Source organism: Meriones unguiculatus, chromosome X (assembly GCF_030254825.1).
Source record: "Meriones unguiculatus strain TT.TT164.6M chromosome X, Bangor_MerUng_6.1, whole genome shotgun sequence".
NCBI classification, from domain to species: Eukaryota; Metazoa; Chordata; class Mammalia; order Rodentia; family Muridae; genus Meriones; species Meriones unguiculatus.
The window spans coordinates 51,512,540-51,584,628 of NC_083369.1; positions in this window are offsets into that span (position 1 = coordinate 51,512,540).

Here is a 72,089-nt window from a genome sequence, read left to right on the forward strand (position 1 = left end):
TTGAAGATTTTCACGTCTCTAACTCAGCTTTAATTTTCAAGAGTAATTTACAGAGTACAGGCAAGTACAGATACTTAATTAAGTGCAGATAGTTAATTTTGTTATTCTGTTACAATGCATTTTTTAAACAATGCAATAAACATCCAGATAAGGAAAAACTCAGAGTAAGGTTTGGAAAGGTCCTGAGTGCAGGTATTTCTGATTGTGTAGAGACCAGCATATTATTTTGTAGGCATATGCATAAATCCTTAATGAGTGATGTCTTGTATATTAAGTGCATAAGTCTAAGCCATTGAAAGTTTTTTTCACCTCAGTGTGTTTCTAAATATTCCAAGTCTCCATGTCTAAAATTGATGAGCAAAGTGATGCTAACGAGGCATATCAAGGTCACTTCTGTGCTCAAAGACTGCTTAAAGAAGAGCTGAGACACTAGCATATAACATGAAAATTTTTCCTGTGCTGCAAATCTGTCTAAACAATTGTCGAGCTATATTTTAGGTAATTGGACTGGAGAATTCGATACTACGATCGAGCAGCTGAGAGTGGCCATTGTCACAGTAAATTCTACCAGAGTGGACGCAGGACTAGCCACAGGATTATCATCATGGATTGCTGCAGCCATGAATCATCTGAAGGAATGGGCGGGCATGGGAGCATTAGCAGGCCTTCTGGTGTTGGTCTCCTTGGTTTGCCTGTGGTATATATGCAAGATTAGAGTCTCACAACAGTGTGATGCAGCCATGATCATTCAGGCCTTTACAGCCATTGAAGCAGGACATTCGCCCCAAGCATGGTTGGATACCATAAAAAGCTAAAATGTTACACTCAGGATGCGAGGCTAAGCACTGCACTCAGGGTCAGCTGCTTTGAACCCAGAGAAGAGCATGTCTGATTGCATGCGGGTTGATACCCCAGGTCCCGCCTCTGAGAAAAAGGTATCAGACGGGTCTGATGCTCTTTGGGTGGATGACACCTAAATGAACATTGGTACAAAGTCCCAATTTATTTCTAATATCAGAGATCAGACCTCTACTCTTGCCTGATGCATCTAAAACAAAAAGGGGGAACTATAGAGAGCTGCGGAATGCTGTACCTTAAAGATGGAGCTGGTTTCTGCCTTCCACCTTCCCGATGGTGAGTGCTCTCTGTCAGGAACAATTCCACATTTGGCTAAGGCTGAGGATCTGGCTTGCTTCCATGTATGTGGACCTATCTGCATTGCCCACGTGGCACGCCTGGGTTGGCTACCCAGAGGCTATGTAAGCTGTGGGCTGGCTTTCCCCAGGGTCAGATGATTGTTCAAGGTTCCTGAATAAACTGCATTGAAAAAAAAAAAAAAGAAGAGCTGAGAGCCACAGAGATTCCCAAACTGTTACTGAGTTAGGGATTGTACCAGTGATTGTACCTTATAGCTCAGCTTCTCAGCATCGGCCCTGGGCTTTATCAGTGTCAGACCAAGACTTTTCATTATGGTGTTCACAGGTTGACAACATGCCTTTCCTTACGTAACCTAAAAGAATGACATATCCTTTCCTTATGTAACCTAAAAGGATGACACATTCTAAGGAGATAGTATACTGGAGTCACTAGCCACATAGCATCCCATGGGTTTAGGCACCATTCTGTAGTAACTCTACCACTTATTTGGACAAACTTCTTATATGATTTGTGTTTTAGTTTCATATTTAAAACAATAATGTCTTAGTTCATCTGTCTTAATACCCTGCGTGGTTCTAAAGTAGTGCTTTGGTCTAAAGTAGTATGAACTCTACTGTGCTATCAAAGCATTAGATTGAAAGGCCATCTTTTTGTTGTCATGCGAATAACTTTTATGAAGATTGCTTTAATATTTTCTCTCATATGAACAAAGGACAGAGCCCCATAATGACATGGTGAGAGTAAGACTCCTAAATGGAATTACGTTCCAACAGCTTAAGTAACACTATAATTATAAAAAAAAGAAAGAAAAAGACTTCAAAGAAGTACCCCCAAAAGTAATGGGCAGGACCTCTTCCTTATACTTTCATTTCATTAAACACAAACAAACTAAAAACAGTGAAATTACCTACACATTATACTGTAGCTCCCCATCCCTTGCTTTCTATTGATGTGATAGATACCATGAACAAAAGCAACTTGCCAGCAAAGAGTTCATTCGGCTTACAAGTCACAGTTGATCATCTGGGGAAACCAAGGCAAGAACTCAAGAAAGGAACATGGAGACTAGAACTGAAGCAAAGGTCATGGAGGAGTTCTGTTTATTGATTTGTTTTCCATGGCTTGCTGAGCTCATTCTACTTTCTTATTGCACACAGAACAACCTACCAGAGATGGCACTATCCCCATTGGGTGTGCCTTTCCCACATCAGCCATAAATCAAGAAAATGCTCTATAGACTTGCTTACTGGGCAATCCTATGGAGGCATTTTCTCAATTGAGGTTCCTCTTTCTTAGATAACTTGATCTTTTGACAAGCTGACAGAAATATTAACTAGGACTTTACCCTACCCACACCCCCAGGATGACATCTAATTGCATTTAGGCTCCATCAAGTGTACTGCTCTTACAAATGTGACTTTATGCTTCTAAAAACATTAATGTATCTCTAGAGGTTCAGTAAGGATGTCTCACAAAATTCAGGCTTGCTGCTTTGGCACAAAGTACACTTTGTCACAAAAAGACTAACACAGATCAGAGAAATGCAAACCACTTTATCATTACACCTTGTTAGTTACTTAGGACCATAGGTAATTTCTTTTAAGGGAGAAAATGTTAGAGCTGCAAGACAGTATTAATTACTTTAACCCACTTCTATTTACAAATGTACAATTCCTGCAGATTGGTCTCAACCCTACTGCTCCTGAATAAGAAAACAACATAATTTTGACTCAGCCACCAAGGTCCTGTCCTTATTACTGCAATGTAGACCTATGACAACACCTTTCTTCATAATAGTCCTTTTCTAGCCATTTTGATATTATATTTAAAACCACATTTTGACTGTTTTTTTTTCGCCTATTACCACAAGGTTCTTTATTAGTTCAAAATTTAGATCGATAATCATATATCAAAATCCAGAAGAACATATAGTTACTGAAGTTATAAATTAGTAATTACATGAAGGTGACCCAAGAACATCATTCCCTAGCCAAAAAGAAAATTGGGTTGAACTCAAATGACTTGCAAAGTTCTGTATGTTAAAGATTCAGCCTCCGTGGTGGTACTATTGGTATGTAGTAGGTAGAAGCTTTACGAAGTAGAGCATAGTAAATCTTGAGATCTTTTAGAACATGCCCTCAGTGCACCCTCAGGGCTTCTCAGCCCCTCTGTTTGCTCTCCATTGCTTCCTAGTGACAGATATTCTTGGTTATCAATTTGACCACAATTGAAAATAACTAAAACCCAAATGTTTGGTCTTTAGTCAGAATTTTTTTCTTAATTAAATAATTTGAAGTGGGCAGACTCATTGACCCATTTCTAACTTGGATCTTTGTAGTAGGAAGATACACCTTTAATCCTTATGTTTTGAGGTGGGAAGATCCACCTTTGATCTCGGCCACACCTTCTGCTGGCAGCCCACATAGACATAGAAGAAAGAAGCTTGCTCTCACTGGCAAGTCCATTCCTTTAAGAGCATTAAAGCCTACTTATTCAGAATTCTAGTGTATACTGAGAACTAGCTGAGATAGCCAGCCTTGTGGACTGAACAACTATTGGATTTGTGGACCTTCTGTTGGTGGACAATCATTGTTAGATTAGATGGAGCACAGCCTGTAAGCCATTCTAATAAATTCCATATATATTCATTTTATAAGTTGTTACTCTAGAGAACCCTGACTAATACACAGGAAGTACTACAATGTTGTACTGTCTTATAACAGGCCTCAAATAATGACACAAACCAGCCATGAATTGGAATATCCAACATCATGAGTTAGAATAAACTTTTCAATTTTATAAATTAATTCTGTTCAACATTTTTTAAAGTTATAGAAATCTGACTAAGATAAAATATAATATAACATAATATAATATAAATAAATAAAATAAATATGACTAAATAAAATATAATATGTTTTATTTACCTATAGACTTTATGTATAAATGTAAAATTGGTAGAATCTAGATTTTATTACGATTGTTGGAAAAAAATTTTCTAAGAAAGTCCTATAAAGAAATGGAAAGCAAGGAAAATGCAACAGCTAAAAGTGGGTGGTGTACTATAATTCCAGAACTTTGCACTCAAGAGGATGAGGATTTTGAGTTTGAGAAGAGCCTATCCTAAGAAACAAGACTCTATCTCCAAAAAAATGCATGAATAAAATAATATATTAAAAAGCATAGGAACAGTTGGGTATGTGGATTTGAAGTTTTCAGCTCTTACAATATGAAGGAGCCTACTGAATCTTAAATAATATAACTTCTAAGTTGTAGGATTTGCAGCAAGTCACTGGTTTCTTGATATTAGTTCCTTTTTATCCTTGGGGCACATTCCAAAGTCCCCATTGGATGCCTAAAATTGAATATTATTGAACCTTATATACTCTATTTTTCCTGTACATATAGAATAGATCACAGACCCTCTAGCTGCCTTTCTGACCATCCCAGAAATCAGGTCATGTTTCCCACCTTCTGAAGCTCATCCTTAGAACAAAGAACTGACCAGCACCTGCTGAGAATAATCAGTCCTCTAGTCTCAGCAGGAGAAGCATGCCCAGGCCTATTCTATTATAACTTTATGGTCCTACCTCCTGCCTGGACTTATGCCCCTTGACAGCTAGGCCAGACTAAATCTCATGCTTTGGAAGTTCCTGCTATCCACTTTAAAAACTGAAGGAATCAGAAAACAAACAACCACCACCACCACCATTCAACACAAAATACCAAAAACTTTTGTTTAAGTGATTTGAAGGTCTTTTGAGATCCACTGTCACAGTATACCTGTCATCTTTCCTAGGGCATTTTTTTTTTCTGGACAGGAAAGATGCCATCCCTCTTCAGGGTCTCATCTCATAACAAAGTTCTTTTGTGTGAGTCCCTTTCCACTGAACTTACTTTTTTTCTTTATAATTTCTAACAATGTCTTTCTATGTTAACATTTAATTTATAAACTAGGCACAATAACAACAATAATCAACCATTACAATGCATTATAACCATTACAATGCATTATAATAAATGTTTTATTGGTGTAATCTGTTTTAATACCTTTTATAGTGATAGAAAAATATAATCTCAGTGTAGCACAAAGAAACACGTAAGTAGAAATAGCGCAACAAGTCAATTCTTTTTGTAGAAAAGGTACACCAGGATCCAGACGAGCCTAGTAAACACACCTGGCCAAGATGGCTTCCGTGGTTTATCTCTGTGTAAGTGATGACTGCATGTCATCTGGTTTGTTAGAGCTTAACATGACAATCTGATATGATTGGTGAATTAGCACATACAGGAGGAGCTTGACAGGTTCAGGAAATATGAGTCTTTACTAGGCTAGTAAACACTCTTTAATAGAATAAAAAAAATTTCTCACAATTCTACTCCACCCTTCTTGTGATGATATGAGATAATAGAATGCACTGAAGTGCAGTGAGATGAATGACACTGGCATTATGGGAGCATCAGGCTCCTATATAATGGTTACTTGAGTACAAGCACTGTTATATTGTGAAATATCTGATAATTGATAAGCAAGATGGTTAAATTACTGTTAGTCAGGCAAAACACAATAGATAATGGGATGAGGCCTACTCTACAGAGATGGCATAAGATTTCCTCATATTCCTTGGAATCCAATGCAGGATAAACTATAAATATGTTTGTAGTTCTAAATTTTTTCAGATCGTAGTGGAATAGAGGGAAATAAAGCTGCAGAAAACAAACTACAGATAAAGAGGTACCACTGTCCCAACTTGTGAGAACTTTTGATTAAATCCCAAGGTCAACATTTTGATTGAGAGATTGTTCTTTATTAATTGATAAATAAAGACTAGGGGTGTTTAAATTTGAGACTTTGTCCTTACTGAAGTTAGCTTGCCAGCTACTGAAGCGTAGAAAGAGCACCAAAAAGCAAAGGAGATCAGTTATTGCCCGGGATAAAAAGATATTTTGGACGGCATTGAAAACAAGCTGAGAAGCTGGATGATGGAAGATTCTTTTTCTTTTTTCCTTCAGATAACAACAGACCACAAAGAAAAAGTTTAACTTTTCTCTTTTTTTATTTTATTATTATTATTTTTTTATCAGTTACATTTTATTAACTCTGTATCCCAGCCGTGTCCCGATCCCTCATTCCCTCCCAGTCCCTCCCTCCCTCCCTGATCTCCACCGTGCCCCTTTCCAAGTCCACTGATAGGGGGGACCTCCTCCCCATTCATCTGATCCTGTTTTATCAGGTATCTTCAGGACTGGCTGCAAAGCCCTCCTCTGTGGCCTAACAGGACTGCTCCTCCCTTCGGGGGTGGGGAGACCAAGGACCTCAACATAAAACCAGATACCCTAAATCAATTGGAAAAAAAAGTGGGGAACAGCCTAGAACTCATTGGCACAGGAGACAACTTCCTGAACAGAACACCAACAGCACAGGCTCTAAGAGCAACAATCAATAAATGGGACCTCATGAAACTGAAAAGTTTCTGTAAAGCAAAGGACACTGTCATCAAAACAAAACGACTGCCTACAGATTGGGAAAGAATCTTCACTAACCCTTTATCTGACAGAGGACTAATATCCAGTATATACAAAGAACTAAAGAAGCTGAAAAGCAGCAAAGTTTAACTTTTCAACAGAAACCAAATATTTAATCAGAGTTGGTGCACTTTGTGCTGGTTAGAGAAGGATGGCAGTCCAAGAAGTATGAAGAGAAACATGGGTTTGTGACAATGTATCCTTTTGGAACTAGTTTTCAAACCAAGCAAGAATGGTGAGGTATGCATATGTGTAGGGTGAGGAGGGTTCTATAAGGAATGATCAGAAAGTTTACTTTCTTTTTCCACTCCTGGAAATGTGTTTAGTTAGGAGCCTGAATTGTTTCTGAGGCTGGAGTGTCACAATGTTGAGTTGTAGCTCTCTATGCCATCAATTGTTTTGTATGATAGTAAGGGGGAAAGCGTTATCAGCAGTAATCCAAATGTCTATTGACTTGCTAACTTACAGTTGTGTGTAAGGATCTCAAATTCACAAACTTAAAATATCCTCCAGTTATTTTTGGAGTCCTCAGACTACTTCACAGGGGTCTACAAACACTTGGAGTAACTACTCCAAGTGTTGCTTGCCATATTCTTTCCTTCATACTCCCATTTCTTTGCACCTGCTATCTTAAAATATACTTGAAGAAGACTGGAGAGCTAGCCCAGGAGTAAGGAACACTGTTCTTCCAGAGGACCCAGCATTGATTCCCAGCACCCACATAGCAGCTAACACGCATCTCTAATCCATTCTAAGGGGATCTGAAACTTTCTTCTGGCTTTCAGGGGTAACAGGCATGCACATGGTACACAATATATATGAAGGCAAAACATCTTTACATACAAAAAATGTTTAAAAAATACATCTGTGAGGGATCCCATTGTTTTTATGGACCATAATGATGATATATATGATTGTTCATGTCCAGAACAATGTATCTGCATGCTATTACTATATTTTGTCTTCACTTTCTTTAAGCTCTTCTTTCTGTAGAAACATCAAACCCAGTCCAAAGAACCCATTATAAAAATATTTATTTTGTCTCATGTTTCTTAAAGCTCCAAAGCATGGTTCCAACATTTTCTTAGTCTCTGTTATCAGAAGGGACTTAAGGTGAAAGGACAAGAGAGTACTTGAGGAAGAACAGCTTGGGAGAACCAAAGAAGCCAAATTTGTTTTATAGCAGTCTACTCTTCTAGTAACTAATCTACTCTTGCAGGAACTACATTAACCCATTCATGGGGATTGAACTTGAATTGCCTACATATCTCTTAATGGTCTTATTACCTCTTGACACTCTTAAATCAAAGTTGAAGCCTTAACATGATTTTTAGTGGAGACAAATCATATTACACCATAGCGTATATGAGTAGATATTTCTTTGAATGCCTGAGTTATTCCCTGTGACCAGACTAGAATGGAAAATTCATAGATCATCCAGTGATGCAGGAAACAGAATCCACATATCTTCCTATATTTTGATGACACAGGTTAACCAGGAAGAAGGTCTATTAGAAACACCAGTGCATTTAACAGTGTTTGATTTTTGCCTAAGTAGCTTATAGGTCTTATCTGACTTTTCTCTGCCTTCTGCTCCAGATGTTAAAATTATTTTTGTTGAGTTGAAAGATATATACAAGATTAACATTAATATTTTCCTAGAGTTGTATGAAAATTTGCAAACTTCTAACATCCTTTGGTTTTTCTAAGTGAGAAAAATAAAGCTCAGATTTGTTTATATCTTTCCATTAATATTAAAATATCCTGTAAAAATTAGATGGAGACTATACTTCAAGTTTGAAATAAACAGTACGCACCCTGTAATATCTGTTGGGGATTTTGATTTTGGGTTTTTAAAGTAAATATGAACCTGCCAAAGGCATTATGACAGGAATTTTGATAAAATAAAAAAGATTGTCTTATTTTCTCTGAATACAATTCTGGTTTGAGAGGTAGGCCTTTGTTGAAGGCCAGAATCAGGAGTAGTTTTAGTGAAGTACTTGTCAACCATATTATCAAAGGATGTGAATGCTTCAATAACTCAAGCAATCTTTACTTTCTAAATCATTTCAAAATTGACTGATATTCTAAATTACATTCAATGTATAGAGGAAAAAATGCAGAGTGTGGTATTTCCTGTCTTGTGTGTAGAAAAAGAAAGAAAATATAAGTCACTTAAAATAAACAAAAGCAGTTCAATAAATATTACATCAACTTTACAACTTACACACACACACACACACACACACACACATGCGCGCAGTGCATAGTACCAAAGCAACTGAGCGGAAAGAATAAGTAAAGCTGTTTGTAGTGCTGCTTAAAGTTTAACTAAAAATTAACAGAGCCAGACCTCAAATGAAATGAGTACAGGCCAAGAATAGCTAGATATGTGGGAGTTGAAGACAACTTTAAAATGCTGAAACCTCCATGAAAGTTCAGGGTAAGAAAATTGAATCCAAAGTATCAACACCCACTTAAAAAAAAAAAAAAAAAAAAAAAAGAAAGATTGATGCCCCAGGTCCCGCCTCTGAGAAAAAGGTACCAGACGGGTCTGATGCTCTTTGGGTGGATGACACCTAAATGAACATCAGCACAAAGTCCCAATTTATTTCTAATATCAGAGATCAGACCTCTACTCTTGCCTGATGCGTCCAAAACAAAAAGGGGGAACTGTAGAGAGCTGCGTAATGCCGTGCCTGAAAGATGGAGCTGGTTTCCACCTTCCACCTTCCCGATGGTCAGTGCTCTCTGTCACAAACAACTCCACATTTGGCTAAGGCTGAGGATCTGGCTTGCTTTCATGTATATGGACCTATCTGCATTGCCCCCGTGGCATGCTGAGGTTGGCTACCCAGAGGCTATTTAAAGTGGGCTGGCTTTACCCAGGGTCAGATGATTGTTCAAGGTTCCTGAATAAACTGCATTGAAAAAAAAGAAAGAAAGAAAGAAAAGAAAGTTGTGGGCAGTAATCTAGAAACACTTGAAAATCAAAGTTTCATTGAAATTGTCTCATGAATGAGAGAGAACCAGGGTTTGAGAAAATGAAGCAAAATAATTTTTTAAAGAAAAAAAATTAATCACATTTTACATCATGACAGAACAGCTTAACTGGGGAAGCTTGTAAGGCAAAGGAATAATGGAGAAATTATTCCTACTGGTTTATTTTTATGATTAATCTTACTATTGGAAAGGATATAAATTTTTTTATTCTTGAGAGTACTGAAGCCAAGGAAGCCTTGATCTTCCTCTAGAGCTAAAAATGACCTTGAAATTGTGATCCTCTTCCTTCCTCCTCCTTAGTGTTGGGATTTCAAGTACATGTCACCAGAGTTTAGGAAATAAATTTCAAAGAGACAAAAAAAAAATGGTAGAAAATGTGAGAGTGTTAAGAGATAGCTTAGCTGGTAAAGCACCTGTTTTGAAGGGACAATCACAAAAACTAGGCCTGGTGGCAAACACCCGCAATCCCAGCAGTCAGGGAGGAAGGGGCAAGTGGATCTCTGTGATTTTGAAGTCAGCCTGGTCTACAAAGAGAGTCCAGGACAGCCAAGGCTACACAGAGACTCTGCCTTGGGGTGCGGGGTCAGGGGAGAAAGAAAGGACAATTACATGAGCTCAAGCCTCATGATCCACAGAAAACCAAACACAGATGATCTCCCACAGAAAGCTTGTGTTTAGTGATACTTGTAATTCCAGTGCTGTAACAGAAAAAGCCAGTCAAAATCTTGCTAGTTGCCCAGCCTAGCCTGATCAGTGAGCCCCAGGCCAGTGAGAAACTCCAAAGTACCCAGTGGACTACTTTGGAGAAAAGACACCCGAAGGTTCCATCTAGACTCCACACAAATGGGCAAACGATACTGTCACATCGCAAAATACCGTGCAAAAATGTTCTGTATAAAACCATATAAGAGGCTCTAGGGAGATGGTGAGAGCAGTGAGAGCTCATAGTGTATTTGCAGAAGACTTGATCTCAGTCCCAGCTTCATCTTCTGGCTTCCTTGGGCACCTGCTCTAAAGTGCATAAACTCACACATACACACATAAACACATAATAGAAAACAAACATATATGACAAGGAAGCTAAGCAAAGGGATGCACACTTACAATGTTGGTACTCTGGAGACTTAGGCAAGAAGATTGTAAGTCAGAGGCTAGCCTAAGCCATATAGTTGTATCATGCCTCAGCAAATCAAATCAAGATAAGAGTACTAATTAATCAAGCAAACTAAAGATGACAGATGGGAAAGAAAATCATTGAATGATAATATATGAATACAAGTTAAAATGCAGTGCTGATAGGAAGATGAAAGGGGAAAATTTAGGTTATTTCAAAGGCATGCAATGGGCACTGGGCTGGATAGGGTTCTGGAGAATGAAGCACAATTTGAATTAATTGAGCCTGGAAGCAGTATTCCAACACTAGATCATTTTACACTTTACATCCCTTCAATGAGGTAGTGGTGAAGTGATCTGCCTAAGGTCATACTGGTAATAACTGGCATGGCTAGGACTTAGTCCAGAACTGACTGGAAAGCCTGCTTTCTTTTCAGATATGTCTAGACAGTACACAATAACTCCTAATGCATTCAGTGCACTGGAGTCATCGAAAGGTTTTCATTTATCAGCTCCACCATCCCAGCATCATTCAGGATAAGGGGAATTTTAAGAGTGCTTCACGTCTATACAGAAAACATTGAGAAGTAGTTAACAAATGTCTATTTTCATAGAAGAAATGTCTAGTGAAGGGCACAGCGAGGACAATGAGGCCCATCTCTGTATCCACAACAATTTAAAAGATGGAATGTCTTTTTTTTTTAAAAGGAAAAGGATTTTCAACAACAACAAAAAATGTCACAAAAGAACAATCTATTTGAATGGGGGTGATGGTGGTTCATGCCACAATCTCAGCCCTCGGGGAGGCAGAGGCAGGCAGATCTCTATGAGTTCAAGGCCAGCCTGGTCTACAAAGCAAGTCCAGCACAGCCAAGGCTACACAGAGAAACCCTGTCTCCAAAAACAAATAAATCTATCCATAGCTTCTTAAATTGTGGGTTTAGCCCGTATGGAGTAGCAAAAGTGAGTGTAGAAGTGACAGAGATTTGTTAACTGTGAAAGTTTTCTGAATGTAGGAAAACCAAAAAATAATTTAAAAAACAAAACAAAATAAAGTGTAATGAACTCATGCCTGGGGATATAGTTCAGTTAAGAGAGCTATGGCCTAACATGCATGGAGCCCTGGCTTCTACTTCTATCCCCAGCATAACATCAACCATAAACTAGGCTTGCTGGCACACACATGTAATTTCAGAGCCTGAGAGGTGGAAGCAGGAGGATCAGAAGTTGAAGGTCATCCGTGGTTACATAGTGAATTCTCACAGTCTGTTAACATGGTCAGTTTGAGGCTAGCCTGGGCTACATAAAAAATTTTCTCGAGAAAAAAAAATCTGATTTGTTTCAGGCATTACCTATATATGCAGCTCCACCACTACTTCAGGTCTGAACAAATAACATGCATGTTTCAGGATGTACATGTTGCCATATCACACGACAACTGTGATCCCTGGAACCCCCCAGCTGATGCAAGACTATTGTGTGTTCTAAATCATCTGATTTTCCTCTACATGCAAAGCTTTACTGCTCTTTAGAAGCACAATGATTTAATATGAAAAAAAAAAAAAAAACTAAAAAAGCAAAGACTTGTAGTGATTCCTGTTATAATTTTGAAGTATGTCTATCAAATTAGTATATCTTTGGGTTATACTGTGTTAGAATGTTTTATTTTACAAATTGTTGTTTGAGTATTTTACTTGAGTTTCATTAGCTATAATGGAAAATATTTTGGCTCATTATTAGGGCAAATTTTTCAACAATTTCTGGAATAGCCCTAAACATACTTTCTGCTAGATATTTCTGTGAAACTGCATTCTCAACATTGACGATTACAAAGCAAATTGGCAGTCAACTGGAAACTGTTGGAAGTACTTTCTGTCCAGCAGTATGAAGCACTCAGTCAAGACTTAACACTTTACAGAAAAATAAATGACCATATTTATCCCATGAGAATGCAAAATTGGTTTTCCACATTTGAGAAACGGTAAAGCAATTGTATATGCTAAAGGATTGTTTAAAAAATATTTTTTTATGGTTTCTCATCTACTAATGTTTTATTTGTATACCTATTATATACACTTGAGGCCATGGAAACACCTCTCAGGTGAAAGGGAAGAAAGTTTAAGGAGATATATGATGAAGTGCCTTCTATTTTTCATAGGGTGCTTCACACTAAATGTGATAGCATGAAAAATAGTTTACAACAAAACATTTCAAGCAATTTATATTTTTCCTACTCTTTAAATTTTTGCCAATTATCTTTCGTAAAGATGAGGCTGTAATAGAATTTTCCATGCTGTACCCTGGACCAAGGAGACAGTTTAGCATATTTTGTGGTGCTGACACCTAAACATTACTTAGCCTTCCTCTCACATTTTCCATAGCATCACAGCTGATTTTCTTGACTGTAGTCCAGAACTTCTTAGTTAGCATCCTCCCAACTGCTGTCAGAATAAACTTTGTAAAACACAAATCTGACAATGTCAGCTTTTTGCTTACAACTTGTCAGTGACACCCCATAGCTAGTGCCTGCCTTTCCAAACTCATTTCTACTTCCCTCAAGTACTCTTCACTTTAACTGTACCAAATTACTCTCTGTTCCCAAAGGTAGGAAGTGCTACCTTTGTGCATGCTATTCTCCAGGTTCAAGGTATCTTTTCTCTTTCTTTTTTCTTTTTTTAAACTGGCAATGCAAACTTTCCATTAGTTCAAATAACACATTTTTCAATGAATCATTCTAGAGCCCATTAACTAGAACATCATGACTTTTTTGTACATCCTTTTCTGAATGTTCCTCATTTCTTAAATATTATATTATCATCAATATGCATGTGCATTTTGATGATGATCCCCTTTCCCACTGAAAAGCTATAGCTCATTAGGTAGGTCCTTTCAGGATTAAGAAAATGTCAGAGTTGTTTCTTTATCTTTGTTACCACAGCAGCAACATTTCTCATTTAATAATTCCTTAATTGTGTCCCTATGAAGTCCCTGGTACCATGCTAGCTCCTGAGACTATAACAGTAAAAAATGAGGACATTCCTTTGGGAATACAGACAAATGCCAAATCAAACAAATTAAGTTAAATAAAACTGCAGCATATTAGCCAACATATAAAATAATATTTTATAAGTATAATAATCGAAGGAGGCAACCCCAACCTCTGGTCTTTAGAACCTTCTTTTCCCTGTACACACTCATTTCATCTTTTGTCTTGCATCTAAATGGATCCATGTAACTAGATCTTGCCAGGATACGGGCAGAGATAAGGTATGTCAGTGCTCAGCTGGATGCTGCTTTATTCTGTCTTCCCCTGTCTCTCAGCCAGAAGCACTGGATCCAGTGAAAGACTTTTATGGACAGCAGATGGTAGACCATGTAATGAGAGAAGTCTTGATTTCACAGTGATACTGTATAGAGGGCTGCCCACTGATCACCTAACCTGATAATGAAGTGAATAAGAACAAAAAAATCAGTTCTATTGAAACAGAATTTTTTGCTTCAATAGACAGCCTTGACACCCAGTACCATGGTGTCCCATGGCCAATATTAACGTAAAGATTTGAGACAGGCCCATAGTATTTCCAAAAGTAATTTTCCTCTCAGAAAGACTCTTGATTGCCCTGTGTATCATGTAGGTTCCTCAACTCCCCACCCCCATATACCCATTTTTTATTTATAGAAGGACTGTTCACAGCCTGCCCAAAGCAAATGCCTCCAACCCTGTTTAAAGAAAAGCCTCTTGGTCATGTAAACAAAATCTTCTGATACACAACTAGCTAATTATTGCTCTTTATACTGCTACATTTCTTCTTAAAACCACTAAATACTATCATGTGTCAATTGAAAAATTGAAGCAAAACATGATGAAAGATTTGACCTTTGTCTTGGTGTGATGAACTATTTGAATACACACTGCTCTGACAAGAATCAGGGTGTGGAGAAGCAAATATTCTTCTTGTCAATTAATTAAACCCATGTTTTGTTTTGTTTTGTTTTCAGTAGTCTTGGTTCACGACATACAGGCTAATTTGGTCAAGCTTTCTCAATTATAGAGAAACATTTGCTTAGACTAGGGCAGAGCTAATGTGGTTGTTTCTGAATTGAGTCACACACAGTCTACAAATATTTCCTCTGCTTCATTTTACTTGGGCTGAGTCATTTCTGGATAAGAAATTAAGGTTACTAATTATATTAAGTACCTATGAACCTACTGGGACATGTTTTAAAAACTTGATGAGTTCAATACTAATGAATATTGTTCCATTTGTCATTTGAAAATATGAGTGAGTTTGATGTGCACTTAAACGGAATAAGGAAGCCATGTGGACTGTGTTCTGTGAAAAATGCCTGAGTGGCATCTGGCTTTCAAATTGTTATCATAATTAAGAATGTCATGTTTAGAATTTCCATTAGAAATTCACAAAATAAAAACCAGGTATAGTGGTGCATGCTTTTGATCCCAGAACTTGGGAAGTGGAGACAGGAAGATCCTGAGTTTGAAACGTTCAAAGCCAGCCTGGGCTCCGCAACAAAAGCCAAAACAAAATGAGAGAATGAACATTTGTTAGGATGATGAAACAACAATGACTAGAGAGAAGAGTACAGAATAGTGTTCTTGGTTAGCACTATCCTGGGGAAAAATATGCTGGCTAGGATGAGTTTGTCATATTTCAAAACAAAGCTGGACCATTTGCTTTGGCTATAGCTGAGGGGATGGGTTAGGGGAGCCATTACTTGACAACCAAATTTAATAGTATGTCCATGACTCTAAGTTGCCAGAAGGAGGGAGCAGTGACAGAAGATACTTAGCAATGCAGATGTACCAGAGGACACATTTCTATAGGAGTCAAAACACCAAGAATTATTGGTCTTCCCCCGTCATTCTTGAAGAACAACACATTGACTAATTATAGCCTTAATATTGAAATCAGGTTGTTTGAATCCTGTCTACACCAGTTACTGGTATGTGTTCCAGATTTCTTATCTAGGAAATGGGATAAAATACTGATACTGTGAGTATTAAATAGCACTTATCAATTAAACTGATTAGCACTCTTGAGAACTCAGTAAATGGTGGTTAGTAATAATACATCCTTCAAAATGGACTTCTTCCACTTTCTCTCTAAATCCTCCTTATTATCAATCTGCAAGGTTATAATGCTTTGGAAGTTGTAGCAAAGGATTGTGGAGCATGAACAAAATTTAGCTATAGCACTTTCATTATTTCAAAATATTTCAAGTCACTGCCAGAAAGAGATATAGACATGTTAGCAATTATGACACAATGAGATTTTGTTGGTAAGTAAATTGTCTTCTTTCACAAAAGGTAGACCTGTCATCTTTGCTCTTGAACAAAACCACAAATGCAATAAAAACCCTCAGAGAATGGGAAGAATTATTTAAATGAGATCCACAACTCTATATTTCATAATTATAAGAAGTTGCTTATTCAAAATTATGTATAATGGCACAACTGTGAACTTACTTTGTTAATAAGGATAAAATACTAATAAAACATCTATTTTTATCAGCTCCATGGTACTTATCATAACCATTTTCAGTAGCATTATTTAATTAACATGAATTGAAAAGGAACAAACTTTTATAGTTCAGGTCTAAATTATGTAGGAGAGCTTAAAATAGTCTCTGTATGAAAAAGAACTGTTCTATTCATCACCATTATGTTACATAGTTCAATAATTTTGTTGGAAGGCTCTGGAAAAAACATATAGGACAGTAGTTGTACATTATTTCAGATCTTCTGGTTTCATCTCCTACCCAGTCAGTCCTGGGAGATCAAAGAGGAGACTTTGACCAGCTTTAATGTAGTGCTCACCTTTGTTATTGGCCAACTACAAATAACTTCCTTTACTGTCCCTGAGACTTTTGCGACCTCTTAGAAGTAGTTTGGCATTCAGGCAAACAAAAATAATCTGGAAGGAGGTTGGAAAACAATATACATGGGACAACTTTTAACCAATTGGAAGTGAAGCAAATGAGATGGGCCTATATAGGTGGTTTAAGAACTCTCTGTGGTGGTATATTAGATTGGACATCCAGTAGTTGGCTGTTCTTCCTTGTTTCATGTACCTCTTCTTTCTCACTACTTCTGCTATCATATACTCAAAAACATTTACACAAAAACCTTAGCTCAGGTTCTATGGTTTGGAGGCAAGTTAGTGTACGTTATTGACATATTGGACATGTGTCCTCTCATAAAAGTAATGTCAATAGGGAAATACCTCAAGTACAATGAATATTTGTCTCTGTATTTCACATTAAAGCAAAGTAATTATGATTGATTTAGTTTTAACTGTAAATATCACTTAAAGTTTAAGACATAAAACAAAGTTTGATGACAGGGGCCTGGATCTCCTAACAAAAGCTCAAAGAAAGACTGTTCATTTTGTGTGACAGGTTACAATGTCATGTTATCGCAGAAATGCTTGGTACAGTTAGTCTTTTTTGCTGCCAACACTAAAGCTTAGTGGCCAAGTTTAAGTGGCAGTTTGATACCAATTGGTAACAGTTATAATTTTTGAATATACTTACAATAAATTTGGGCATCTTTGGCACAAAGCAAAGGCAGGAGAGCTTATAGAAACCACCATTCAGCAGATCTAAGTGAAGGTAAAAGTGTGTGGAACCCCTAGTCACTCAGATTAATTTCTCTTCCAAGGTTGCCTTGGCTGTGAATTAGGACTTAAGTTTATCAGTTGCATTTCACATACTGAAGATAATGAATTTAAATTATGCATATGAAGTCTGTAGGACAGTGAAGATGTGCAAATTTTATCTCACACACCATCTTTGAATATTTTGGGGCTCTGTAGGCCCTTTACTGAAGGCCATTTATGTTCAGAAGAATTCATTATCAATTAACCCTATAGATTTTTTTTTTTCTCTTAGACGTAGAGGTTTTCAAGTTATTCTTTAAGAGATTTCTTTCTGGCTGATAGTTTAAGTGTAAGTTTGATATCTTACAAAATGTGGCAAGTTCATCATCTGAAAAATTCTAGTAAGATGTATGTGGTGGTTTGAATTGGCATGGCTCCCATAGACTCAAAATATTTGAATGCTTGGCCCATAGGGAGTAACACTATTAAGAGGTATGGTCCTGTTGGAGTAGGTATGGTTGTTGGAGGAAGTGTGTCATTGTAGGAGTAGACTTTGAAGTTTCAGATGCTTAAGTCTAGGGTCAGTGGAACACAGTTCTTTTCCTGCTACCTGTGAATCAAGATGTAGAACCCTCAGCTCCTTCTCCAGCATCATGTTTAACTGCATGCTTCCATGCTTCCCACCATGATGGATTAAACCTCTTAACTGTGAGCTAACCCCAATTAAATGTTTTCCTTTATAAGAGTTGCCATGGTCATAGTGTCTCTTCACAGAAATAGGAAATCTAACTAAGACATTGTTTTCTGAGAAAGGTGTCTCACCCAAACTGGGGTCATTTTTGACTATCACAACACTTGATCTTCCTTTCTGTGTGGAGTTTCTTCCAAAGCTGGAGATGGTGGTGCACAACTGTAATGCCACCACTTGGGATATGGAGACAGGAGGATCTAGAGTTTGAGTCTTGAGCTGCTGAGATGGTCCTGCTTCTATGTATGTGGCTTGCTCTGGAAGAGTACCTGTGACCATCTGTCACTCAATTGCTAAGGAATTCAACACCATCTTAGGCCTCCTCAGCACCTGAACATATATTATGCACCCACACACAGAAACACACACACACACACACACAGACACAAGATTTAAAATGTCTGACTCCAGCATGGTGTACATACTGAATTTGAGACAAGCCAGCACCACATGAAACCCTGTCTCAAAACAAGAAAAACAAATACGTAAACAAACAAACAAAAACCCCAACTAAATAAAAAAAATATGTTTCTTCCAAGTTTTAGTCTAGAAATCCCTAGAAGAACTATCATTATTAAATAAACTTTAGTATAAAAGTGCATATGTTCATTCATTTTTCTGTGCACTTGAGCCTTTAAGGGATTTCATAAGTTTTTAGATGCAGTATACTTTGTAATGTGTTTTGATCATTAAGAATACTAAACTTTAGATGAACCATTTTTTTTTATTTTAGATCTTTAAAAATTGCATTTGTTTATTTATGTCTATAAGTGTTTTGCCTGAAGGAAGGTCTGTGCACAACCTATGGAGGCCAGAAAAAGTCATCCAATCTCCTGGAGCTTGGTACGGATGGTTGTGAGCTACCATGTGAATGCTTGGAGCTGAACTCTGTTTCTCTGCAATATCAAGTGCTATTAAACAATAAACTACCTCTGCAGCCTTTGTATTTTGTGTCTTTAAACACACAAGCATACCCTAAAAGTTCGAGGAAAATCACTAGGTTCTGACTTTAGTTGTTTCAAATTACAGTGCCTGTCTAGTTCAACCTACATCAGTTAGATCAAACTGTAAAAGTAACTTTTATTCACCTGATGTAATTTCTGTCTTGGGAGGCTTACTGCAGAAAAAGCTCAAATTTTCTAGCTCTTTCTGAATGAACTCTGGTTCAACTCAGCTGTTCTGACTTAAGCTCCTCTCTAAGCTGAATGATTCAAACTGGCTTCTCTCAGCTTCTGACTGAATTGCTCGTCTTGTCCTAAAACTAACTCTAAAAATTTGTTTTAATCTTCTGGCTCATCTTCATTCTCTGACTTCACCTATGTATAGCTTGTTCTCTGTAAAACCTTCCCAGTAAAACTGCTTCCTCTCCCTCTCTCTCTGCACTCTCTTTAATAGCCTTTCTTTACTCTCTGTGCTCATGAGAGTTGGGTGTATCCTATCTCTGACTCATTCTATGAAATGTTTTTCTGTTTTGTCACTTTTCTGCCCCTCAATTAGACATCACGTTCAAACATGTCTGCTTCCTTCTACAAACAAACCTTACCCACATTGTTTCTGATTAAAGGTGTGTACTAAGGGTGTATCTTCATTTCAGTCAAACCCAGAAGTTCTTTGAATGTAATAAAAGCAATCATGTTGCTGGATTAAAATTCCTTTATATCAAATAGAATTAAAAATGCCAAAACACAAAGTCAAGAATGCTATACTAATTATAGCGCTATACTTAATTTAGATATTCCCCATTCACAGCAATTTTGAAATAAGAATGTTGGCAGAATGGATGAGTAAGCTAAGAATCCTTGGGTGAATACTTTTTTCTCTCTTAAGAGGTACTGATAAAGGCAATATGTTTTCATAACTTCTCAAATTTCACTACTGATTTTACCCAAGTTCCTTGTGGGGAGACAGTTGTCTTTCTCTGCAAGTTGTACAGCATATTTAGTGTGCTTTCCTTTTTTTCCTAATGGGCATGTCTTCACAGCAAGAGATGTAAGATCCTGGGTATCTGAAAATTAAAGAACAGCAGCAAAGGGCCAGATGCTATAGTTATAGATGTTACAAACGTACCATAAACACCAGGTGTGTCATAAAAATGCACAGGTTTTTGTTTTTCATCCTGCTGCACTATTATCATATGGTTCTAACATCTGTTCAGTCTTGTTTTCGCTTCCCAAAGACAGTATTTACTAAAATCAAATACACACTAGGCCTCACTTATGTGCCTTGAGCAAGAAGTGCCACTGTGGCCTTATTATGGAGTGTAAGAGAGCCAATAAAAATTGATTTTTATCAGTAAACATAATTATCCTTACCAGCCAATATAGTATTGTCTAGCTCTAATATTATTTGCTAATTACTCTTTGGTTTCCATTAGTGTGTGGCTGATACATTTTTTTCTTACTAATTCCAAATAATTGAAAAATGGGAAGCGAAGCCAGTTGAGATTTGAAGATAGGCTGTATCATGGGCTATTGTCTAAAGAAATGCTATTTTCATAGTTTCAAATAAGGCATAATGAAATGAATAACTGAACATAAACAGGTAAATATTTGATATAAGTATCTTTAGTTCATTCAAGTATTTTAATGAAAAGCTTATCTTATAAAATATAATATCAGAAACAACCAAGCTAGCACATGGGAGGTAATGCTGATCTGAAAATCAAGGACTGCTTCCTAATCAATCCCGCCAATCTTCAGCCTTTATTTTGTCATCTGAGAAATGAACCAGTTGGAACATAGACACTAAATCTCCTTCCAGTTTTGATGATTTAGGGTTCTTTAAAACCTTAAATAGTAGCTAGGACTAATAGCCTACACTTTTAATTTAAGCACTTAGGCAGAAGTAGGAGGATCACCAAATTTGAGGATAGCCTGGTCTAAAGAGTGAGTTCCAGGACAACCAGGACTACACAGAGATACTGTCTCAAAACTCCAAAACAAAAAGCCAAAACCAAAACAAAATAATTGTTCAGTGAGTGATCAAATGCAGGAATCCATTTCAGCCCACCTCAAAAAATCTTGAAAGGTCACTTTAACACCAAAGCTATTCATGAACTTCGCTGAGGTTGTCATTGGTTAATGATGGCAATCCTACTTTCTCCTTTAGCCACTTGTGGCTCTTTTTTGTTCATTTCATAATTTTCTTTTTTAATTTTATTTTATAATTACACTTTATTCACTTTGTATCCCCCTATAAGCTCCTCCCTCCTCCCCTCCCAGCCCCACCATCCCTCCCCCTTCTTCACACATGCCCCTCTCCAAGTCCACTGATGAGGGAGGTCCTCCCCTCCTTCCTTCTGACCTTAGTGTATCACATCTCAACAGGAGTGGCTGCATTTTCATCTTCTGTGGCCTGGTAAGGCTCCTTCCCCCTCAGGGGGAGGTGATCAAAGAGCAGGCCAATCAGATTATGTCAGAAGCAGTCCCTCTTCCCATTACTATGGAAACCACTTGGACACTAAACTGCCATGGGCTACATCTGTGCAGAAGTTCTAGGTTATCTCCATGCATGGTACTTGGTTGGAGTATGAGTCTCTGGGAAGACCCCTGGTTCAAATTTTCTGGTTCTGTTGCTCTCCTTGTGGGGCTCCTGTCCTCTCCAGATCTTACTGTTTCCCACTTCTTACATAAGATTCCATGCACTCTGCCTAACAGTTGGCCATAAATCTCAACATCTGCTTTGATAGTCTGCAGGGCAGAGCATTTCAGAGGCCCTCTGTGGAAGGTTTCTAGGTTGTTTCCTGTTTTCTTCTTCTGATGTCCATCCTCTTTGCCTTTCGGGATGGGGATTGAACATTTTACTCAGGGTCCTCTCTCTTGATTAGTTTCTTTAGATGTACAGATTTTAGTAAGTTTATCTTATGTTATATGTGTACATGAGTGATTATATACCATATGTGTCTTTCTGCTTCTGGGACAGCTCACTCAGGATGATCCTTTCCAGGTCCCACCATTTCATTTACCTGCAAATTTCATTATTTCCTTATTTTTCATTGCAAAGTAATACTCCATTGTGTAGATGTACCACAATTTCTGCATTCATTCTTCAGTTGAAGGGCATCTGGGCTGTTTCCAGCTTCTGGCTATTACAAATAAAGCTGCTACAAACATGGCTGAGGAAATGTCCTTATTGTGTACTTGAGCCTCTTTTAGATATATGCCTAGGAGTTGTATGGCTGGTTCTTGAGGAAGCGCTATTCCTAGTTGTCTGAGAAAGTGCCAGATTGATTTCTAGAGTGTTTGTAAAAGTTTATATTCCCACCAGCAGTGGAGGAATATTACACTTTCTCCAAAGTCTCTCCAGCATGTGCTGTCACTTGGGTTTTTCATCTTGGCCATTCTGATGGGTATAAGGTGAAATTTCAAGGTTGTTTTGATTTGTATTTCCCTAATGGCTAATGATGTTGAGCATTTCTTTAAATGTTTCTCTGCCATTTGATCTTCCTCTACAGAGAATTCTCTGTTTAGCTCTGTTCCCCATTTTTTAAGTGGATTAGTTGATTTGTTGTTTTTCAGCTTCTTTAGTTCTTTATATATTCTGGATATTAGTCCTCTGTCAGATATAGGGTTGGTGAAGATTCTTTCCTAATCTGTAGGCATTTGTTTGGTTTTGATGATGGTGTCCTTTGCTTTACAGAAGCTTTGCAGTTTCAGGAGGTCCCATTTATTGATTGCTCTTAGAGCCTGTGCTGTTGGTGTTCTTTTCAGGACGTTGTCTCCTGTGCCAATGAGTTCTAGGGTCTCCTGCAGTTTTTCTTCTAACTGATTTAATGTGTCTGGTTTTATGTTGAGGTCTTTGATCCACTTGGACTTTAGTTTTGTGCAGAGTGATAAGTAGGGATCTATTTGCAGTTTTCTACATGTTGACACCCAGTTAGACCAGCACCATTTGTTGATGATGCTGTCTTTTATCCATTGTATGGCTTTGGCATCTTTGTCAAAGATCAGATGTCCATAAGTGTGTGGGTTTATTTCTGGGTCTTCATTTCATAATTTTCAGTGGCATGAACTTGTTCCTATAACTACACAAAAGGCTAAACTCTTTCTTTGGTTCCATATAATAATAAAATAAATGATGATGGTGATGATGAGAATAACAATAATGTAGAAAAAAATCTTTAAAATAATCTTGAGTATGGGAAATATAAGTTGAAAGAGACAGATATTTTTCATATATATACATATATGTATATATATGAAGAAATGAAAAAATGGAATTTTGTCACTTTGTGACAACATGAATGAATCTACAATTTATGTTAGAAGAAATAAGCAAGAAAAGAACTCACTTGTGAAATATGAAATAGTTGATTGCCTGGTACCTGAAAGTACAATAGTGGTATCCAGGGACCAGAAGAGTAGAAAGAAGGAATGAGGAAATGTTGGTCATTGGGAATCAAGTTTCTATTCGATAAGAAAATTTAGTATGATATTTTACAATATGATAAATGTTCCTTAGATCTTGATTAGGTACTACAGGACTCAAAAAGAAAAAAAAAAACTAGTAAAAGGGATTTTTTAAATGGTTTCATCACAAAGGAATAGTGAATATTTAAGATGATGATTTTGTTGATTACTCTGGTTATTATGCAATACACACATGTATTAAAACATCTTAGTGTACACTATCAATATGAAGGATTATTATATGCTGATCAAAAATAAATATTTTAAAAGATAAGAATGTTTGAAGAACATACTTTAAAAAGACCATACACAAAAGTTTATATCCACAACACATAATGATCACCTACAAATCAATAAAATCAATAGCTTTATACATATGAACAAAAATTTCAAGGAAAAAAAATGTCAACAAAATAAGTAGAGATGTTCTTTATATAACTTGATTGAAATTAAAAAAATACTTAAAATCCAATAAATACAAACCTAGATCATGCTAATATGTAAGCTGAAAAGGACTGATGATAAATTCAAATGGCCAGAGGGTGGAGGAAAAGTCACATTTGTGGAAATTTAAATTTAGTAGAGGTCAATTACACTATTCTCTCAAAACTAGAATGTGCCTTTCATTAAGAAATATTCCTTTTAAAATATATATTCCGAAGAAATACTAACATACGCACAGATTATGTACATGTAAGTTCATGGAAGAAATTGTATTTTACAAGAGGAAATCCAAAAGAAACATCCACAAAGAAGGCAAAACTTAAAAAAAAAAATCTTCCTCTAAGCTGGGCACAGTGACACATGCCTGTAATCCCAGCACTCAGGGAGGTAGAGACAGGCAGATCTCTATGAGTTCAAGATCTACAAAGTGAGTCCAGGACAGCCAAGGCTACACAGAGAAACCTTGTCTCCAAAAATAAAAAAAAAATAATGGTAATAATAATACTAATAAACCTGCCTATGCTATGGGGAGGTCTCAGTATTTCCCCACATTTTGACTTCAGGATCAAAGTACTTCTTGTACTCTCAGAAAAGGACGGTACAGACAAGACAGTATTAGTCAATACATTCTAATATTGTTGAATGCCATAGCAGTGTTTGTTTCTGTTTCTCAAAATGCATAGCTATATAGATACTAAGGTGGAGGTTAGCCTGGGCTATATTCAACCCTATCTCAAGCTAAACCAAGCTAAACAAAACAGCAACAGCAAACAAAACAAAACAAAAAACCTGAAAACAACAAAAAATCAAAAATCAACAACATAAACAGAACCAAACCAAACCAAAACAAAACAAAACAAAACAAAAAAACAGTGATAGTTGACTTTCTGTGACTCTGGTTGCAGGTGATTCCTAATCCCAGCATGAGATTTTCTAGAGGACCTTGAATTCTATCTCTAAGTTTCTTTGTAAGTTACTACAAGATGATCTGGTACAATGACAAGACTGAATCATTCTATCCTGCATTTTTCCTGCTCCTACTGGAGCTTTCAATTTCTATAGAAAAGCCTCATTTTTCATTATCAAGAATTCCCTGCATATGAAATCCCAGACTCCAGTATTCATTCTTTGAGTATAAACTCCAAGATTGCAACTTACTCTTTTCTCAGTTCTACTATACTATAGCTAGCCTTAGCTATAGTGAGGTAATCATTATTTTAACAGCTCCAATTTCTCAAGCCTTTTGTCTCAGACAGGTCTCTCAAAGGTCTTTCCCTTTCTATTTCCCTTTCCCTTTAGTTGGACAACTCCAATATAACAATGGTTCTCAGGTATTCAAAAGACCCTCACTTCCAATGTTTTCCCAAAGGAAAGGCTCTTCACCATGCAGCATCAATGGCCTTTTCAAATGCAAACTTCACAATTCCCCTACCCCTCCTCTCCAGTGACTTGTTCAAGCCTTTAAATGGCTCCACATGGCTCTTAAGATAAAACCTCAACTCTGTAACACTAACACAGCATTCAGGAATAGCAGTAATTTGTGCTTAGGGTACATTTCTTATCTCTCTTTGCAATCTAATGCTTCATCCATCCAGAGATACTCGGGTTTGCTTCTATGAGCACTCATTATGTTTCTTCTTTATGAGTGTGAACACCCTATGGAAGCTTAGGTCCAATTCAACTCTTAAAGATTTGTCTCAGGAGGTACCTCATCAATGATGAAGTCTGTAAGGTGACAGTTTCCAAACTCAAAACTTTATATGGACATTATAACAAATGTACTACCTAGACCCTGGGTGATGTCAGAATATTGAGCAAGCAGATAGCAGATAGTATGTATCAGTCCTGCTCAGTCTATACAATGCCTTAATATTTTAAAACATTTTCTCCTTTTCTGTCACCTCTTCTCCTCATTAGTTCCCTTTATTAGCAAAACTCTAGACAACTGACCTGGAGCAGAATCAGTAGTTGACACCCAATAAATAGTCAATAGGAATCCATCCGTAGACTTTCTTTCTTCATGCACAGGCATAATTGCAAACAGGTTCCACCAGAGCACTTTCCATTCCTACCCAGTCTATTCTGGTCAACAGTGCCAAATGTTCAAAGAGAGGCCCTGCTACAGTAATAACGTCTCTTCAAGAATGATGATAGCACAGAACAACTTTTCAGGGATGTATAAATAAATCAAAGTGTTAGGGTTCAGAAGACGCTGAAAGAACAACCTCAGATTCAAGTAGCTTGCAAACAAAATGGCGACCCTAGACAAAGGCGCACAGGTCTTCTTATAAGAAAATTGGTGAACTTCAGGGACAAGTAGGTCATCCTTATTGTGATTAGTGCAGGTCAAAAACAAGGGTATGAGTGCATCTATGATTGGCTAGGGCCAGCTAGGGCCTGATCAGGGTTTGGGAGGTCTCTAAACTGGTCCAAACAGGCCCAAACTGGTGGGTGGTAGGGAAGTCACAAGGATTAATTCCTGACTGGGTGATGTCCGGGTGGTTGGTGGGCTACATTCTTGTGTTAAGAATGTTCTACTACAAGATAAGATAAAGCTGCCCAGAACAGATGTCCTTTACCATTTTTATGGTTATCTCTAGGCTGTTTCTGGTTGGGGAGATTTTATGATCTTGTTCCTGGAATTGGAGGTCTGGTCCTCTCAAAAGCACAGTGCCAACATGGTATACCATAATGAAAGAGGGGTTTGTTAGGTTGAAATAAAAATTTGAAGTTGAGGAATGTGTTTCTTTCTTTCTCTCTCTCTCTGATGTTTTGATATGACTGCTTTCTTTTTATATACTCCAGTCATAAAGAATGATATTTTTAGAGGGCTTATGACATATTTCTCTCACTATTCACAATGTTTACAATATTATTGTATACATAATGGATACTTGATAAATGTTTGCTGAATAGCTGTTGTGATGATGGGTAGCCCATTCTTTGATAGAAACAATTCCTACTTGGCAGAAAGAAAGAGCAAGTAAACAGCGTCTTAGCTTCTTGTAAGCAAACTGCAAGAGTTGGATGGAGCAATTTAAAGTTGAGCTGAAATTCTTTAGTATTGTTATCTCAAGTGGCACAACAAGGAATTCTTTCTTTTTTACTGTGAAAACTCACTTATGTTATACCTAGCATGTAATCCTAAACCATTTGCATGCTGTTCAAAGAATTGTTCTGCATATATATTGGTTTGTGTGCCCATACGTTTAAAAATTCAATTTAAAGGAACAGCTGAATTAGTCAAGGAGATTGAAACTTTTCTTCAACGTTCTGTTTAGATAATGGAGAAGCAGCCCATATTCATTTGCACGTTTAAAGAGGGAAGCTGAGGGGAGATATTTGAGGCTTGTCTTGCAGAAACTAAACTCAATAAGAGCATTTCCCCTGTTTATCTGTTTTTTCCCTCACTTGCCTTCTGTATTCCAGAGGTTGAGGCTATTTCTTAATGGTTTTCAGACTGCAGTTCATTAAGATTACTGTAATTGGTGCCTCTGTCAAAGATTTCAGTAGTATGTGCTGCTAACAGGCAGTAACAAGATACATATTCTTCTCAATCATATTTACCCCTTCTTTGATATTACAACAGCTGGATTGTCTGCCTCTGTACTGTCTCTCCTGCTAGATAAATAAATTAGCTCCCAAACCTCTTTTGGAGGAAAGAAAAAAAAATCATTGTTTCTGACAATTTTTCCATGTTATAATGCAGTGACACCTCTGCCATTTCTACCCCAGCACTATTTTAAGCAGAATGAAAATTCTGAATTAAAAAAAAAAAAGTGGAGAAATATTAGATCGACTCAGCCATGAAGCCCAACCGTTTTATGATTCCCCTTTACTGTTTTGTTTTTGTTTTTTCACATGCACGTTAGAGCTCTCTTCATTCATCAGCCTTCTTTTATTACATGGTGTTCAGGGAGAAGCAAAGCAATCTCTAACACCACAAGGGTCAAAGAAACCGTGAATTTGTGGATTAAGCTTGCAAAAGCGGGGCATTGATAAGGACTGTTTGTCTTCCTTGGCTTCTGGTAAATCTCAATTTGCAAATTAAAACAGACCTTTAAGGCCTTTCTGATATCAGCTTGAATTAAAAATGGGTTACAATCTGCAGATTTCTTGATCTCACATTCTAACTCATAGCAGGGAGGTGCAAAGCTGCCAGAACAAGTTTTTCATTCTGTGTCAATAGAGTCCTTAATCCTCTTCAAATTGGTTAAATAAGTCACTGTAAAAAAAGTAGCTTCATGGGAAGGAGTTTCATGGACTTAGAAGTAAGCAGATTTAGGGGGAATCAGTGACCTTCTCCAGAGAAGGCAGGGCTGCTTACTCTAGCTGGTCACTCCACTGGCATGACTAGCAGAGGATGAAAAGCACAAGATTTCTTTATGGAACTTAATTCTGACATGGTTAATGTCATGTCTATCTCCATTAGTAGAGCCAAAGAAGAATTTTCTATGCATGTGTTTTCCTCCATGAGACTCCCAAGGATGAGCCAATAAAGATAGCTTCACTTTTACTTGAGGATAGCAGAGCAAAAGAGAAATGGGAATACACAGCACACTTAAGCAAATTCGTCTTTCAATATTGTTGTCAATACACGTTTGAATTGAACTCATTGGCTTACGTTGGACAAAACAAAACAAAACAAAAAAAAACATATGGATTCATGCATTTCAAAAAAGGCAAATCCATGTGAACTGGTTCAATCTTTATTCAGAATAATCCAAAAGGGAGATCTTGGTTAACAGAAACTTCTACTTCATGGGTCAACAAACTGTGTTATGCCTGTGTTGGTAAATCAAGTTTTATTGGAGCACAGCAGCATGCCTTAGCTCAAACATTTACATATTGTTTAAGGCTGCATCTAAGTGCTTGTGACAATTACTGCATGACCTGCAAAGCTGACATTTGCTATTTTGACAGAAAAAGGTTGGCAGCCCTGTTATATCCAGCATAGGTCAGAAAGTGTGCAGTTTTCCTGAGAGGGAGTCAATGGATTTGATGAGTTTCTGGCAATTCGTTTATAGCTTCTAACTTAGAGTTTAAAAGGAAATTATACTTGCATGATTCTACTGAGACAGTACAACCATATATCATTTGTTCATTGATTTGTTAAAGTTGATATCACATACACCTTTATCAATATAAATAATTTATACCATAGATTTGTATTGTTATGCAGCATGTGTAGTCATTGGTGAGGTATAGAAACAAAAGCACCTTCTAAAATACTAAAAATAATTGATATCAGTCAATAGCTTTGATTGGAGTATCCATTTTAAACTGCCTTCTATGGAATGCCCATGGTGGCTTACACTTACAATCTCAGCTCTTGGGTGGCTGAAGCAGGAGAACTTATACTATTTTATTCTTGGGTAAGTCAACCTTGGCTACAAATCGAGACTAAAAATTAAATTGAATAAAAGATATCCAAAAAAGCAGATGCTGTTCTAAATAAGGATCTAACTAAGCAATCTGTCTGGAAAGCTGGTACCAGTTCATTCCTATAGTAACTTCAAAAATCTTACAAACAGAAATAAAGCAACGAGGGTCTAGAGTGATAATTCAATGGTTAAGAACACTCGCTGCTCATAAGAGGACCTGGGTTTATTTCCCAGCACCCACATGATGGCTCCAGTTCCAAGGGATCTGAAACTATCATCTGACCTCCACCACCAGGTATGGGCATAATACATGTGAGAAAAACACTCCTATACATTTAGTAAATAGTAAGCCCTTAAGAGCAAATACAAAGAGCTCAGAATATAGGACAGAAGGAAGAGGAAAGATTGGCCTGTGTGCCAGTCAGCTGGATGTTGTTGTTGACCTTAAGCTTGTGGATTTGCCTTTATTCTCTTGTAGTAGTTTGTCAAGTCTAGAATTTCAATTTCTAGGCTTATTGACTTACATTACACATTGCTGATTTTTCCAGTCACAAAGTATGTGAAGATTAATTTGAAATGTGTTACTGATGTGCCACGTGTTATTGTGACATTTTATTTCCTGAAAAATATTGTATGAATGTTTCTGTCTTTATTTATCCAAGTGACAGTAGAAAAGAATATTAGTGGTAGCTGTGACCCTGAAGGTGATGGAGAGTGAGCAATTCTCAAAGGTTAGTTTTCATGTGAATAATGGGGATCTACTTTTTATTTAAGGGATGGAGGAGCTTCTGAAATGCAGATTCAGAGTCAAGAGATCTGGACTGCATCCTAAGAAGTCTGCAGATGAGAATTTTCAGATCTAAGTGTTCTAGGGTCATGACAATCTGATCTTTGATATCTGTGGATTTCCATCTAGCTTCTGTGTAAGCACACAAAGTACTTATTGTCCTCCCAGAAAGCTACTTCATCACTTAGAACTTTAATGTTTAGGAAATCTTTCCATCATCACTGTTATGTTGTATGAAGTTTTCTGATGGATTCAATTTCTTGTGAATTCAATAGTGGTTAATATTGAATTGCTACTTTTGTGAGCAAGAGTCAACTTTTTTGTTGGCCCAAAATTAAGCCCATTAGGATACTGTGTGTCATAAATGGCTTGTTGCCTGAGAGTGATGGTTGGTTGAAGTTTCACCTAGTTCCTCCAATCCCTTATATGGTCCTCTGTTTTCTCTCTTGTTAAACTGAACATATAACATTGTGCAGTTGATCATATACACATGTACCCAATTGAAAGAATGCAAGTTCTCTTGAGGTTTGAGTCTTGAATATTTCTCATAGGTTCCTGGGATAAGGGGTAAGTTACCAACTGGTAGCATTACTGAAAGGTGGTACAACTGGTTGTAGTGTGTTTGTGTGCTTGTTTTGTTTGGATATTTTTGTTGTGAAGTTATCTATATCATGTGATTTTTTGGGTGTAGTTGATATCGTTGGTTTGGAGTTTTCCTTCTAGTATCTTCTGTAAGCCTGGGTTGCTGTGTGGATATTGTTTAAGTTTAGTTTTGTCATGGAATATTTTGTTTTCTCCATCTATGTTGATTGAAAGCTTTACAGGGTATAGTAGTCTGGGTTGGCATCTGTGCTCTCTTAGAGTCTGCATGACATGTGCCCAGGCCCTTCTGGCTTTCATAGTTATTGTTGACAAGTCTGGTGTGATTCTGATAGGTCTACCTTTATATGTTACTTGGCTTTTTCCCTTGCTACTTTTAACATTTTTTCCTTGTTTAGATTTAGATTTAGCAGATTTAGTGTTTTGATTATTACATGGTGGAAAGAGGTTTTTGTTGTTTTTCTAGTCTAGTTTCTTTGGTGTTCAGTAAACCTCTTTTATGTTTAAGGACTTATATTTCTTTAAATTCGGAAAATTTTCTTTTATGATTTTCTTGAACATTTTTTCAGGAGCCTAGAATATTCTTTTTCTTCTATTCCTATTATTCTTAGGTTTTGTCTTTTCATAGTGTCCTTGATTTCTTGGTTGTTTTCTGTGTGGTGCCTGGAAGGGTTGAGAGTAAGTGCAGGTGGGGATGTTGGCATGGTTTGAAGGCATATAGTGCTTGTGTACAGGTGCTCTGAATGGCTCAGTGTGGGTGGCAATTGCAGGGTGTCTCAGATGGGAGCTGAGTCATGGGCCACAGGCCTGTCAGACTCTGTGCTCCAGCCACTCAGCTCTAGATGGGCTGTGCCATCTTGGATCCAGGAACCATGCGTGTCTGCTGTTTGCCTGGTCTCCATGGGGTGAACCCTCAGAACAGTGGTTTGGATGGTGGGAATGCTATCTTACGAATCCCGATTCTGTCCGCAGTGGGTTAGGGAGGGATCCTCAGATGTCTGGCTACTAACACAAATGTCCCCCTGGTCTACAGCTCTTCACACACTTGCAGGTGTATGCAGGGGGCCCATGGTTCTTGATTCTCAGATTCAGGTGTAAGTGAACTCTGAATCTGATTGACCCCATCTGTTTCAGGGATTTGGATGCTGCCTATAGGGGAGCCAGTGGGATCCTCTGTCTGCACAAGGGTCCACAAGTTGCCACTTCCAGACCCCAGAGATGCCAGAGGGGACTGGATCCAAGTTGCCCCAGCTAACATGTTGTCCCCTCCAACTCAGAAATCTTCAAAGTCAATGTTATGGCTCTAGTCACCTGTCCACTTATCAGTTTAAGAGTTTTGGATCATCTTCTTCCCAGGTATGGTACACTCTGGTAGCTGTCATCTTGGAGCCCCCTGGGCATGGTCTTTGAAGTGATAATAATGTAAGAGAGAGAAATTGGTTACAGATGCTGTGGTGGCTGACCCAAATGACCTTGTTTATTCTCAGAAAAAAAAAGTGGGCTGAGCACAGCAGCAATGGCCTGATTATGGATAATATGGGCTTACATTTTTTTCTTTCAGTGTTCTCTCCCTTGAGTCTTTCCCATGGTGGCCACTTCTAAGAAAGGAGTATGATTTTTCTGGAAACTCATTTTATGTTACTCAGAATTCAGTCTGTTATGAGCAGATAAGTAAGATGTAAGAATATGTAGAGGGGTTCAAGAACCCATAAAAGTTGAAAAGATTACTAGGGGAAAGGTAAGAGCATTCTGTACATGTTCCTTAAAGAGGAAGTCTCTGAAGTTTTTTAAGTTGACCTAGCTACAGTGGATGACAATGTCCTATTTTTTTATGTCCTGTTTTTGACATGTGAGTTGGTCCATCTGGAAGGAAGATTACTGCTACTTATAGCCTAGTGAGACCATCAGTTACTGTTCTTTATGGCTTGATTTTCAGGGCCTGTTGGTTAGTTCCTCTTTGAGGTAACATGATGCGTACTAAAACAGCTAAGGTTAGTTGCTAGGGCCTAGAGGAAAGAAGTTAAGTCACTGTGGAGATGGATGACTTTTGGAAGGGTGGAGCTTCCTTGATAGAGATATGTGTTTCCTGACTGCTATTTGATAAACAGAACTCTATTGCATGTTTCTCTTAAAGGGAACAAAGTCTAGTGACCATAGACAAAAATGTATGTGTCTATGAAGAAAGAGAAATCATTTTTCCTTTTAATGCATTTTGTCCCAGCAATGAAAATCTAAGTAACATAAGCCCTAGGAAAACGTTCTACCTCTGTGCCTTCAGATACTTAATGATGAGCTCTGGGGATGAGGATACAAAACAATAATGTCTTCCAGGTTTCATGGTGGAAATACTCAGATCATAGTCTTGTGATAAACTAGAAAAATTTATTCAGCTTTAAAAGTTCCTGAAAATTTAACAGCCAATAGGTATCCATAGCATGGTTCTACCAGTCCTCATTATAACATATAACAGTTAACACTGACAGATCATTTACCATATACAATGCAGTGGTACAAGAGTTACATGTGGCCTTAAAGAAAAAACAAAGGTGATCCTGTTCATTCATTCAATGAGTTACTGAATTTCTTTCATGGCAAGTGTCATAGAAATGAAGATGAAGAGAAAGTATTTTTTGTCCTCAAGTGATCTGTGGAGTTAAGAGGAATTACAGATATATAAATAGATAAATTATTACAGTGCAGAACAATAAATAGTAGAACAGATGGTGATGGAAATAAATTTAGTATCCATTTTGGTCCCTGTTGGGGATGAGGGTAAATGAAAAGTTGACCTATTTTCTTGACTTCTGCCCATGTTTCCCATGTCTGAAATATTTTATGGGTGCATCATATAGAGAGATCCCTTAAAGATTTGGTGGAATGAGAGAGCATATCCATTACTTTATGAAGAAAATTAGTGAGATGTATATTTCTTCTTATGCTTGGCAATAGATCTAAATTATCTGCCATACAGATTCCAGAAATAAAGTAGAGAATGGGGAAGAGTCTTTTGAGAACTGAAGATATGTAGACTTCAGAAATACTAGCCTTAGAGAATTTACATTCATTTTAGAAAACTTGAAATTATCAGAGAGTTACAGAGATTTCCAAAAACATTTAATCTTTTGGGTTAATAATTAGTATTTAATTCAAGAATTTGAATCTAAGATGTGTTTGTAAGACTCTAAATCTATTTTAAAACTGAAGATTAAGCAAAATGAAAAATTTTTAAATGAGAATAACTTAATGGGTTATTCCTCATCTGATTATTACTAGAAGTGAATGTAATTCATTACAACTACTGATCATTTATGTTATTGCAAGTACCTCATAATGATAGGATGGGTAGAAATAATGAAATATACATACATACATATATATATATATATATATATATATATATATATATATGGTTTTTTTTCCTTTGGACTAGATTTGTCTGTCGCTTTTATATTGGTTCACACAGGCCAGAATTATATTTTAACATCATGGTCAGAGTGTGAAGAAAGGGCTTGAGGTGCATCAAAAACCAATCTTGATGTGATAGAACATTGTGCCAGAAAACAAAGTTGTTATGCTTCACTCTCTCTGTCTGCTCTATGTGTACCTATGAGTGAGGTGATGATTTAGTGCAGAATTCTTGATTGGTCACAAGGAACCCTACTGAACAGGCATGCTTTGGTTTCTCGTAGGATTATAGCAGACAGAATGAAGGATAACACTTTGAAAGAAGAACAGCCAGGGGCCTCACAACCAGGCACAACCCCTTAATTCCTTTCAAAGCCTAAGGGTACTCAAAGGAATTTTTAAGCACAGAGACAGGAAGGTTTTAGAATTTATACCCAGTCAGTACAAAAATACAAAAGAAGAAAGTAGATGTAAGGGATTCAGTGATTATTTGGATTGATTTTTATGTTGTTATTTAATGATTTGCTTTTCTGTTTATTTTCAGTTTTTCCTTCATTTTATTTTCCTGCTGGCCTTTGAATATAAACAGATCTGGAGATTTGTTCAGTAGATGAATTTGTAAACACATTGACATGTTTTCCTTGAAGAATTATCTGTTGGTTGTGGCAACCATTAAATTTGACCATTCAAACCTATACTTTTGAGAATGAGAGGAGATGCTGCTATTAACATACTATGGTCAGGGAGTTGGATATAAAATGACAACCCAACTGTAATAGCAGCTATTACAATTCTTAGCTGCTAGAGGACGACGTAGCAGCTTTATCTATAAGTATAGCTTTAGATAAGTTGAGTATATTCCACTGGAAGCCACACATCCAAGAATATTTGGGCAGCCCAATTTGGCTTTGGTAGAGGAAAAGAACAATAAAAGACACAAGGTTGGGTGGAAAGGGAAGGGTGAGTGGATCTGGAAAAAGTTGCTGGGAGGACAGTGAATATGATCAAAACACTCATAAAATTCTCAAAGAACTAATAACAATATAAAAAAGTCATATAGCTGTAATTATGCTATGAGATCTAAAATAAATGTATAAGCAAAATGGGACATAGGTATGGGTCATTTCATCAGTTTTTAGGCTGTCATTTGAATTTCACTGGAATCTCTGAAAAACATGTTGTTTTAAAAATATGGTGTGGGATTCATATGCATTCCTATTATGGAAATTTCAGTAGGCACCAGAAGTACTCATTCTCCTCCTTCTAACTAAACCAAGAGAGTGAGAAGCTGTTCAGAGTTAAATTAGCTTTCACTCAGGTCATGACTTCCCCTCCAACTCTCTTGAGCTTATGAACCTACACTCCACTGGGTTCAGAAACCTTTACCTACTCTACATTTAAGAGACAACTGCCTGAGCCCAAGCTTTCTGCATCTCATTTGGACTATAGCAAAAATCTAACTTATCTCACTATCTTCACTTTTCCTACATGCCAAATCTTTTCTCAATATCACAATCAGAATGGCTTCTAGAAAGTGTAAAGATGGCCATAGCAGTCTTCTTTTTCAAAATATTTTAGTAGTTGCCCCTCTTCGTACTTCCCATAAATTCACCTGTCTCTGAATCTTCAACTTCCTTCCTTGACTGCTAAAGTCAAGATTGTTTCCACTTCTCTGCATATTCCATAGCATCTTTCGCTTTGCAATTAATTATCCTTGAAATATTGTTATGTCTAGAAAGCTATGCAAATAGTCCTTTTCCAGAAAAAAAAATAAAAAAAGAGCCTAGTATTTGCTTCCTGGCTATCTGAATTTATCACTTAAAAAGTCATTTATGTACAGCAGAAGTCATTCGTTTGGAGATTGTTTCATGAAAAGTATATTATTATGTAACTACCACTGTGCTGGCTAGTTTTATGTCAGGTTGACATACACTAAAATATTTTGGGAAGAGGAAACCTCAGGTGAGAAACTGTCTCTATTACATTGGGATTTAGGCAAGCCTGTAGGGCATTTTCTTATTGATTGATGTGGGAAGGCCCAGCCCACTGTGGGTGGTGCTATCTAATGGTCCTGGGCTCTATAAAAAAGCAGGCACAGTAAGTCATGAGGAACAAGCTAATAAGCAGCCCTCCTTCATGGCATCTGCATTAGCTCTTGCCTCCAGGTTCCAGCTCTGCTTAAGTTCCTGTCCCAACTTTCCTCAGTGATCTACTATTAACTGGAAATATAAGATGAAATTGGCCCTTTCCTCACTAGACTACTTTAGGTCAGCTATAGTAACCTTAAGACAATCACCATTCTCTGCCCCTTCAAAAAATTTCATCTTGTTTGTCACCTGTATATTTACCTTTTTATTTCCTGCCAATTGCCTATTTGTTATGCATCTTTATAGTTTTGCCTTTTTAAAGAATGTTATGTAAATAGAATAGTGTAGTGTATATATATCATGCTGTGTAATGACTTTTGGAGACTCATTCATATTCTTACATGAATCACTAGTTTCTTCCTTTTTATTGATGAATAGTGTTCCATTTTATGTTTGCATTATGTTTTACTCTTCCATTCCACTGCTAAAGAAAATCTGGGTTCTCCTTACAATTTGGGTTGTTTCCAGTTGTGAATATTACACATAAACCTGCTATGAACATTCTTAAACAAGTAAGAATGTTTTAACATGGATTTTCATTCCACTTGGATAGAAGCCCAGGAGTAGAATTTCTGGATTGCATGGGTAACTATACACTTGTAAGAGAACTGCCAAAGTATTTTCCAAAATGCCTGTACTGTTTTGCATTGCCATCAGCAATGAACAAGTATTTCATTTCTTCCCTATCCTTAACAACTGTTGGTATGAACTGCACTGTTCATGTAAGTCTTTCTAAAATGTGTAGATGTGGTTGTCACTGTGATTTTACTTGTAGTTTCACAACAACTGTACAGTATCTTTCCATGTCCCTAAAAATATGCCTATTTGACACCTGTGAAGTGTGACATCTTGGGTGAACTGATTTTTCAAATATATTGTCATTTTTAAGTTATGTTAGAGTTTATTGTTGTTGCTAAGAGCTTTTATATATTTAAGTGGAAAATATTTTTTGTAAAACTCTTCTAGACTGTATCTGCAGTTTCTTTCTCACTGTTTTTTCTTTTTTTTTGTGTGTGTGTGTGTATGTGTGTGTGCATGAATACAGGCAGGACAGAGAATGAGCTTGGTTTTCTTCTTCTATCACTCCCTGTCCTAGGTTTTGATATAGGATTCTGCACTGAACCCAGAGCTTACCATTTGTCTAAGCTGTCAAGCAACATACTCCAGACAACCCCTGTCTCTGATTCCAGGACTAGAAATACAGGCTCAAATTTTCACACCTGGATTTTTATATGGGTTTTGGGGATCTAAGCTAAGTTCCATATACTTGTGTGACAAGCACCTTATCCACTGTACTGTCAACTCTGCTCTTTTTCATGTGTTTTTATTGTATTTGCATAGATTCTTTGGTGAACTATCTGTTGAAAACTGTTTATTGGAGTTTTAGTTTTATTATTATTTGGAATTGAATATCTTTTCCCTTTTTTAAAAAACTACTTTTTTTGGATTTTAAATTTTATGTGTCCAAGTGTTTTGTCTGCACATACATATGTTTATCACATACATGCCTGGTGACTGTGGAAGCCAGAGAATTGTCTCAGATCCTCTGGAACTAAATAGTCAAAAGCCACCATGTGGGTGCTGGTAACTGAACCAAGGTCTTCTGCAAGAGCAGCCACTGCTTTTAACCACTGAGCATCTCTCTAGTCAGGATTTATATATTCTTAACATAATTCTTTTGTCAAAATTACAATTGCAAATAGTTTTCCTCAATTCTGTGCTTTATTTTTCCAATCTCATAATCTTTTAAAGAGTGAATGTTTAAATTTCTGATTTAGCTTAATTTCTTTACTTTATGCATCATGAGTTTGGTGTCATACCAAAAGTTATTTGGCAAAGATGCTATTTCTTAGTTTAGTAGGTATCCTGATTAGTTTTTGTTGTTAACTTTGTCAAAACCTAAAGTCACCAGGGAAGAGGAACCACAGTTGAGCATTTACTTTGATCACATTGACCCATGGTTATATTTGTGAAAGATTATATTTGATTTGGCAGAGCACAACCCACTTTGGACAGCACCAATCTCTGCTCAAGTGGGGCCATGGTCAGTAAGTGATTTAGTAAGCCTCATTTCTCTGTGATTTCTATTTCAAATTCTGCTTTAGTTTCTGCCCCAATTTCCATCAATGACTGACTGTGAACTAGAAGTATAAGATAAAATATACCCTTTCCTTGCTCACGTTACTTTTGATTGTAGTGTTTATCACAGCAACAAAGATCAAACAAAAACATTACAGATGCTATAGAAAAACAGTACAATCTGAATAACTCAATCAATGAAAATCTGTTTTCTCACAGTTTTGGTGGCTGAAATCTAAGGTCAAATGGTTGGTGTACTTTTTTTTTTTTTTATCATGTCTTTTGCTAGTTTTCTCACTGTGTTCTTTTGTCTGTGTATGCACGTTTGTAGTCTACTGTTTAATCAGTATGCTAAATGAGAAATGGTTCATGCAATTATGCAGGGTGAGAAGTACCATAATTTGCTGTCTACAAATTACAGACTTCAAAAAGACAGTGATAAAGGTAGTCAACCACAATGAAGTAGTGGATCTAATGGTCTCTATCAAAGCACAGGAAAAGATTGATGTCCTGTCTTAGCAGGTAGAGAGGATACTGCTCTCCTTTCTCTTATTGTGCCCTTTACCCATTAGCAATGCCAACCTAATGGTGACAATTTGCTTCATTGATTGAGATAATCAGTCTAAAATATCAATCTTACCAGAAACAGTTTTACAAATATACTCAGAAAAAAAAATCTTACTTACATCTCTGGCTATCAGGAACAGTGACATATTATTTATCCATTGCAGTTATAATCCCTCTTTGTACTTTTTTTTGTTCTTTTCTTATTGTTCTTTTTTTAAAAAAATAATTTACTTATTTTATTTTATATGTAAAGGATGTATATGTGTGTACCACATGTATGCTTTATGCCTACAGGTGTCAGAATATGATGTCAGATCCCCTGGAGCTGGTGTTACAGTTGGTCATGAGCGACCATGTGAATGATGAGGAACAAATGTGGTCATCTGCAAGAGCAACATGCCCTCTTAACTGTTGAACCATCTCCCTAGTCCCATCTTATTATTTTTATTAAGTAACTGGCCGTGTTGGATTTAGGTTTATGTATATAAACTCACTTTTACCTTAATTAGTGACTTAAAGAACTTCTTTTCAAGTAAAGTTAAATTCTTCAATGGAAAGGATTATGATTTCTGCATATGGATTTGGGAGGAATGTGCAATTTAGATAATAGCATAAGTCCACAAATATTTTCTCCTGTTTTCTGCTGAATGAGTGTAATTTTATTGTTGTTGCTGTGTTTTGTTTTGAGACAGGGTCTCCCTATGTATCCCTGTTTGGCCTTGAACTCACTGAGTACAAAATCCAACCTCTGACTATCAAGTGGGCATGACTAAAGGTATGTACCACCATTCATGGCAAGTGGATATGATTTCAACAGAGAACATTATGGAGTTACTTGGCGAGAACAGAATGATTTACACTAGGTTGCACTGCCAGTGCTTGGCTCAATGCTTCACATATAAAAATAACACATAAAACTAGCCAGGCATGCTGCCTATAATCTCAGCACTGAGGAGGCTGGGACAGAATGATCACTGTGAGTTTTAAATGAGCTTGGGCTACATAGTGAGTTCTACACTAGCCTTGTGACATAGTAAGATCCTGTTTCTCAAAATTATCAATTAACCAGCTAAGCAACTAAGGAACCAATAATACAAACAGGTTGTCAATAGCTAGTTAAGTGCATATGTGAATAAATGGGATTCACATGCACTGTTCTATTTTATTCTCTGACTTTGTTTTTGCATGTAGCTGTATTGATGAAGGACCTTTACATATTTATTATTCAAGTAAAATTCTTAAAAACGCATCAATATCTATTTAAATTGTCTTAAATCGCAGCTTTACTAAAAGAAACACTGCTGTACTCTAAGATCAATTTCATACTTAGGTATACACCCCAGTTTAGTATATATGTTTCTGTGCTAAAAGATGCTTAGAAGAATATTTTTAAAATCTGGAGAGATGGCTGAGCAGTTAGAGGGTCTGGTTTCAGCTAAAACCTCACATATATGTATTTCAGTAATACGTTCCAACAATAACTCCAGTTTCAGGGGATATGAAACCCTTTTCTGGCCTCCAAAGGCACTGCATATACATGGTGTAAATACATACATACCAGCACTCATATGTAAACATAAACTAAAATAAAAATATTAAGTAAAAGTATATTTTAATTGATTATCTTTTTTAGGTGTATAGATTTCACTATGTTTATCATATCTTATAGGTCTATATAAGTGAGTATATCCCATGTTTGTCTTTCTCCTTCTGGGATATTTCACTCAGAATGATCTTTTCTAGATCCCACCATTTGCCTGCAAATTTCATGATTTCCTCCTTTTTGATTGCTGAGTAGTATTCCATTGTATAAAAATACCACAATTTCTGTACCCATTCCACCGTTGATGGACATCTGGGTTGTTTCCAGGTTCTGGCTATTACAAATAGAGCTGCTATAAACATGGTTGAGCAAGTGTCCTTTTTGTGTACTTGAACAAACTTTGGGTATATACCTAGCAGTGGTATAGCTGGGTCTGGAGGAAGCACTATTCCTATTTGTCTTAGAAAGCGCCAGATAGCTTTCCAGAGTGGTTGTACCAGTTTACATTCCCACCAGCAGTGGAGGAGGGTTCCCCTTTCTCCACAACCTCTCCAGCATGTGTTATCGCTTGAGTTTTTCATCTTGGCCATTCTGATGGGTGTAAGGTGATAAGATGGGATGTGCATTGAACGTATGACAGGAGTCTACTGAGCGCATCTGAAAGACTCTAACTAGCAGTGTTTTCAAAGCAAAGACTCATGACCAAACCTTTGGCAGAGTACAGGGAATCATAAGAAAGAAGGGGAGTTAGTCTGATGGGGAAAGGATAGGAGCTCCACAAGGACCAAATATATCTGGGCACAGGGTCTTTTCTGAGACTGACATTCAACCAAGGACCATGTATGGATATAACCTAGAACCTCCACTCAGATGTAGCCTATGGTAGCTCAGTAACCAATTGGTTTCCCAAAGTGAGGGGAACAGGGACTATTTCTAACAGGAACTCAATGACTGGCTCTTTGGTCTCCCCACCCCCGAAGGGAGGAGCAGTTCTGTTAGGCCACAGAGGAGGGCTTTGCAGCCAGTCCTGAAGATACCTGATAAAACAGGATCAGATGAATGGGGAGGAGGTCCCCCCTATCAGTGGACTTGGAAAGGGGCACAGTGGAGATGAGGGAGGGAGGGAGGGACTGGGAGGGAATGAGGGATCGGGACATGGCTGGGATACAGAGTTAATAAAATGTAACTGATAAAAAAAAAATAAAAAATAAAAAATAAATTAAAAAAAAGTATATTTTAGAATAACACTATTAATAAATGACAAAACTAAATGCATCCAAAATTGTTTATCCACAGATATACTGTGGTGGTTTGAATAGGTATGGCCTCCAGACACACATGTATTTGAATGCTTGTTTCATAGGGAGGGGCACTACTAGAAGGTGTGGCCTTGTTGGAATATGTATGGCCTTGTTGGAGGAAGTGTGTCACTGTGGAAGTGGGCCTTCACCTAGTCACACAGTCTTCTTACTGCTTGCAAATCAAGAGCTGTCAATAATTCTCCAGCACCATGTCTGCCTGTACACTGCCATGCTGCCTACCATGATGATAATGGACTAAACCTCTGAACCTGCAAGCAGCCCAAATTAAATGTTTTCCTTTATAAGAGTTGCGTAGGTCCTGGTGTCTCTTCACAACAATGAAACCTTAAGACAAATACATTCTTGTCTAGTTTCAAAATGGAATAGTATGTAACAACAGACTCATTACTTAAATATGCAATTGCAGGGATGCTTCACAACAACAAATTGTTAGAAAGAAAGAGTAAAAAAAAAATGAACATGAATGTCATTACTTTTTCTGTTTTTTTTTTTTTTTGTTTTTTTTTTGTTTTTTTTTTTTTTTTTGTGAGCCAGGACTTGTTATAAGGTCTAGGATGGCCTGAAATTTGCTATGTGGACCAAGTTGACGTTGAGCTTATGGCAATCTTATTTCTGACACTTACGTGCTAGTATTACAAGCATGTATCATACATCCTAGCTAATTATTTCATTTTTATAAAGATCAAAATCAGACAAACATTAGCTATGCTGATAGAACTCATGACAGATTTTACCTTCAGGGAAGAGGAAATTTAGAAAAAATATGAGAGGAATAATGAATATTAACAGTTCTGATACATTTTATTTACTCATATGGTGGTAGATACAGAGACAAGTTCACATTGTAAAATTTGTTATTTTTTATGCTTACTTTAAAAATGAGTACATGTGAAAATAGCTTTGTTATTTCTGCACAACTTGTGGGACTCCAGCCTGGTCTACAGAGTGACTTCCAAGACATTGAGGACTATACAGAGAAACCCTGTCTCAAAAAGAAAACAAACAACAAAAATATAAAGCAGAAGCAAATACAGATTATTTTTCTTTTTTACATTATTATCTCCCATGTCTTAGTTACTTTTCAATTGCTGTGATAAGACAACATGATTAAGACAATTTATAAAAGAAAAAATGTAATTTGAAGCTCATTGTTTCAGAGGGTTAAAGTTTCACTACAGTCATGGTGGGGAGCATGGCAGCACGCAGGTAGACATTATGCCAAAGGAGTAGCAAAGAGCTTGTATCTTGATCCACAAGCATGTAACAGATAGATCTAACTTGGAAGGCATGGACTTTTGAAACATCAAAGCCTGAATTCGAGGGACATACCTCCTCCAATAAGGCCACACCTCCTGAAACTTCCAGAACAGCATCAACCAAACATTCAAATATATGAGCCTATGGGGGCCATTCTCATTCAAACCATTGCATCCCCATTCTCAGTTATTCTTTGCATCATTATGTTAGCAAAATTCTTATAAAATCTAAACAAAGAAAAGAGAGAAGGGAAATTTATTTAGGACATTCTGAGGAAATGCTAAAATGAGGTCAAACTTAGGTGTTCTTATTGTATTGCCCATCGTTCAGCCATAGATGACTATTCAGGTCATCACACAAAGTTCAAATTGTCACACCTGCTTTAAGACTAGTAGGGAAGCCATAGAACTATGTGTTTTTTCACTGTTAGTTTATTTGCCCGTAAATTTCACTAAGGTGGAGCATTTTTTTTTTCTAAAGAGGTACTCAGTGTTGTGTTTCAGAAATGCTAAATGTTTTTTAAATTGCTTCCCATCTTGAGAGGAGGATGAATGCTTGTTGAAGCTTACCTATTGTCAAAACACTATTTCTTAGTACTCTCAACATACAAGCAGAATCAATGTCTTTTCAAAAATCAAAGTTGCTGAATGTTAGGAGATTCCTACTATGTGTTTGTATGTGTATGCACCTTGGAAAGATATGGATGCTAAAATTGATAATTGTTCAAAGAGTTCTTCACATTGGTAGTTCCATCTAGAAGAGTTAATTTCCTCTTAAATCAAAATGTGTCTAATTAGCTTTCTAAATTTATCTAATTGTTTATGATAGAATGAAAATATATAATGCCAAACTCAACTTCTAAGCAAATAATCTTTTAAGCCTAGTTTTATAAAATAATTATTTTGCATTGGCATGTAAACCTCTCTATGTGGAGATCAAGAACTAATAAATTCGCTTGATTGTGGTTCCCCATTTGATAGGGTCCTGGATTTTGGCAATGGCCTGGAACTGTTTTCAGGTAAGAGAATGTGGGTTCCGTTTCTCTCAGGGGCAGCTAGATCACTTTAGGGCGAGGCCCATGTGCTAAACTGGGGTGTGGAAAAGGTTTTCACAGAGATTTACAGTTTAGTTCTTTTAGCATGAGGTCACTGGTGGCAATGGAAACTCGGGCATTCTAAAGCCTATAGCGATACCAAAGTGTTAGAGCTCTTGGTTAAGCTGCTGTGCTGAGTGTGACAGAGGTGTAAGCCAAAGACACAGGCCTAGTGAGGCTCAGGTCCCTCAGGCTGGAGGGCAGGCCTGGTGAGACAAGTCTCAGAGGGGGATAAATAAGGAATCCAAGTGGTCGTGGTGGAAAGCTGATGGTATCACTTGGACAGTTAGCAGCATGCATGCATCCCCAGGACATTTATTTGAAATCAAGAATTAATAATCCTTGGGCAGTGGGAAGGATTTTGAGGGTGAGTGTGTTTGATTTGTTGGAGTCAAGGGGTCAGGGATTCTTGATTTACATGTAATGATCTATGCAGTAGCATGGTCAATTCACAAAAAGGAAAACAGTACTTAAAGTACCCTAGGGGTGAGGGGAAAATCACTAAGTACAGTTGAAAGTCGTTGTTTAAGATTAAGATCTCCTTAGCAGGGTGGGACATTTCTAGGAATTCCTAGATACTTGCTGGACCAGTTCCCTTATAGGAAAGACTCTGGCCTGTTATCTTTTCTCTGGGCTATGTGACACTCATTACAAGACTTGGGGTCACCCAGATTTGTGAAGGGGGCTTTTTAGAACTTCTCTGAGAAAAGGGAGTTCACCATCATAGACTGAGCACAAACAAATCGTTATCCAGAGACTTCAGACTTCAACTTAATGCAGCAAAGTCCTACACTTGGTCATGTTTATCAAATAATTCACTTAACAGTTTTCAAATGGATCTGTTGCTCTGCTTGTGAGCCCAGAGGTCTTTTTTGAGACTGATACTCCAACCAAGGACCATGCATGGAGATAACCTAGAACCCCTGCACAGAGGTAGCCCATGGCAGTTCAGTCTCCAAGTGGGGGCCCTAGTAAGGGGAACAGGGGTTGTCTCTGACATGAAATCAGTGGCTGGCTCTTTGATCACCTCTCCCTAATAGGGGGTGGGAGCTGCCTTAATAGGCCACAGAAGAAGACAATGCAGCCAGTCCTGATGAGACTTGATAGGCTAGGGTCAGATGAAAGGGGAGGAGGGCTTCCCCTATCAGTGGACTGGGGGACAGGCAGGGGAGAAGAGGGAGGGAGGGCTGGACTGGGAAGGGATGAGGGAAGGGCTACAGCTGGGATACAAAATCAATAATTAAAAAAATTTTTAAATGCTGGGAAAAATCATTTTTAAATTTGCAAATAAGCTACTCAACCACATTGGGTTTTTTTGTTTTGTTTTGATTTTGTTGTTGTTTTGATTGGTTCAATGTGCTTTACCAAGGCATATTTTAATAGAGTTCATATAATTAACTCTTTTTCACAAGATAGAGAAATTATATCTTTCTAATGTCTAAAAGTGCTTCTTAGATAACTTAGTCAGTTGTTTAGCAATTGATTCTTTCATGGATGTGTGGAACTTATTAGAGATAGACTTGATTTTCTGTCCATGTGATTCCAATAAATAAACATTAAGAAAACCTCAAATGTTAATTTACTACCAAACTTACAAATGACTACTTGAACACATAAGTTCCTTTTATACTACTGAAAATACAGATGCTCCTTGGCTTTTGATGGAGTTATGTCCTGATAGAATCATTTTAAGCTGAAATATTATTTAAGGTAAAAAGGCATTTAACTTGCTACACCAAAACTAATTAACATCATAGCTTAGAAATAAGGTACTATAGCATACTGGTTATTTATCCACATGATCACATGACCAACTCACACTTTAGCTTGTTGCTGCTGCCAGTATCTCAAGTGACTATTGTAATGCTTAATGTTAACATAGGAAAAGATTAAGACCTCAAAGTGTCACTCATCGTTTCTATTGAATATGTATTGTTTTTGTACCAATGAAAAGAAAAAAAATTCTTAAGTCAAAACTTAAGTGGGAGATTATGTCTACTAAACTTCCACTAATGACATCAAAGTGGAATGGGGTGAAATTTACTGCAGTCAAAATTGTAAAAAATGAGGTGCATGCATACATATTTTCATATAGGTAATATATGCTTGACATTGCAAAGTACTGGAGAGTACAAAGAGGCAAAACAGAACAAGGAGATAAGCTGGCTCTTGAAAACTACAGTGAAAGAGTGAAGAATTTGAAATTTATGCTTTCCTTTTCTGAGAATTTTCCCCATCTTCAAGGCTAAAAATGAGGGAAAATCATTTCAATATAATTATTTCATGAAAAAAAATTAAAGCTGAAAAAAAAAATAAGGGATGAATTTTAGAAGCAAGAGATCTCCAAGAAAACAACACACAAAGTCTGATCATTAACTCTCACCTAATATTGGTTGACTGCTAAACTGTATGTGGTGTGGGGGGAGGGAGGCAGCAATACCAGGATTTCTAATGAGAACTGACAGGGCAGATAAAAATGTGTCCATGAAAATCAGCTACATTAGATGAGATTTATGAATGTTTACTGAGTTTGACAAAATGTGAGTGTGTTTCTCAGCCTACTCTTGGGGGAGGGGAGAATGATGTGTCAAGGGACTATAGATTTAAGAGAGAATCCTATAAACAAGAGTACAGTGATAATGAGGCTCTGGTATCTGATAACAAACTATGCCCAAATCCTTGGCTGATCACCAACATATTGAGGTGCAGATGAGTCTTCCAGGAAGCCTAGGTAAAAATAGCAGCAGCAAGAAGCTGTAATAACTGCGCAAATACATCAGCTGCTATGCACCAAAAGGGGACAAAGAGTTTGGAGTTTGAATCCATGCAAATGAACTGCCTACTAGGGCAACAAAAGCATTTCCTCAGAATATAATATAATTCAGAATCACTGAAATGTTTATCTATAATATTCAATTTTAATACAAAATTATGGGTATGCATGGAAACATGAATGTTTAAATAACCCTTAGTGGGAGGCAGTCACTAAAAATAAATCAAGATGTATATCTTGAAAGTTTCAATGGTGCAGAAACATTAACTAGAAATAGTTACAAAAATGAAAACATCAATTCAATTAATCAGAAAAACAAAGAGAAAATTAACCTAGAAATGAAAAATATTCTAAAAATGATAAAATTTCAAAAGTACACTAACAGAAATGAAAATCCATTAGATAATATGAAGAGCTATTCAAAGGTTGTAAAAATGTGAAGTGTGAGATGGCTCTATAGAAAACATACAACTGAATCAACACAGGGAAGAAAACAATACAGATATTTGAAACTAAATTTCAGTGAAAAACATAAAGAATATAAATGCCAGAGCCCAAGAGAGCATGGAAAGCTCCAAGAAAGAACAAGGCTGTTGCTGCTGCTGCTTCTGCCTGCAGCACCTGGTTGCTGTTGATGCAGTAAGACAAGAATTTGGGCATCTACTGAAACAAATATTAGACTGGCTCCCAGGAACCCCATGACCCTAACCAGTAGGGAGCAGCTAAGAAAGAGAACTGCAACCCCTCTCTCACTAACCCATTTTCTCTCCTACCTGGTGTTAGGATATTGGAAAGGATTAAGATGAACTAGGGCGCACAAATATAAGAAATGTAAATAAAAGAGTTTTTAAAAAGTACACCAACACATATTTGCAAAATTTGACATATTTTTTTAAGAAGAAAATTATTACATTATTTGTATATGCATGTATGGAGATCGGTATGTACATCACAGTGCATGTATGGAAGACAAAGGATAACTTTGAGAGGTCATGCCATCATTTGGGATCAGTGTAAGGCCATTCTGAAGAGTCATTATGGAGTCCTGGCTGGCCTTGACTCAAATTCAAACCCACCTTCCTCTGACTTTGGACAGACTTAGAAAAGTAAACAAATTAAATTAATACATAAAATGCAGTCCCACAAAAATTGCCCAGGACCACATTATTTCACTTATGAATTCAATCAGTTAAGAGGACTTAAAACCATACTTCATAAACTACTTAAAAATAGAAAAGGAATTAACACTTTGTAATTCTTTCTATATTGCTAGTATTGCCTTGAAATCAAAGTCAGACAAAAAATGTAAGCAATAAAATATTGCTTTAGAACAACAGTGTTGTGCATGTTGACACAAAACCTTTTAAAATACCAACAAGGAATCTTGAACATTACGTAAAAAGAATTATGCACTTTGACCAAATGGCATTTATTATAGCTTAGAGAGGTGGCTAAAAGCAAAAAAATCTACCAGTATAAGACTACAAAAGGAAAAGAAACGAGGGAGAGAGAAAACTAGCACTCACACAAACAACTCAATAAGAGCAGAAATGCATTTGACTCAATATAAAAAAAATCATATTTGATTCAATAGGTGCAAATAGAAGGAAAGGTTTTTTTTTAACCCTATAAAGGGTATCTAAGAAAAAGTTATTTCATACTGATTGATGAAAGATTGAGTGCTTATCTCCTAAAATGAGAAATATATATCCATTCCCACTGTTTTTATTCAACATCATACTGGAAGTTGCAGTCTTGGAAATTTAGTTTTAAATTAGGGATAAAATAAAATGTATTCAGGTTTAAAAGGAAAGTTTAAGACTGAATTGTATTTTAAGAAGATACGGCTTTGCATGGCTAAGAGACACAGAAAAACTAAATGAGTATATGAGTTCAGTCAGTGTAGGAGTTGCTTTTCTGTTGCTTTGATAAAGTACCATCACCAGAAGCAAATTAAGAAAAGAAAGAGATTTTAATTTGGCTAACAGTTCCAGAGGAACAGAGTCTATCATAGCAATAATGCAATGACATGGTGGCAAGAGCAGAAAACTGGTTGATCACATTTTCATTTGTACCCAGGAAGCAAAGAGAAAGGAAACAGGAGAAGAAGAAGTAGAGGGATGAGAGGGAGACAGAGAGAGAGGGAGAGAAACAGACAGAGAGGGGCAGAGAGAGAATAAATAGAAGGTGGTATGAGGCCATGAAGCCAACTACCTCCCACCTTGTACTTCTGTCAGAAAGGAAGGCTAGAGCTAGAGAGATGGCTCAGAGGTTAATAGCACTGGCTGTTCTTCCAAAGGTCCTGAATTCAATTCTTAGCAACCAAGTGGTGATTCATAAGCATCTGTCATAAGTTCTTGTGCCCTCCTCTGGCATGTAGGCATACATGCAGGCAGAATAATGTATAAGTAATAAATAAATCTTTAATAAAAGGAAGGTTACACCTCCTAAAGGTTCCGTAATCTTCACAAACAGTGCCTCCAACTTTAGACCAAGTGTTTAAATATATGAACTCATGGAGACATTTCCAACAACAAAAACCCCAAACCCTAAACAAAACCATATGATTCAGGAATAAAGATGAAAATATACATCAAAGATAATGAATTAAGAGTTCAGAAGTAAACTGTCACACTTGTGGGGAAATAATTTTGAGCGTACATGATAAGAAAAGGCAGGAAAACAGTATTTTAAAGAAATGGCACTGAATCTATCAGATAGCCAAATATAAGTGAAATAGGATTTAGACCTTATATGCAAAAGCTGACTCAAAATGGAGCAGCAATCAAGTACAATAGCCAAAGCTATGAAAAATTTCTGAAGAAATCTTAAATATAAGTTTTTATGGGCAGAGACAGTAGTTTATTAGAGCACACACTATGAAATTAAAGAAGACTAACTGAACTTCAATTAAAAAAAAACAGTGCTGCAAAACAAGCAGCAATAAAGTGAAAGCAACTCACACAATGAGTAGTTATTTATAAGTCGTATATATTTGTTATGAGTCCAACATTCAGCATTTAGAAATAAACCTTCCAAGTCCACAAAAACAACAATCACGAATCCCAAGTGAATTCAAACAGCAACAAGGCTCCTGAATAGATCGTTCTCCAAAGGAAATAAACAAATGGCCAAATCACCCACTAAGTAGATGCTCAGAATAATTATTGTTAAGGAAAGTTTAATACAAGTTGAGATGACATGGTTCATTTTGCTACAAACTGTGGTGAATTGTAATAAAAGTAGATGTTGAGAAGTATGATAACGATATAGAGAACTCTGAACTTAGAATCATTGCCTATGGCAGTAGTTCTCAACCTTCTTAATGCTGTGACCCTTTACTACAGTTTCTCATTTTGTGGTAACTTCCAACCGTAAAATTATTTTTGTTGTTATTTCATAATTGTAATTTTGCTACTGTTATGAACTGTAATGTAAATATATGATATACAACCCCTATGAAAGGGTCATTTGACACCCAAAGGGGTAATCTCCCACATGAGAACCATTGCCTGATGGGAATATGAAATAATGTGCTTGCTTTGAAAATGGTTTAGCTATTATCTACAAAGGTAAATAGATTTAACCTGTGGTACAGAAACTGCACTACTAAGTAGATGTTCAAATTATATATATATATTCTCACAAAATTAACACATGAATAGTAATAATTCTTATTGGCAAAAGCAAAAAAAAAAAAAGCAAGTGATAAGTGATTAATGCCCATATACTCATAATGGATAAAGAAAATTCAGTAAAATGTTATTCTGTTACAAAAATAAATGAAGTACAGGTTCATTGTTCATTATAAATAAACTGAACACATACTATGTGAAAGTCTGGTGTGGAAGGTCATATATGACTTCATTTGCAGAAAATTTGTAAAATAAGTAAACCCATAGAGACAGAAAATAAATTAGTAGTTACTAAAGATTGCAAAATGAGTAGTAATTATTAATACTCTAGTGACTTATTTTGAGATGATGGTAATGTTCTAGAATAAGAGATTGTCTGTATTCTAACACTCTCGTGGACATAATAGCAAACTGCTCTCTAGAGTAGTGTCCTGCAGCTGGAGGGATGATTCAGCATTTAATCGTACTTGATTAAATGCTGAGAACCCATTCTTAGGAACCACACAGAGGCTAACAACTATCTGTAACTCTGGTTTTGGGAGATATGATGCTCTCTCCTGGCCTCTATGGGTATAGAACATGCATGGGGTGAACATATATACATGCAGGCAAAACACTCTTAAAACACACAAAATAATAATAAGTTTAAAAACATTTAAATTAGTGTATCTATACCCTCAGATTTGTAAAACTCTCAAATCACATCCAAGGAATGTATATTCACAAAGATTTAATTAAAATATTATATTAAAAAACAGAATTCAGGGTTTTTCTATCTTCTTCTTTTTCTATAAGGATTCTGGAACTCTGCCCAAAGTTTGACTATGAGTCTCAGTATCTCTTTCCATACCCTGGTGGGTAGAGTCTTTCAGAGGTCCTCTGTGGAAGGCTCCTCTCCTGTTCCTTGTCTTCTCTTACTTTTGATGTCTATCCTATTTGCCCTTCTGAATGAGGATTAAGCATCTTCCCTAGAGTCCTCCTTGAGTATGTTTATCCTATATTACATGGCTAATATCCACTTAAAAGTGAGTATATGCTGTATGTGTCTTTCTGCTTCTGTGTTACCTCACTCAGGAGAGGACAGGAACTCCACAGGAAAATAACAGAGCCAAAATACCTGGTCCCGGTGTGCCTGCAGAGACCAACACTCCAACTAAGAACCATGCATGGAGAGGACCTAGACCCCTTATTCAAAGGAAGCCCATTGGCTGCTTAGTTTCCAAGTGGGTTCCCTAGTAAGGGGGACAGGGGTTGTCTCTGACATGAACTCAGTGGTGGGCCCTTTGATCACCTCCCCCTGGTGGATGCTGCCTTGCAGGCCTCAGAGAGTGATGATGCAGCCAGCCTTAATGAGACCTGATAAGCTAGGGTCAGATAGAAGGGGAGGAGGACCTCCCCTATCAGGGGACTAGAGAAAGGGCATAGGAGGAGAAGAGAGAGGGTAGGTGGGACTGGGAGGAGACAAGGGAGGGGGCTGCAACCTGGATACAAAATGAATAAATTGTAATAAATAAATATATAAATAAAATTTAAAAAGGAAATTAAAAAAAAAAAACAATTCAAGAATTCTAAGACAAAGAACAGAAAGAAACTTCCTCAACATGATAAAGGACTTACAAAAAAGAAATGTTGATAATTCACATTTAATGGTGAAAGACTTACATTTACCACATACATCTGAGAATATGTTTTTAATAGCCATTTATCTCTGTCCTGGCGCTGGTCTGTGCAATAACGTAATGAAAATCAAATAAAAACTGGATTAGAGAAAGAAAACCTGTTTTAATTCATAGACTTTGTGATCTTTTTAATTAAAAAGATAAACAAAATACCCGCCACCCACAAGGTTTTAAAAGGCTACTAGAAATGAACCCTGCAAATTTGTGTGTCAGGAATGAAACAACAAATGCTGATGATGCTTTATAAGTTAAAACAAACACACAAAATCACAGTAAGGCACAGCAGGGTGGTTCAGCTAGTATCTTAGTTATTTTCTATATCTGTGATAAAACACTAAGACCAAGGTAATTTGCTATAAATTACCTTGCATTTATTTGGTGCTTACCCTTCCAGAGGAATGAGTCCAGGATGACAGAGTGAAAGTAACAAAAGCAGCAGCTTACATCTTGAACCACAAACAGAAGCCCATGAACCACAAACTGTGAGAGCTAACTTGAAATGGCATATGCTTGGAAACCTCAAAAACCCCTCCTTTAGTGACATATTTCCTTCAGTAAGGATGCACCTCCTATGCCTCTTCAAACAGGTACTAACTGGAGACCAAGCATTCAAATTGCAAAGAGCAGCCCTGCTTGGCCACAGAGGAGGACTTTGCAGCCAGGCCTGAAGATACCTGATAAGGTAGGGTCAGATGAAAGGGAAGAGGACCTCCCCTATCAGTAGACTTGGAGAGGGGTAGAGAGAAGATGAGGAAGGGTGGGATTGGGAGGGAATGAGGGAGTGGGATACAGCTGGGATACAAAGTCAATAAACTGTAACTAATATTTAAAAAATAAAAAAAAAATTTAAAAAATTGCCAAGACATATAGGGAACATCTCATTCAAATTAGCACAAGGAGCTTGTGCACCCACCTCATGACTACATTTCTCAGCTCTCAGAAGGTGAAAGGAGAGAACCAACTCCCAAGACTTGTTCTCTGATCTTTACACACACACACCACTAAACAAACAAACAAATAAGTAGAGGAAATCAAAATGACCCAAACTAGTGGTTAGCTATTGTCTACCTAGTGGACTAGGCTCTGCTTTCCTACTGCTGTCTTTGAACAGACAATTCAAGCATCCCCACTTAAATTTAATGTAAGTCACAATAGAGTCCCTTATACATATTTCTACTTGCCATTCTCACGATATCACCTCACCCTCTGCTTCAATTGAGTGTTCTAGCAATGAAAGACTTCCCCATTGACTCATAGGTTCCTTCCTGCTTAGAATCTATAAGTGAGGCATCTTTGAAATTGTTTATGATTGTGATGGTACATTAAATTTGTGCCTTTTATCTAAAGAACTGTGAGCTACTCCAGGCCAGATTTTGCCCATGTACCTAAAGAACATAAGGATGTACTCAAAGACAGACAAACTGGACACAGGTCAGATAGAGCCATGAGGGGTATATGCTACTGCAAACAAGTTTCCTGTGTAAGGGAAATACAGTTATGAGTTCAACAACTAGGTGTTAAGCCACCCTTCAGATGAAACTGTAATCCTATGAATGGCACAGTGTAAACACCCACGCCTGGTTCCTCTTTACTCCTGTTAAGGAAATAACTTTTAGCAACTCTAGTACTGGAGTTCCAATTTAGCTTTGGGCTTCTGAGCTAGCACTGTACAAAGTCAACACATGAACATCAGCTATATTATTAATATTTCTGCCAAAACTGTTTAGAAGATAAAATAAAATATAATTTCTCAGACAAGACCATCAAAAACCATGAAAATACTAGGACAAATTTAAAATAAAATGTAATTCATTAGATAAGAGTATCAAAACCATGAAAAACCCTAGGACAAATTTAATGAGGTCATATGACTTCTGTATAGAAAACTACAAAACTATTTGAATGAAAATGAAGAATATATAACTGAATGATTTACCATCTAAATGTAGAAAATATCTATAATGCTTAGACATGTATTTCTCCAAACTGATCTAAGGATTGAATCCAGTCTTAATCAAACTTCCAGCAATATGCAGACACACAGGAATATTAGGGTGTTTTAGAGCAATAGAACGTCTCTTGGCTCTGATGCTTAACTTGTGAGGCTAAAGACCCTGAACTCAAAACCACTCTAAACCAGTAGGTTTGGGTTCTTGTTTCTGAAATTTAAGTTATAAAATTCACCAAATATACAAGTTGAGTTTTAGAAAGGAGTACTTTTGGCTGGAGAGATGACATAATGGTCAAGAGCAGTGGTTGTTCTTCCAGAAGACAGAAGCTTGATTCCTAGCACTTGTATGTTAGCCCATGACTGATTCTAGCACTAGTTCCAAGGGGTCTGAAGCCTTCTTCTGGCCTCTGTGGGCATCAGGCATGCACATGGCTCATTCCTATCCACGTGGGCAAAACACCAACACATACAAAATAAATTAGTAATCAAATATAAGAAACAAATTTTGTTATTGGAAGAGAGAGAGAGAGAAAGAGAGAGAGAGAGAGAGAGAGAGAGAGAGAGAGAGAGAGAGAGAGAGAGAGAGAGAGTAAAGTTCCTGTATAGCAGGTAAAGTCTCTGGGAGTGGGACACCACTGAGGTTACTACCTTGGAGTGATGACTTAATAAGACTTTACTGGATGGAGGAGTGGGTGTATGATAATGAGCTGATAAGTCCTTCCCATTCCAGGTATCAAGGGGCCATATTTTCTTCAGTCAATTGTTACGGATGGTGTTCTAGAAAAGAGTATTTATTCCTTTAGGGGAAAGAGATAATGGCAAACCAGATTCCCCTTCTGGTAACTTCAGATATTTTGGGCTAAAACATATTTGGTATCTTGGCTCTTAGACAAGAACAAGGCTATTGATTGGCCTAAAGATACTTTTAGTTTTTGGGCTAGAAAGAAAATAGTCACTTTACTATGAGAACTGTGTAGGTTAGTTTTGTGTTGTTGTTAACGTCATGAAAGTGGGAATGTCAGCTGAGGAATTGCCTTCATCAGATTGGCCTGCAGTATTTTCTTCATTAATGATTGTGGTTGTTTGAACAAAGATGACCTTCATAAGCTCATTGTGTTTGAATACTTGGTACCCATTTGGTGGAACTGTCTGAAAAGGATTAGGAGGTGAAGCCTTGTCAGAAGAGGTGTATAACTTTGGGCAGGCTTTAAAGACTTGGACCATTGCCAGATTGTCAATCTCTCTCTCTCTCTCTCTCTCTCTTTCTGTGTGTGTGTGTGTGTGTGTGTGTGTGTGTGTGTATGTTTGGATTGCTCTCTCTGCCTCATATTTGTGGATCAAGATATAAGCTCTCAGGTACTATTTCAGCTACATATCTGACTGCCTGATATGATGCTCCTAACCAAGATGGTCATGAATTCTAACCCCCTGAAACCATACTTTTCAAATAAATTCTTTTGTAAATTGGCTTGGTCACAGTGTCTTATCACATTAATTAAAAAGCAATGATTGATACAGGAAGGCTCATCCAATAGTGGATGGTGGCATCCTTAGGTTTTATAAGAAAACAAATTGACAGGCTATACTTGCCCAGCACAGGACTATGTGGATATCTGTAGTTTATGCTATAGCCTAAAACCACATTGATTTCTATAATCCTTCCTGCTGCCGGGGCCATATTGATGTGAGTGGCCGGCACTGCCACCTGAGACCATAATGATATTGGGTCCATTGTGCTACTAAGGGTCAGTTACATCTGGGTATGTGGTTCTATGGCAGCTAGGGTCTGTGTTGATGTCCATAGCCTGTGTTGACACTGAGGGCCATGCAGATATTCATGGTTTGTGCTGCAACCTAAAGCCATGTTGGTATCTGCTGGCTGCACTATTACTGGGAGGGCCATGTTGATCTGGGTGCTCTCTGCTTTAGTTCCTGCCTCTATGTTTCTGTTTGGAGATCTTGTCTTGACTTACTTTCATAACCTGAGATAAACACTTTCTACTCCAAGTTGATTTTTTTGTCATAGTGTTTTATCATAACAATAGAAAACAAACTAATATAGAGTCTTCTTTTTTATAGCTGTATACTACCTTGCTAATGTCTATTGTTTTCACCAGTATTTGTTTGGAGTTGGTCTGGGGCTATATATTCTGATGCTTATTACTGGTCCCCAAGATCTGTGTGTTGCCCAGGCAAGAGCACTTTCTCACATACACCGGTACTCGTGTAAAGCTTGCCTAAGGAATTATTCCTGCTTGACCAATAAAACGTTGACACACCTGGGCAGGATGAATGGGATAGATAGATGAGGCTGAGGTTCACAGTCTTTGAGGACAGTAGAGGATCATGGGAAGAAGAAGGTGGAGTAGAAAAGAAAAAGGAGAGTTGTCATGGGATAGAAAAGGAACCACATGGGCCAGGAAGAAGGATTTGGGGAATGACATGGAAAGAAAATTCAGATGAAGAATACAAGCAACTATTTTGGGATTATGGATGGAAAGTAGCCCAGATAGGGATGCTTAAAGCGGATGGCATGGGATGGTGGCTGAGAGATAATGAGATAGAGCAAGCTGAATTATCTACCTAATCCAAGGTGATATAAGACAAATCCAAAATCTAACAGGTGTCTGTGTTTTTATTGATTATCAGAATGGGTTAGATAATACCACCATAATAATTATAAGGCAAACAATAAACACAATTATTTTATAACAATTTATAAGTTCATCCTATTGCTGGGTAAAATGCTTACTTGGTATATTAATTACCTTTATGTTTCTGTGATAAAATACCATAATCAAAAACAACTTATAGAAGGTAGAGTTTATTTGTGACTTATTACAAGGAGAAAAAGTGAACTGGAAGTGCAGTGAGGCTATCATCATTCTCTTCCAGTGATGAATTTTCTCCAGCAAGGTAGTACAAATTCCCCAGGACCCTCTTCCCAAAATAGTGGCACTGACTGGGTATCAAGTATTCAAGTACCTGAATCTTTTAAGGGACATTCTCATTCAAACCATCACACCTAGCATGTACAAGGTCTTGATGACACGTGCCTTGAACACAGAAGTCAGGAGGCTGACTAGAATTCAAGGTTAGCTTAGAGTACTCAGAGAATTCAAGGCCATTCTGGTTAAAAACAAAAACAAGAACAAAACCTAAACAAAGAAGATAGAGATGTAGCTTAGTTTACTACAGTTGGATGCCAGCAATCTGTGGTGATTTGAATGAGATATCCCACATAGTCTCAGGCATTTGAATATTTGGCCATTTTTTGGGAAAGTTTAAGAGATTATGCTTTATTGGAGAATATATGATACTGAAGGCAAATTTTGAGAGTTTAAAACATCATGCTAGTTTGGGTTATCACTCTGATTTTTGCTTGTATTTTAAAATGTTACCTCTTAGCTTGTTCCTCCAGCCACCATGCCTGCTTTCTGTTATACTTTCCCCATCATGATGGTTGTTCTGGATAGTTTTATGTCAACTAGACACAGGCTAGAAATTAATGGAAAAGAGGGGCCCTTAAATAGGAAAATGCCTACATAAGATCAGATGTGATAAAGCCTGTGGGGCATTTTTTAAATTAGTGATTGATGTGAGAGTGCCTAGCTCATTGTGAGTAGGGCCAGCCATAGGCTGGTAGTTCTGGAGTTTATAAGAAAGCAGACTGAGCAAGCCACAGGGAACAAGCCAGTAAGCAGGGTTCCTTTGTGGCCTCTGCATCAGTCCCTGCCTCCAAGTTCCTGCCTTTAGTTTCTTCCTTGACTCCTTGATGATGGGGAGCAAGCCAATAAATATGATTCCTCTATGGCTTCTGCATCAGCTGCCACCTTCAGGTTCCTGCTCTCATTTGACCTTCTTGTCACGACTTCATTTAGTAATGGACTATGATATGGAAGTGCAGGCCAAGTAAACCTTTTCATTCCCAAGTTGGTTTTGGTCATAGTTTTTCATCACAGCAACTGTAATCCTAAAACAATAATGATAATCCTATTTCTCTGGAACTATAAGCTCAAATAAACACTTCCTTCTATAAGTTGCTTAATCACAGCAAGAGAAAAGTAACTAATACACAAACACAGTGCTATGAGTTTGATTCAAAGCATTGGGCATAAGGAGGTACATGTTTATAATCTCAGCAGTTAGGAGGGTCCATCACAACTCAAAGTCATCTTAAGCTACATAATCTTAATACCCAGTTTCAAAAAAAGTTAATATTAAAATTTATATAAAAATACAGATAATTTGGAAGAGCCAAACCTTTAAAAAAGAACAAATCTGTATGACTTATACTACCTTCTTTCAGGATTTTAAAAGCTATAGTAAATAATATCTTATGTATGTATATATGTGTGAGTGTGTGTGTATAGACTGGAAAGCACCCAGAAATAGAAACTATTGATTTGTAACAAAGGTGAGAAGGAAAGACTTCTCAACAAATTGTGCTAAAACAACTGCTTATCTGTAAAACCAATAAACCAAAAATGATAACTTTACTTTTAACTAATGATATACAGAAAAATATAAACAAAACATAGGTGTAACTGTGGGTTAAAAGTGCACAGATTCTAGAACAAAATATAGGCAAGACTCTGGAGTAAGGAAAACATTCACATAGAAAGAGAAGCATGAACATTGGACCAGGCTACAACTTAAAAAGTGTTACTTTTTCTAAGCCATTATTTAGAAATGAAAAAATAAGGCACAGAGTAAGAAAAATGTTGAAAAACTTATGTCAAACAAATGACTACTACCAGAATATAGGAATATGTATATTTACATTAGAATATATATCTAAGTAATACAGATTTATATTAAAAATATATATGTATTCTGAGTTAGTAAGAAGATATCTCAGTAAAAAATGAACAAAATATTTGAAAAGATAACTGACAAAAAATAATATGAAAAGGTGGCCAACGTCCTGAGTTACTGAAGACATGTGACTTAAAATGACAATAAACATGATTACATATCTAATTAAATGACTAAAATTAAAATTATAGTACTTAATATAGGAAAGAATGTAGAAATGCCTGGAATTTATACTCACTGCTAGTATGAATATAAAATTTCCCAGGTATTTGACAGTTTGACAATCTCTTTTTTTAATTTTAATTTTTTATTGTTGGTTACATTTTATTAACTCTGTATCCCAGCTGTATTCTGCTCCCTTATTCCCTCCCAATCCCACCCTCCCTCCCTCATATCCTCCCTGCCCCTTTCCAAGTCCAATGATTGGGAAGGAGCTCCTCCCCTTTCATCTGACCCTGTTTTATCAGGTATGTCCAGAGTCCTCCTGGACTGTGGCCTAACAGGACTGTTCCTCCCTTGAGGGGTGGGGAGGTCAAAGAGCCTGCCATTGAGTTCCTGTCAGAAATAGTCCCTGTTCCCCTTACTATGGGAAAACAATTGGTTACTGAGTTACCACAGGCTTCATCCTAACAAAGGTTCTAGGTTTTATCCATACACGGTACTTGGTGGAGGGTCACTCACAGAAAAGACGCCTGTGCCCAGACACATTTGATCCTTGTGGAGCTCCTGTACTTTCCACATCATACTAACTCCCCTTCTACCGAAGGTTTGGTTATGAGTCTTACTATCTGTTTGAAACACTGTTGGGTAAAATCTTTCAGATGCCTTCTGCAGTAGACTCCTGTTATACGTCCAATGCAAATCCCATTTGTCTTTCTAAGTGAGGATTGATCATCTGACCCCATGTCCACTTTAGTGTTTATCTTCTTTAGGTGAATAGATCTCATTATGTTTATCATATCTTGTGGGTCTATATAAGCAAGTATATACCATGTTTGTCTTTCTCCTTCTGGGATACTTCACTCAGAATGATCTTTTCTAGATTGCACCATTTGCCTGCAAATTTCATGATTTCCTCGTTTTTGATTGCTGAGTAGTATTCCATGGTGTAAAAATACAACAATTTCTGTATAAATTCCTCCATAGATGGACATCTGGGTTCTTTCCTGGTTCTGGCTATTACAAATAAAGCTGCTACAAACATGGTTGAGCACATGTCTTGTTGCGTATTTGAGCCAAATTTGGGTATATACCTAGCAGTGGTACAGCTGGGTCTTGAGGAAGCACTATTCCTAATTGTCTGAGAAAGTGCAAGATTGACTTCCAAAGTGGTTGTACTAGTTTACATTCCCACCAGCAATGAAGGAATGTTCACCTTTCTCCACAACCTCTCCAGCATGTGGTGTCACTTGAGGTTTTCATCTTGGCCATTCTGATGGGTGTAAGGTGAAATCTTAGGGTCGTTTTGATTTGCATTTCCCTAATGGCTAATGAGGTTGAACATTTCTTTAAGTGTATCTCTGCCATTCAATATTCCTCTATCGAGAGAATTCTCTGTTTAGCTCTATCCCCCTTTTTTTAACTGGATTATGTGGTTTGTTGCTTTTCAGCTTCTTTAGTTCTTTATATATACTGGATATTAGCCCTCTGTCAGATAAAGGGTTGGTGAAGATTCTTTCCCAATCGGTCGGCATTCATTTTGCTTTGATGACAGTGTCCTTTGCTTTACAGATGCTTTTCAGTTTCATGAGGTCCCATTTATTGATTGTTGTTCTTAGAACCTGTGCTGTTGGTGTTCTGTTCAGGAAGTTGTCTCCTGTGCCAATGAGTTCTAGGCTGTTCCTAACTTTTCTTCTAACCAATTTAGAGTATTTGGTTTTACGTTGAGGTCTTTGATCCACTTGGACTTTAGTTTTGTGCAGGGTGATAAATATGGATTGATTTTCATTTTTTTGCATGTAGACATCCAGTTGGACCAGCACCATTTGTTGATGATGCTGTCTTTTTTCCATTGAATGGTTTTGGATTCTTTGTCAAAAATCAAGTATTCATGGGTGTGTGGGTTTATTTCTGGGTCTTCTGTTCAGTTCCATTGATGCTACTTTCTGTTTTTATGCCAATACCATTCAGTTTTTATTACTATTGCTCTGTAGTACAGCTTGAGATCAGGGATGGAGATACCTCCAGATGATCTGTTGTTGTACAGGATCTTTTTGGAGATTCTGGGTTTTTTTGTTTCTCCATAAGAAGCTGAAAATCTTTTTTCAAGGTCTGTAAAGAATTGAGTTGGTATTTTGATGGGAATTGTGTTGAATCTGTAGATTGCTATTGGCAGTATGGCCATTTTCACAATGTTAAACCTACCAATCCATGAGCAGGTGAGATCTTTCATCTTCTGATATCTTCTTTGATTTCTTTCTTCAGAGACTTGAAGTTTTTCTCAAACAGGTCTTTCACTTGCTTGGTTAGTGTCACCCCAAGGTACTTTATGTTATTAGTGGCTATTGTGAAGGGTGTTCTTTCCCTGATTTCTTTCTCGGCCCTTTTGTCTTTGGTATACAGGAGGGCTTCTGATTTTTTTGAATTGATTTTGTATCTTGTCATTTTGCTGAAGGTGTTTATCTGCTGAAGGAGTTCTGTGGTTGAATTTTTGGGGTCACTCAGGTATACTATCATATCATCTCTGAATAGTGACAGTTTGACCTCTTCCTTTCCGATTTGTATCCCCTTGATCTTCTTTTGTTGTCTTATTGCTCTGGCTAGGATTTCAAGTACTATGTTGAAGAGATATGGAGAGAGTGGGCAGCCTTGTCTTGTACCTGATTTCAGTGGGATTGATTTAAGTTTCTCACCATTGAGTTTGATGTTGGCTATAGGCTTGCTGTATATTGCCTTTACTATGTTTAGATATGTGCCTTGTATTCCTGCTCTCTCCAATACTTTAAATATGAATAGGTGTAGGACTTGTCAAATGCTTTTTTGGCATCTAAGGAGATGATCATCAGTTTATTTATGTGGTGAATTACATTGATGGATTTCCGTATGTTGAATCACCCTTGCATTCCTGGGATGGGTCATGGTGGATGATATCTTTGATATGTTCTTGGATTCGGTTTGCAAGTATTTTGTTGAGTATTTTTGCATCAATGTTCATAAGAGAGATAGGTCTGAAGTTCTCTTTTTTGTTGGGTTTTTGTGTGGTTTAGGTATCAAGGTGACTGTGGCTTCATAAAATGAGTTTGACAATATTCCTTCTGTTTCTATTATGTGGAATAGTTTGGAGAGAATTGGAGTTAGCACTTCTTTGAAGGTCTTGTAGAATTCTGCACTGAATCCATCTTGCCCTGGGCTTTTTTTGGAAGGGAGACTGTTGATGACTGCTTATATTTCCTTGGGGGATATAGGACAATTCAATCTTTCTAATTGATCTTGACTTCATGTTGGTAAATGGAATCTATCAAGAATATTGTCCATTTCTTTTAGATTTTTGAATTTTGTGGCATATAGGCTTTTGTAGTGTGACTTAATGATTGTTTGGATTTCTTCAGTGTCTGTAGTTATGTCCTCATTTTTATTTCTGATTTTGCTAATTTGGATAGATTCTCTTTGGTTTTTAGTTAGTTTGACTAAGGGTTTGTCTATCTTGTTGATTTTCTCAAAGAACCAGCTTTTTGTTTCATTGATTCTTTGAATAGTTTTATTTGTTTCTAATTGATTGATTTCAGCCCTGAGTTTGATTATTTCCAGCTGTTTGCTCCTCTTGGGTATATTTGGTTCATTTTTTTCTAGGGCTTTCAGTTGGGCCATTAAGTTGTTTGTATGAGATGTCACAAATTTCTTCTTGAAGGCGCTTAGTGCTATGAACTTTCCTCTTAGCACTGCTTTCATTGTTTCCCATAAATTAGTCTATGTTGTACCTTCATTTTCATTGAATTCTAGTTAGTCTTTAATTTCTTTCTTTATTTCTTCCTTAATCCAGCTATCATTGAGCAGCAAATTTTTCAGTTTCCATGTGATTGTAGGCTTTTTTTCGATTTCCATTGCTCTTGAGGTACAGCTTTAGTCCGTGGTGGTCAGATAGAATACAGTGGATTATTTCAATCTTCTTTTATCTGTTGAGGCTTGTTTTCTGACCAACTATATGGTCTGTTTTGGAGAAGGTTCCATGAGGTGCTGGAAAGAATGTATACTCTCCAAGAGTTTGGGTGGAAAGTTTTGTAGACATCTATTAGGTCCATTTGATTTAGGACCTCTGTAAGTGCCTTTATTTCCTTATTAGGCTTCTGTCCAGATGATATGTCCCTTGGTGAAAGTGGAGTGTTGAAGTCTCCCACTATCAAGGTGTTGGGATCGATGTGTGATTTAAAATTTTAGTAATGTTTCATTTATGAATGTAGGCACTCTTGTATTTGGGGCATAGATGTTCAGAACTGTGATGTCCCCTTGGTGGATTTTTCCTTTCATGAGAATGTAGTATCCCTCCTCATCTTTTTTGACTAATTTCCGTTGAAAATCTATTTTATTAGATATTAGGATACCATTTGCTTGAAAGACATTTTTCCAGTCCTTTACTCTGAGGTAGTGTTTATACTTGTTGCAGAGATGCGTTTCTTGGATTCAGCAGAAGTTTGGATCCTGTTTCCGCACACATTCTGTTAGTTTGTGTCTTTTTATTGGAGAGTTGAGTCCATTGATGTTGATAAATAATAGTGACCAATGAATGTTAGTTCCTTTTATAGTGGAGTGGGTGGTCGTACTTCGTTTCATTGCTTGCTTTCTTTTCATTTTTGTTGCGATATTATCTGTATACTATGTTTTCTTGGATGAAGTTGTTTTCATTGGATGGGAGTTTTCCTTCTAGTATCTTCTGTGGGTTGTTTTGCTGTGTAGATATTTCATAAATTTAGTTTTGTCATGGAATAATTTCTTTTCTACATGTATGTTGATTGAAAGATTTGCAGGGTATAGTAGTCTGGGTTGACATTTGTGTTATCTTAGAGTCTGCAAAACACCTACCCAGGCCCTTCTGGCTTTCATAGTTTCTGATGAGAAGTCCGGTGTGATTCTTTTTTTTTTAACATTTTTCTTTATTAATTACACTTCATTCCTTTTGTATCCCCCCTGTGATCCCTTGCTCCTCCCATCCCAATCGTTCTCTTTCAACCTCTGCATGCATGCCCCTCCCCAAGTCCACTGATAGGGGATGTCTTCTTTTCCTTCCTTCTGATCCTAGTCAATTAGGTCTCATCAGGAGTGGCTGCATTGTCTTCTTCTGTGGCCTGGTAATGCTGTTTCCCTCTCAGGAGGAGGTAATTAAAGAGCAGGCCAATCAGTTAATGTCAGAGACAGTCCCTGTTCCTATTACAATGGAACCCATTTGGATACTGAACTGCCATGGGCCATATCTGTGCAGGGGTCTTAGGTTATCTCTATGCATAGTGCTTAGTTGGAGTATCAGTCTCAGGAAAGACCCCTGTGCTCAGATTTTTTGGTTTTGTTGCTCTCCTTGTGGAGTTCCTGTCCTCTCCAGATCTTACTCTTTCCCACTTCTTTCATAAGATTACCTGCACTCTGCCCAAAGGTTGCCCTTAAGTCTCAGCATCTACATTGATAGTCTGTAGGGCAAAGCTTTTCAGAGGTCCTCTGTGTCAGGATCCTGACTTGTTCCCTCTTTTCTCCTTCTTCTTATGTGGAGCCTCTTTGCCTTTCTGGATAGGAATTGAACATTTTAGCAAGAGTCCTCACTCTTGATTAGTTTCTTTACGTGTACAGAGTTCAGTAGGTTTATCCTATATTAAATGTCTATTGAGTGAGTATATACCATGTGCATCTCTCTGCTTCTGGGATAGCTCATTCAGGATGCTGTTTTCCAGATCCCACCATTTACCTGCAAATTTCATGGTTTTCTTGTTTTTTATTGCTGAGTAATATTCCATTGTTTAGATATACCACAATTTGTGCATCTATTCTTCAGTTGAGAGGCATCTGGGCTATTTCCAACTTCTTGCTATTACAAATAAGGCTGCTACAAACATGGTTAAGCAAATGTCCTTATTGTGTAGTTGAGCCTCTTTTGGATATATGCCTACGAGTGGTATGGCTGGATCTTGAGGAAGCTCTATTCCTAGTTGTCTGAGGAAGCGCCAGATTGCTTTCCAGAGTGGTTGTACAAGTTTACATTCCCACCAGCTGTGGAGGAGAGTTTCACTTTTTCCACAACCTCTCCAGCATGTGCTGTCTCTTGAGTTTTTGATCTTAGCTATTCTGATGAGTGTAAGATGAAATCTTAGAGTCGTTTTGTTTTGCATTTCCCTGATGGCTAATGAGGTTGAGCATTTCTTTAAGTGTTTTTCTGCCATTCGATATTCCTCTGCAGAGAATTCTCGGTTTAGCTCTGTATCCCATTTTTTAATTGGATTACTCCATTTTTGCTGTTTAAGTTCTTTAGTTCTTTTCGTATACTGGATATTAGCCCTCTGTCAGATATAGGGTTGGTGAAGATCCTTTCCCCATCTGTAGGTAGTTGTTGTGTTCTGAGGACAGTGTCCTTTGCTTTAGAGAAGGTTTTCAGTTTCATGAGGTCCCATTTATTGATTGATGCTCTTAGAGCCTGTGCTGTTGGTGTTCTGTTCAGGAAGTTGTCTCCTGTACCAATGAGTTTAAGGGTATTCCCCAATTTTTCTTCTAAGCGGTTTAGTGTGTCTGGTTTTATGTTCAGGTCTTTGATCCATTTGGTCTTTAGTTTTGTGCAGGGTGATAAGTATGGATATATTTGAATTTTTGTACATGTAGACTTCCAGTTAGACCAGCACCAATTGTTGAAGATGCTATCTTTTTTCCATTGAATGGATTTGGCATCTTTTTTTCAAAAATCATGTGTCCATATGTGTGTGGATTTATGTCAGGGTCTTCTATTCGATTCCATTGATCCACCAGTCTGTTTCTCTGCCAGTACCATGCGGTTTTTGTTATTGTTGCTCTATAGTACAGATTGAGATTAGGGATGGAGATACCTCCTGAAGATCTTTTACTGTAGAGAATTGTTTTAGAAATTCTGGGTTTCTTGTTGTTCCATATGAAGATGAGACTTTTTCTTTCAAGGTCTGTAAAGAATTGTGTTGGTAGTATGATGGGAATTGCACTGAATGTCTAGATTGCTTTTGGTAAGATGACCATTTTTACTATATTAATCCTGCCAAGCCATGAGCATGGGAGATCTTTCTATCTTCTGATATCTTCTTCCCATTCTTTCTTCAGAGACTGGAAATTTTTTTCATACAAGTCTTTAATTTCTTTCTTTATTTCTTCTCTGACCCAACTGTCATTTAGTAGCAAGTTGTTCAGTTTCCATGTGTGTGTAGGCCTTTTGCTATTTTTGTCTTTGAGGTCCAGTTTTAGTCCATGGTGATCACATCGGATACAAGGGATTATTTCAATCTTCTTATATCTGTTGAGGCTTGCTTTGTGACCAACTATGTGGTTTATTTTGGAGAAGGTTCCATGAGGTGCTGAGAAGAAGGTAAATTCTTTTGAGTTTAGGTGAAAGGTTCTGTAGATGTCTGTGAGGTTCATTTGATTCATGACTATGGCAGAGTTATTGTTTCTTTGTTTAATTTCTGTTTTGTTGACCTGTCCTTTGTTGGGAATGGGATGTTGAAGTCTCCCACCATTAATGGGTGGGGCCTATGTGTGGTTTAAGTTTTATTAAAGTTTCTTTTACAAATGTGGGTGCCCTTGCATTTGGGGCATAGATGTTCAGGATTGTGATATCTTCCAGGTGGATTTTTCCCTTGATGAGTATGAAGTGTCCTTCTCTATCTCTTTTGATTAATTTTTGTTGAAAAGCTATTTTATTAGATATTAGAATTGCTACTCCTGCTTGTTTCTTGCATCCATTTGCTTGGAAAACCATCTTCCAGCCCTTTACTCTCAGGTAATGTCTATCTCTGTGATTTAGGTGTGTTTCTTGTATGCAACAGATTGTTAGGTCTTGTTTACACATCCATTCTGTTAGTCTGTGTCTTTTCATTGAAGAATTGAGTCCATTGCTGTTGAAGGAGATTAATGACTAGTGGCTCTTAGAACCTTTGATATTCATGTTGGCCATGGTAGTGTGTTTTTTGTGTTTGGCTACTTTTTGTTTTGCTGTAGTGATGTTATCTATTTCCTGTGATTTCTTGAAAGTAGTTAGTTTTCTTGGGTTGTATTTTTCTTCTAGTGTCTTCTGTAATGATGGATTCGTGTGTAGGTATTGTTGAAATTTGTGTTTGTCGTTCAATATCTTTTTTTCTCTGTCTATGAGGACTGAGAGTTTTGCTTGGTACCATAGCCTAGGCTGACATCTTTGTTATCTTAGGGTCTGCATGATATCAGTCCAGGCTTCTGTCTTTCACAGTTTCTGTTGAGAAGTCACGTGTGATTCTGATGGGTTTGCCATTATATGTTATTTTGCCTTTTTCTCTTGCTGCTTTTAGTATTTTTTTCTTTGTTCTGCATGCTTACTGTTTTGATTATTATGTGTCAGGAGGATTTTATTTTCTTGTCTAATTTATTAGGTGTTCTGTAGGCCTCTTGTATTCTTACAGGCCTCCCCTTTAAGTTGGGAAAATTTTCTTCAATGATTTTGTTGAAAATATTTTCTGAGCCTTGGAGGAGGGAATCTTCTTTTTCCTCTATTCCTATTATTCTTAGGTTTTGTCTTTTTATGTTGTCTTGGATTTCTTGGATGGTTTGTGTCAGGACCTCTCATCAGGACAGGTCCTGGTGATGGCTGCCCTGCTGCTGGGTTTCTTGTTCTGAATGTAGTGACCAGCAGCTGTTGCTCTTAAGGCGTAATTTTTGGGTGCAGCCCTCTTGAAGAACCAGGGATTTCCAGTTTTGTCAGTTTAGCTAGGGATAACTGGTTGTTCTTTGGTACAGTATCTGAGGGCTGCTGTAATGGCTCTCTGGTTTTTGTAGGTCTAAGGATGCAGCTGTGTGCCTCAGTGCCCTAGCGGTACTCAATAATAGCGGTTGAGCACAGTGCTCATGCCTGTGTTAGAAGGCATGAATCTGTGTGAATCCAAAAAGTCTCTTGGTGCTGGGTGTCCTGAGTGTTAGACATGATGATCCCCCCACTGTGGTGTTTCTTCCTGACCGGGACATCCAGTCTTTGCTTTCTGTCTGTGATGGCAAGTAGAACCTGCAGGCAGAGACTTACATGGCTCTGCCTTTCTGCCTTTTTGGCGATTGGGTGCCTGGGCGTTTGCCCAAACTGGATAACTTTTCGGGAGACCTTTTTGGGGTGGTAGTATTGGCTGAGTGCTCTGAGATCAGTCCAGCCTTTCCCCTCCTTGTGCGTTTGCACCCAACAGAGAAACTTGGTCTCTGGTACCCTTGGGCCCACAGTTCTATCTGGGGCAGTGAATCAGGTGTGCAGGCTGGACTCTGTGCTGGAGCTTGGGTCCCCAGCTCTGGCTCTGGGCCAGCTCCTGGGTGCCTGCAGAACCTGAGTCTTTTCTAGGGGATGTCTGGTTCACCTAAGGTCAGTCCCAATCATTTCCTGCACCATGGGGTTATCTCTTGACTGCAAATCTCAGTCTCTGATATTATGGTGCCTACAGTTCAGTCTGGGACAGTGATCAGAGCACACTGGCTTGTGGCTCTGGGCTGGCGACCAACTGCCTGGCAGAACCGGGATCTCTTCTGCAGTTTAACTGAGTGAGTTAAAGCTGATTGAATCCCCCACGGTGGGGTATCCTCTCACCTGGAAAACACAATCACTTGTGTTTTATGGCCATGAGTTCTGACTGCTGGTCACTGTGCCAATCCTGCTGTGCTGCTGGTCAGCATGAGAGTCGTCCAGGCACCGCCATCTTGCCAAACCTCTCCAGGTGTGATTCTGATAGGTCTACCTTCATATGTTACTTGGCCTTTTTCCCTTGCTGCTTTTAATATCTTTTCTTTGTTCTGTAGATTTAGTGTTTTGACTATGATGTGACGTGATGTGTTTCTTTTCTGGTCTGGTCTATTTGGTGTTCTGTAAGCCTTTTGTATATCTATGGACATCTCTTTCTTTAAGTTGATAAAAATTTCTTCTATGATTTTCTTGAAAATATTTTCTGGACCTTGGAACCTGGAGTCTTCTTTTTCATCAATCCCTATTATTGTTAGATTTCATCTTTTCATGGCGTCCTTGATTTCTTGGATATTTTGTGTTTGGGACTTTTCTGATTTTATGGGTTTTTTTTTGTTTTGTTTTGTTTTGTTTTTTTGTTTTGAGAAGCATCAATTTCTGCTAGTGTATCTTTGGCTCTAGAGATTCTTTTTATATTATTTCATTTTTTTATTATAGTTACATTTTATTAACTCTGTATCCTAGCTTTATCTGCTCCCTCATTCCTTCCCAAACCCTCCTGATTCTTTCTTCCATCTCTTGTATTCTGTTGGTGATACTTACCTTTGTGGTCCCTGATTTTTTCTCCAAGTTCTCCAGCTCAAGAGTTTTTTCAGTTTGTGTTTTATTTATTGATTCTAATTCTGTTTTCATGCCTTGCACCATTTCCTTCTTCTGTTTAAATGTGGATTCCTGTCTCTCTACAATGGTCTCTATTTTTTTGTTCATTTCCTCTCTATATGCCACTAATTTTATCTCTACTTGTGCCTCTACTTGTTTGGCTATGTTTGGCTGTGATTCTTTAAGAATTTTGTCCATTTCCTCTTTACCTCCAATTGACTGGCCAAATCTTTAATAGGTTTGTTCATTTCCTCTTTAACTGTCTGAATTTGAATGGTTACTGCTCTGAGAGAATTGCTTCCTCTTTATGAGCCTCAAATAATTGGGCAAGCATAGCTTTAAAGTCATTTTCCTGTGTTTCGGGTGAATTGGAGTATCCATCAATTTTGAGGGTTGCTGGTGAAGTCGTAATGTCCTGATTTTTGTTGGATGTATTCTTTCGCCTACCCCTGGCCATTGGCTTATCTGAAACCTTCCCTTTTGTTTTTGGATTCTGCAGTTCAGACTGGTACTGTCTCTCTCTGGCATCTGGAGAGTTCTTCAGGAAGCTGAGCCAGGTCCTGTGACCTCTGCTTGTGCGTTGTTGGCCTAGCTGTACTTGTGGGAGAAAAGTACGCAGGTGCAAAAGGGGCAAATGCAGGTGTGTGTGTGTGTGTGTGTATGTGTGTGTGTGTGTTTGTGTGTGTGTGGAAGTGTGCATGGAGGTGTGTCTCAAGGGACAGAGTGATAGATAATGTTGAACCCTTGAGTGTGTGGGAGGGGCTCTGCACTGTATATGTAGCAGGCACTAGTGATGGTTGTGGTGCATTTTCTGGCATTAACTGCCTTAATTCCTCAATTGGACCCACAGAGCAGGGGCTTCAATGTCCCAAGTGACCTTCTGTTTCCCAAAGTGGGTATGTGGGTGGGAAGGGTCTGATGCCTGGCTTCTGTTTTAGAAGGACCCTGGATCTGGGGCTCTGCAGATACTCAAGTGTGCATTCACTCTCAAGCAGGTCACTTTGGCAGGGATCAGGGTATCCGGGCTCTCTGCTCCCTGGTTTGGTCCTGTTTCTCTCATGCAGCAGGACTGATGTTCTCTGCTAGCTCAGTGATACTGCCACTGCCAAGTTGAGAAGTCCTGCTGCAGCTGGAGACTGGGATGCTGGCCCAAATATTTTCTGGGAAGTCCTGGGGGCCCTCCACTGTGTTCTCCAAGCCTGGGATTGACCAGCGCCTGGTGTGCTTAGCTTGTATGGCGGGTCTGCTTGGCTTTGGTGGGTGTATAGTATATTATCTGTCACTGAGGGTTTGGGCAGGCCATGCAGTCAATGGCTGAGCAACACTGCAACGCCAGTATGGTGGCTAGCAGACACGGGACCTCGGTAGGTTGGTGCTGCAGTGCAGGGGCCTCAATATCCCAAATGACCTTCTGTTTCCCAAAGTGTGTATGTGGGTGGAAGGGGTCCAATGCCAGGCTTCTATTTAAGAAGAGACGTAGATCTGGGGCTCTGAAGACACTCACAGACGTACTCACTCTCAAGCAGGTCATATTGGCAGGGATCGGGGTATCCAGACTCTCTGTTCTCTGGTTTGGCCCTATTTGGTCTTATGCTGGAGGACTGATGTGCTCTGCCAGCTCAGTGCTGCTGCCGCCACCAGGTTAGGAAGTCCTGCTGTAGCTGGAGACTGGGTTTCTAGTCCAGATGCTTTCTGGGAAGTCCTGGGTGCTCTCCACTGTGCTCTCCAAGCTTAGGAGGCCCAGCGCCTGTGTGCCTGGCTTGTATGGCGTTTGTGCCTGGCTTTGTTGAGTATATAGCGTATTATCTGTCACTGAGGGATTGGGTGGGCCATACAGTCAGTGGCTAAACAACCCTGAAGAGCCAGTATGGTGGTTAGCAGACCCGGGACCCTGGGAGGATGGTGCCGTGTGGGTCTGGGACTCCAAGACCGGTACTGCTGGCAGTTGCTGCTAAGGGGCTAGGAGCTCTGCCTCAGCTGCTGCAGACCCAGGCAGTTAGGTCTAAGCTGAGAATCTAGGTGAGTCCTCTGTGTCCAGGAGGAGGGAGGTCCAAGAAAGGGGAGTGCCGGGAGATCAAAGGATCATTTCTCTCCTTTCTCAAACAAGTCCCCGGGTGACCAAAGTTCTCACCTCATGTGATGTTCTCTGTCATTTAGAAAGCCTCACCGTTGTTTTCCTGGCTTCAGCAGTCCTTCTGCTCCCCAACTCAGGTGTTCATCTCTTCCACAGCTCAGAAACTGTGTGTGCTAGTCGCCATCTTGGCTCTGCCCCCCTGACAATCTCTTTACAGTAAAAATTTCATCTATCATACGTAATTAACTTAGAAAAAAACAGATTCTCATATTAGGATTTCTGTATGAGTATGTATGGTAGCTTTATTAATTGTGGCTACAAAAAAGCAACTTAAATGCATCTCAACTTGGAAATTGGTGAACAAATTTGAGCACATCTCTACAATGTGTTATGTTGTTCAGTCATAAGAGAATTAGCTACTTACACCTGCCACAATATTGGTGAGTCTACAAAACGTGCTGAA